The sequence below is a fragment of the Sphaerodactylus townsendi genome, linkage group LG14 (assembly GCF_021028975.2).
Source record: "Sphaerodactylus townsendi isolate TG3544 linkage group LG14, MPM_Stown_v2.3, whole genome shotgun sequence".
Classification (NCBI taxonomy): Eukaryota; Metazoa; Chordata; class Lepidosauria; order Squamata; family Sphaerodactylidae; genus Sphaerodactylus; species Sphaerodactylus townsendi.
In genome coordinates, this window is record NC_059438.1 from 12,673,480 (window position 1) to 12,743,996 (window position 70,517).

The 70,517-nt window shown below is 46.6% G+C and overlaps 2 protein-coding genes across 8 annotated transcripts; one reads left to right on the forward strand and one right to left on the reverse strand.

The window, feature by feature from the left end:
* Window positions 1-26,073: 26,073 nt before the first annotated feature.
* IRX5 (iroquois homeobox 5) lies at window positions 26,074-30,558 on the reverse strand. The gene is made up of 3 exons (XM_048516223.1): window positions 30,102-30,558; window positions 27,955-28,360; window positions 26,074-27,447 (listed from the first exon to the last, which is right to left on the reverse strand). Exons 1-3 carry the CDS (start codon window positions 30,348-30,350, stop codon window positions 26,693-26,695), a joined length of 1,410 nt encoding a protein of 469 aa, XP_048372180.1. The 5' UTR covers window positions 30,351-30,558; the 3' UTR covers window positions 26,074-26,692.
* A 2,287-nt stretch (window positions 30,559-32,845) lies between these two features.
* On the forward strand, window positions 32,846-49,262 carry LOC125443827. 7 transcript variants are annotated; one of them, XR_007246179.1, is made up of 5 exons: window positions 32,846-32,855; window positions 39,992-40,000; window positions 41,254-42,392; window positions 45,755-45,966; window positions 48,864-49,262. XR_007246179.1 is itself a non-coding variant. In XM_048516174.1 (5 exons), exons 1-5 carry the CDS (start codon window positions 35,700-35,702, stop codon window positions 49,042-49,044), a joined length of 558 nt encoding a protein of 185 aa, XP_048372131.1. In that variant the 5' UTR covers window positions 35,436-35,699; the 3' UTR covers window positions 49,045-49,262. The 7 variants fall into 7 exon arrangements, 2 of the variants coding, with proteins under 2 accessions (XP_048372131.1, XP_048372132.1); XM_048516174.1 differs by lacking the exons at window positions 32,846-32,855; window positions 39,992-40,000; window positions 45,755-45,966 and adding exons at window positions 35,436-35,781; window positions 36,112-36,154; window positions 45,576-45,694 and having other exon boundaries at window positions 42,260-42,392; XM_048516175.1 differs by lacking the exons at window positions 32,846-32,855; window positions 39,992-40,000; window positions 45,755-45,966 and adding exons at window positions 40,061-40,256; window positions 40,550-40,664; window positions 45,576-45,694 and having other exon boundaries at window positions 42,260-42,392.
* Window positions 49,263-70,517: the final 21,255 nt, after the last annotated feature.

Sequence of the window (70,517 nt, forward strand, 5' to 3'; positions counted from 1 at the left end):
TAAAAGCCGCAGAAGGCCATTGCTCTCACATCCTGCATGTGAGCTCCCAAAGGCACCTGGTGGGCCACTGCGAGTAGCAGAGAGCTGGACTAGATGGACTCTGGTCTGATCCAGCTGGCTTGTTCTTATGTGCTTAAGAATCAAAACTTTTGAAAGCTAACAAAGAAAAGGAATAGGAGTTGGTTTTTATACCTTGTTTTTCCTCTACCTTTGAGGAGACTCGAAGCAGCTGACAATTGCCTTCCATCCACCTCCCCACAACAGACGATCTGTGAGGTAGGTGGGGCTGAGAGAGTTCAGAGAGAACAGTCACTGTCCCAAGATCCCCCAGCAGGCTTCATGTGTGGGAGAGGGGAAACAAATCCAGTTTGCCCTACGAGAGCCTGCCACACATGGAAGAGTGGGGAATCGGACCCAATTCTCCAGATCAGAGTCCGTTGCTCCGAACCATGCTAGCATTGACTCTCAAATACTCATACCCTGAAGATCTTGTCTCTTATGTAATAATGGACTTGACTCTGGCTGTACTTCCGCAGGCCGACATGGGTACGCTCGGAAAATGTCTTCATGGAAGAATGAGAATTCATATTTGTGTTGCCTTTTATGATTGGCTCTTACACATTACGTGCAAAAGTGCAAATCTGGGTTGGACCGTGTTGATTAGGCTTCCTGCAGTCTCCACAGAAGACAGCACCAGGGGCAGAAGTAGGATTTATCCAAGAACTGGGGGGGCGGGAGTGAACTTGTGCCACCTTTTTGTGTTTCTCTCCCCCTCTCCACACTCTAGCAGCACTGCAAAGAGGAAAGAGGTTGGGAGGAATGCTCAAATACCTGACCATTGAGCTCATGTTCTGTTTGCCAGGTGTGGACAGTGTCGTGATTTTTCAGTGATTGTTTTGATCATTCGGCAATCTGTTCAGGGGTGTTCCTCAGGTTGTTTCATTGTATGCCTTAGCATGCAGTACAGCTCAATTGGTTTTTATGCAAGCATATCTGCAGTTGAGTCTGCCCCCCCCCCCCCGCCCGCCTGCCTGCCTCACAATTCTTGCTGCATAGCTGCTTTGCTCAGGAGGAAAAAATGTAAACGGTCACTTGCAATCAGAAGAAGAAAAGTTTGGATTTATATCCCACCTTTCTCTCTTGTAAGGAGACTCAGAGGTGCCTGCAAACTCCTTCCCTTCCTCTCCTCACAACTGGCACCTTATGAGGTAGGTGGGGCTGAGAGAGTTCTGAGAGAACTGTGACTGGCCCAAGGTCACCCAGCAGGCTTCATATGGAGGAGTGGGGAATCAAACCTGGTTCTCCAGATTAGAGTCCACCACTCTTAACCACTGCGCTACATCCATCATCAGTAAATGCTGTTTCAATGAAACCATACCCGTTGCTACTTGCCGAGGTGGGATCCAGCCGGTTTTCACAGGTTCCCGAGAGTAGGTTACTAATTATTTGTGTGTGCTGAGAGGGGGTTACTAATTGGTGATTTTGCCACATGATTTTTGCCTTAGTTACACCCCTCCTCTCAGCAGTAGCGGGCAGAACTTGAAGCAGTCTAGCAGGAGGTGCACCAGTGTGCGTGGCAGTCTGTGCCTGCGTGCATTTGTTTCCCGCCCAAGGACTGGCACAGCGGCTGCGTCCCTGCCACAGCCCCGCCCAGAAATGCCCCGCCCCTGGAACGCCCGGCCACGCCCCCGTCATGCCCCGCCCAGCCCCATTGGCGCTACGCCACAGTTTGAATCCCACCACCATGGGAACCTGTTACTAAAATTTTTGGATCCCACCACTGGCTACTTGTCTGAGTTGCAAATCCCTGACCCATTGCCCGTAGATTCTGTGGCACCTTCTGGCATTTTTCCTGACCCCCAAACTGTTTTTAGAAAGTGGGTGGAGCCAGGTGGGGCTCTTGCCCAATAGGACTTCTGATTGGTCACCAAACAGCTGATTGGCGGTGCTCATTAAAATAACATTTCTTTCGCATATGTTTTTTCCAGTGCTGCTTTTATTCTCTCTCCCTCCCCTTTCCTAGTGTATTTTTAATTACCTTTCTCCTCCCCCGCATTTAGGCTTCCTCCATTTGCACGGCTCCAGGCCGCCATTTTGTAATTGTCCCCACCATCATCTGTGAAAACGCCAAAGATGCCCACTGGCTCAAAGAGGTCGCAGACCTGTGGTCTAAGTAGCCCTTGGTGACTGCAAATGGTCATCAATCAGTTTAAATCAACAGCATCCTTGCACCTGTGGTTAAACCAGTGCTAACCAAATGACATTCTTAGCTGCTTGGCCCAAAGTGATTGGCTCATATCTGATTGCTACTTCTGACTATGTAACCCCCATGCTCAGAATGGGTTGACCCAGTAAGGGGTGGAGACTCAAAGCAGCAAGAGGCTGCAGAGCTCATGTAGTTTGGAGGAGACAAGGCTACCAGACTTGGACCTTGATTGGTATAAGCCCTTAACACCTTGTTAAGGTAACTGCAATGTTGTTGGGAACTACTGGGAAGGTAGTTGTTTATTTTTGCTATGTTGAAAATGTTGGAGCTTATTGTTTCAGGGTTTTTGTGGTGGTAATGGGTGAGAGTTCTCCTGGAAACCTTCATCATGTTGAATCCTGTTCATCAAGCCCTTGGAGTCTTCAGGAGCCAACCCACTTGCAAAGAAGAAATGGACTTGGCATTACAAGACTGTAACTAGAAGGACTTGAACTGCAACCTGAACAGGACCTTGAAGTGTGATGTTAAATGTTGATGTTTGATGTTATATGTTAAGAAAGTAAACCATTTTGTTTTTTTAAAAAATTTTGTTGCAAACTCATTCCAAGTTCTGCCCCACAGAACCCACAGACAGAGGTTACAACTACAGGAAGTTATACAATTGAAATCTGCCTTGAACCACGAAGAAAGGCCAGATACACATGTTCTAATAAAGGGCTAAATACCTGAATATGTCAACCCGCCTTCAACAAATGTGTTCATGGCAAAATTCTCAGGATCCCTACGAGGTTTCTTCACAGCCTTCATTTCTTTGTCAAGTAAGCCAGGTGGTATCGGGCTCAGAGTGTTGGATTGGGATCCGGAAGGCTCAGGTTCAAATTCTCAGAGTCACCAAAACTCACTGGGTGACTTCTCACACCCCCAGTTTAACCATGTTCTTGTGGGACAACATGTCAAAAGAGAGACTCCCATATTCTTCTATGAACTCCTTGGAAGGAGAATAGGATGAAGACGAAGGACTGACTGTCATTCTTAATTGTGTTTGGTTGTTTCTTTTGAGAAGCTTATTATATGATTCATACTTTCCGCCACCCACCCACCCACCCACCCACCCCCGGCACAAATAGTGGTCAAGAAGAAAGGTGTAGTTGCTCTAAATAAGTAAATAAACAAGCAGTAAAGCGGAGTCAAGATGTACTTTCAAATCATTTAATTCAACATGAAGAACAGAAAAGAGCATCCAGTGCAAATTTGCTGCAGCCAGGTTCAGATTCTAAACAAATTGTTTCAGTCTGCATGGGTAAAGCCGATGAGTTGGGGGAACGTAATAATGCAGAGGTCTACTTACAGGCCAAAGGCAAAAAGAAAGAAAGAAAGTTTCTTCTCCTCTCGTTTCCTCTTCTCCCCCACCACCCAAGATCTGTCCACCATTACCCCTCACCTCTGAACTGAAAAAAAGAGAAAGACTTTACGTAGTATCATAATTTAGCAAATTACTTCCTCAGAGGAAGGTCAAACATTTTACCATTCGATCAATAGGAAGCGACTTACAAATCATGTGTATTGATCATCGTAATCATTCATAGGAATGTAGGGCAGACACTAAAAACGCGAGCACTTAGTCTTAATTGCCCACATTAAAGCAATTATGCCCCAAAACTGTCATTGGGTAATGCTAAGCACACTGCACACTTTAACACATCTTGGAAACTTTTAGCAACACCGATGGAAGCGTACGTCGGCTCACTGGGTTGCAGTGCCGAACGTCTAAAATACGGCTGGAATTATGCGAACAGGGCCTCGGCTTCGTTCAACACCAGAAGTGATAGCATCAAGAGTGTAGTTATGAGAGAGAAAGGATGAATGGACCGGTGGATACATATCCTCACACGCCTTGTTCAGAGCAGGTAAACAAAGAAAGTTCTGAATAGTTCCACCATCTTTAATGTATTGGGTCATAGCATGGAATACAGACGTTCCCAGCTTCAGTCCATAGCGTTCCCAGTTAAAGGATATCAGGTAGCAGGTAGGGAAGGCAGCTTTCTCTGTCCAAGATCCTGGGGTCAGACCAAGGTAGCTTGATGGACCAGTGGTGTGACATGGTGTTAAGTTATCTTTGCATGTTCAGCTGAAAGTTCAGAGCCAAGCCACGCCACCACTTTCAAGGAAAGAGCCATTGCTCACAGGCAGAGCACATGTATTGCGTGTGAGTTGTCTCCCCCACCCCCCATGAAAGTGTCTCACAGAACAACTGCTGGGAAAGAGCTTTCTTTGTCTGAGTGCCACTGCCAGTCAGAGTAGACAATGCTGAGCCAGATGAACCAATAAGGTGACTTGATATTAGGCAATGTCCAGTGTATGGAGGGGCTGTGGATCAATGGTAGGACATTTGCTTTATCTGCAAGAGGTCCCTCACCCAGCCCCTAGAACAGGGGTCTTCAAACTATGGCCCTCCAGATGTTCATGGACTACAATTCCCATCAGCCCCTGCCAGCATGGCCAAGTGGTACGGCTCATAGGAATTGTAGTCTATGAACATCTGAAGGGCCATAGTTTGAAGACCCCTGCCCTAGAATCTCTAGTTAAAAGATCTTCGAGGAGAGACTGCCCTACGAGGAGAGACTGAGGGAGCTGGGTATGTTTCGTTTGGTGAAGAGAAGGTTGAGGGGTGACGTGATAGCCATGTTTAGATATTTGAAGGCACGTCATGTTGGTGAGGGAGCAAGCTTGTTTTCTGCTGCTCCAGTGACTAGGACCAGGAGTAATGGATTCAAGGTGAAGGAAAAGAGATTCCACCTAAACATCAGGAAAAACTTCCTGACAGTAAGGGCTGTTCATCAGTGGAATGCACTACCTCGAAAACATAGAGAACTACTACGTCAGGATAAGCGCTGTACTTGAACTCTCTTCCTTAATGTGGTAATTTTCTACGAGGAGGATTTTCTTTAATCTGCATTCAGTCCCAGCACATTCAGAAGTGGGTACATCCTATGTCATCCAATTCTGCAAGAGTTAAGTCACTGCTTCAGAATGTACTCATTCTGTACTCACTGCTTCAGAATGTACTCAAGGCCTTTCCATTGAACAGGGGCTAAACAGACAGTGTTTGTTAACTCTTCCTGTGAATATGTCTGTAAACAATATGTTCTTGTAATTGTCTTAATCAGTAGCGTAAGCAGAGGTGGGATCCAGCAGGTTCTCACAGGTTCCCAAGAGTAGGCTACTAATTATTTGTGGGTGCCGAGAGAGGGTTACTAATTGGTGATTTTGCCATGTGATTTTTGCCTTAGTTACGCCCCTCCTCTCAGCAGTAGCGCACAGAACTTGAAGCAGTCTAGCAGGAGGTGCACCGGCGTTCGTGGCAGCCTGTGCCTGTGTGCATTCGTTTCCCGCCCAAGGACCGGTGCAGCGGCTGCATCCTTGCCACAGCCCCGCCCAGGAATGCTCCGCCCCCGGAATGCCCAGCCATGCCCCCATCATGCCCCGCCCAGCCCCATTGGCGCTACGCCACAGTTTGAATCCCACCACCATGGGAACCTGTTACTAAAATGTTTGGATCCCACCACTGAGCGTAAGTACTTATTTAGCACTACCTCGTCTATATTTCACCATACCCCTCATTTTGTGACTTTAATGTAATATCAAAACACTGAAAAATGCTCAACAAACCAAAGCATTTTTTTTTACTGTTTTCGCTCATTTCTCAGGGTGGTACTTTTCTACCATCAGTAAACATACCCGAGTTCTCTATACTCGCTTGCATTCATCACTGATGTTTTTTTCTGTAAAAAAAAAACAAAACTGAAGGCAACCAGTCGTCATGTGTTTCAGTATGTGTTTTCTTCCCCTTTTGACATCAAGTGTGTGTTCAAGCCAACAAAGTATATTCTTATCGGAAAAGGCAAATGGGTTTGCTTGTGGCCAATATTACCTCATCTCTTTCTCTCTCAAGAGCATTTCTCTATCTCTCTTTCGAAATAAAGTCCATGGGAGCAAATGCACCATCTTCATGTTGAGCTGATCTTCCATGTCTTGAAGACCAGGATACAAATACTTACCACTGCAGTATGCGTCAGTTCTTCCTTTCTGGGGGTCACCCTTTCAGTTTGAAGAGAGGGGTGAGTCCTCCCAAAGTTGGTCACAGAAGAAGTTCAGATTGTCCTTCTGTGCTCAATGCCTCCGGAAGCTGGAAACCCACCTAGAAAAGGGCATTCTTTGACAACTGTAGTTAAAGCAAGATTGATTCCTAAAGATAACCAAAGGCCACTCCTGGATAAGTTCCTCTGGATAACTAAAATGGTCCCCAGTGTTATCGGAACGATTAATTCCCAATGGTTGCACTCAGCTTTTTTAGACCCTTTCCCCATCTGGTAACCATTTAAACGCCTCCATTTTCACCTTCAAGTTCTCCCCATGGTTGAGGTGGCATCTAAAAAGCTTCACCCTAAGGAGATAACAGAAAGGGGCAACAGGCCTCTCACGTGAATGGTAGCATGGACCTCTTCTTCTCCCAGAGTTTTCCAACGGAATGCTGCTCTTGAACTTGAGAGCAAATAGACGGTTTTGTTTAGCTCAGTGTGGGTGAAGGGGAACAAGGAGTCACTTGGATAACCCATCAAAAGCATAACCTCGGAGTGGTCTACGTGTTCAGGAAAAAGAATGATATGGCCTTCCAAAGATTGAACCACTTCAGGATTCCTGGGGTGTCCTATATTTAACAGTTCCCCCATGCCCCTCATTTATTTACTATTCGTTTATTCATTATTGTCAGTACTTGGATAGGAGGCTACCAAGGAAGTCAGGGTTGGTACATAGAGGTAGGCAATGGCAAACCACCTCTGAATATCTCTTGCCTTAAAAATCCTATGAGGCCACCATAAGTCAGCTATGACTTGATGGCGTACACTTATTACACCCTGACTTGGATGGCCCAAGCTGGCCCAGTCTTGTCTCATCTCAGAAGCTAAGCAAGCCCTGGTTAGAACTTGAATAGGAGACCACCAAGGAAGTCCAGGATTGCTATGCCGAAGCAAGCAATGGCAAACCACCTCTATTCGTCCCTTGGTGTGGTGGTTAAAAGTCAGTGGACTCTAATCTGGAGAACCAGGTTTGATTGCCTGCTCCTCCACATGCAGCCTGCTGGGTGGCCTTGGGCTCGTCACAGTTCTCTCAGGAATCTCTCAGCCCCACCTACCTCACCAGGAGTCTGTTGTGAGGAGAGGAAGGGAAGGAGTTTGTAAGCTGCTCTGAGACTCCTTACAGTATAAACCCAAATTCCTCTTCTTCTCCTTGCCTTGAAAACCTTACGGGGTTGCTTGAAGTCAGCCACAAGTTGACAGCACTTTCCACCACCTACCACTGTGATCACAAACTGGCTCTTCCTAGATGGGCCGTCTCTCACCCGCTTCTCCCTCTCTGAACTGTCACTGGAAAAACAGGTCATCTGTTGCCTGCTCTCGTGTTGTCCAGGCAGGGTAGAAAGTTGACAACTGAGCAGCAGCTACCTCTGTCCACTGCAGCCAAGCAAGGAGAAAAACCAGAGGGAGGCGGCACTGATCCATGCCAGCGGGAAGCATCGAGAGGGAGGGCACCGCGCCAGGGCCTTGTCCGTGGGCGCCTCACCGTCTAGAGCTTGACCCTCCTCACCCCCATGTTTGGGGCAGAGGTGGATGGGATTTCGTGCCAGCTAAGAAGTCTGCTTTGTGAGAACGGGGACAGTGCCAAAGAATGCCATTTGTCCTGTGTCTTCTTTCATTTGAGCAACAATCAGGTTGCTCGGCCGGCTCCTTTATGAAAGTTTCAAATTGGTTTGTCATCTTTCCTCTCCTGACTCCCCCCCCCCTCCCCGCCGCCCTTTCCACTTCTCACACCTTATCTGGTTTCTGCATTCTTCCCTCTTCAGTAGTCAAAGTGATTGAAAACTGAGCGGAGGATCTTCGTGTTTCTCATTTACCTCCTCCTCAAATGGGCCCTTTGTCTCTGCCTGCCCCTTGATATTGCCTCCGCTACATGCGAGATATTCTCCAGGTCGGGTGGGCCGAATGGGGAGGGGAGATGCCAGGGAAAGAGAGCATCTTGGCCTCCATCTAGAAGGCCTCTTCCCCACTGGATCTGTCACCCAATAGAGGAAAGATATACAACTCCTATTTGATGAGCAACGGGCCAATAAATTCATTAATCATCATTTTATGCCTCATCAAACACTTCCCAAGTTCCTCCATGGGAGTTATACAAATTAGCCCGTGAAAAGGCCGTAATTTTAGTTTCACTACGTAAGTGCTTTCTGATTGCCTTCTTCAACAATGCTTCCCTTGACAAGCTAATAAATCAGGCCTTTCGGAATCGGGAGCGTGGCTGGTGCGCACAATGATTCCACACAGTCCGGCCGCCGATTGGAGCTGGAGAGCGCCAAAGCAGATGATCTGAAGATCAGGACCAGGGACTTTATAGCCGGGCAAAAGCTTTCTTTTGAAGAAAGGGGTGGGGGGAAAGGCTAAACTTGGGGAGGGTGAGGAAAAAGAATGGGAGGATTATTGGGGGGGGGGGTTGGAGGGTGTTTGTATTTGGTTACTAAGCATACCCAACGGGGAGAGATTTTATCTCGGTGGCAAACAAGAAGAAGAAGAAGAGTTTGGATTTGTATCCCACCTTTCTTTCCTGCAAGGAGACTCAAGGTGGCTTACAAGCTCCTTTCCCTTCCTCTCCCCACAACAGATGCCGTGTGAAGTAGGCGGGGCTGAGAGGGGTCAGAGAGAACTGTGGCTAGCCCAAGGTCACCCAGCAGGAAACACATCTGGTTCACTAGATAAGCCTCTGCCACTCAGGTGGAGGAGTGGGGAATCAAACCCAGTTCTCCAGATTGGAATCCACCTGCTCTTAACCATGACACCAAGAGTGAATGAGAGTACCCCTTTGTACACCCCTTACAGGAGAGAAAGGGGGGATATAAATCCAAACTCTTCTTCTACAGGGTGGCTTTATGGTCTTTGACCACCCAAGACAATAGCCCCACTTCAGGGTTACTCTGGCCATATATATCCACCTTTCTCCTTTCTGTCTCTTCATTTGCCATCTCTCTTCCAACAAACCAGTTCAATGGTCAGGACTATCCACAGCAGTCCATTTCCAAAAGCACAAATGTTACGGGGCACAGAGCAATCGACCCCACCCCTACCCCTGAAGAACCGTTTGAAAGCTTCAAGCTGTGAACTCTCTAATCAAGTACAAAAGCTGTCAAGATGAGGGACTTTGAAGGACAAAAGGACCTTGATAGGAGGGAGACAATGACCCAAGTGTAGGGTTGGGAGTGTATGGAAATGAAGGCTGATTTCAGAATCTCTGGTACCACCTGAACTGGGCTGTAGAGGTCCCTGGTTTTGGTTGCGGGACCATCCTATCTAGGGAAGCAAGTTAACGACTGTTCAGAAGTGTAACATTTCAATCCTGCACTGCCTTCTAGACAGAGAACCCCATGAAAGCAAGGTGGACTTCCAAATAAATGCATCTACTAGGTAAAGGTGCAAACACCAGGTCATTACTGACCCATGGAGTGACATCACATCACAACATTTACCAGGCAGACTTAATTTATGGGGTTGTTTGCCACTGTCTTCCCCAGTTGTCTACACCTAACCCCCAGAAAGCCTGGTACTCATTTTACCAACCTCAGCAGGATGGAAGGCTGAGTCAACCTTGAGCCGGCGACTTGAAACTGACTTCCTGCGGGATCGAACTCAGATCATGAGCAGAGCTTTGACTGCAGTACTGCGGCTTATCAGTCTGCCCCGAAGGGCTCTACTACCAAGCTGTTCATGTCTTCAAGTGAGTGAGAGTTTACTCTGCTAGAGGAAAGGGTTAGGAACTCCCTCTTGAGGGAAGTGGTCAAGAGCCTTCTGGTTTTCACCGGTCAGCAAGCCACAGTCAGAGTTGTAATCGGAGGGGGTAAAGAAAGGATATGAGTGAATGAAAGTGAGTGTCCAGTCAACTGTTGATCTTGTAATCTTATGTCCTTTAGTGCTGTGTACCAGAGGTCATTCACAGCTCAGAAGTGTGACCAGTTCTGTGACCTACTGACAAAGCATCTAGTCTGAAACTCTAACCATTACACCACACTAGCTCTCCATAATTATCAAGTCAGTGATGGGACTTGTTATAAAGCAGCTTTGTACTGAAGACTGATAATGGCAGCTGTGTAATTCTCCAGGAAGAAAGATAAATCTTGCACCCTCATTGATGGCATTGCTTCAAGCTAGCCCTGTTGTTGATAAACATGGGAAACTGACTAAAAACCCTCTTGCCTGTATTTGGGGGACCATCAAAATGTGGTCTTCTAACACCAAACCTTTTGGCAACTGCAGAGGAATTTAGGTACCCTCAAGAACAAGTAGCAATCTTGAGGGTGGGAAATGGGATGTTGTTATGGACAATGCTAAAAATTGCTTTTGAAAAAGAGAATGAGAGTGGTAACCTTAACATGAAATCGGGGGCTTAATTGGTTTCAGCAGGCTGTCATTCCCAGAACTATTCTCACTGTACAACCCCAGAGCATATATAGTAAGACAAAAAAAATGGCTCTCTGTTATGAGGCCTCTGGTTTTCACAAACCACAGTCACCCTTCACAGACATCAGAGGTTAAGGAAAAAACATTCATACTAATGGGGCAAAAATCCAGCAGAGATTCCTGGTGATATTCATGCTCTTTAGACATTTTTTTTAAATGGTGATTTACACAGATGTTTATGATCATGGTAAATGATTTGCAGCAGGGGTCTCCAACCTATGGCCCTCTAGATGTTAACGGACTACAATTCCCATCAGCCTCTGCCAGCATGGCCAATGGGCAGATCTGATGGGAATTGTAGTCCATGAACAGCAGGATGACCATAGATTGGAGACCCCTGATTTACAATGGTTTTTTAATTCATTTTTTGTTGTGCAATACTTGCACGGAGAGATGTCAAATGAAACTGATTGAGAGCCAGTTCGAGACAGGTAAAACTCCGGATTCTTTCCAGGATATGCTTAAATTCTCTAGGTCTCCACCACAAAATTTGGCATTGACCAATTAGATGGCTTCTGAAAAAGGTTATTACGCGAAACACACAGAAGACAGATCTAATCTGTCAATGGATGCTGCCCATAACAGCCAAACAGAGCTTCCATATACAGGGGCAGTATTTCCCCATTACCCTACACTGGAAATGACTCTTACTACAGTCCGTCTCAGAAAAAGATGTTAGTAGGATTGTATCTTTCTCTGCCAGAGAACTCAATATGCCGGAACTTCTTGGATGCAGAATGCTCTGCCTGGATCATAGAGCCTACCTAGCCCTGCCCCACCCCCATCTATTTGAAAGTTTGAAAGTTTTTTAAAAAGGACTATACATTCACTTGTATCAAAGTACCATGTTCAATCATGCACAAAATGCTGGTTTTGACAAAGACAGTGTTTAAAAATGAATGATAATTCTCATATTTGTTTCTATATTCTAATGCGGAAGCACGCAAGTTTCTCAACCACTGCACCTCAACCGACCAAACTATCATCTTTTTCTGAGTCAGAGTATACTGCATTATTTCTTGCTAACTTTCCAGAAGCCCCTATGGAGACGGGACTCTGATTAGATGTGATGCCATAATCGTCTCCAAGGAATGTAATGTCATATTTGGGGGGAGGGAAAGAAGCAAAGTAATGCCATTTAAGGAATCGTGGCATGGCAAAGTTCAAAGACCTCCTGGTGTCATTGGATTCAGTTGCAAGATAGTGCTTGTAACTCATAATTGTCAGTAATATCAGTGTGGTTTGAGGAATGGCACAGCGTGCACTGAGAATAGGAGTGGCTGGTAAGTACCCCGTTGAAGAAGAAGAAGAAGAAGAAGAAGAAGAAGAAGAAGAAGAAGAAGAAGAAGAAGAAGAAGAAGAAGAAGAAGAAGAAGAAGAAGAAGAAGAAGAAGAAGAAGAAGAAAAAAAAAAGAAGAAGAAGAAGAAGAAGAAGAAGAAGAAGAAGAAGAAGAAAAGAAGAAGAAGAAGAAGAAGAAGAAGAAGAAGAAGAAGAAGAAGAAGAAGAAGAAGAAGAAGAAAAGAAGAAGAAGAAGAAGAAGAAGAAGAAGAAGAAGAAGAAGAAGAAGAAGAAGAAGAAGAAGAAGAAGAAGAAGAAGAAGAAGAAGAAGAAGAAGAAGAAGAAGAAGAAGAAGAAGAAGAAGAAGAAGAAGAAGAGGAGGAGGAGGAGGAGTTTGGATTTATATCCCCCCATTTCTTTCCTGTAAGGAGACTTACAATCTCCTTTCCCTCCCCTCTCCCAACAAACACCCTGTGAGGTGGGTGGGGCTGAGAGAGCTCTGAAGAACTGTGACTAGCCCAAGGTCACCCAGCTGGCATTTGTTGGAGTGCACAAACTAATCTAGTTCACCAGATAAGCCTCCACAGAGCTCAAGTGGCAGAGTGGAGAATCAAACCCAGTTCTCCAGCTTAAAGTGCACCTGCTCTTAATCACTACACCACATGGGCTCTCTTAGGAAACAGCCACTTAGCCAGTGTGCCAAGTGGTTAGAAGGGGGGGGGTTGGGGGAGGTTTGTCCCAAGCAGGTTTGAGAGAAATGCTCTTAGCACCTGGCTAGCCAGAAAAGGAACTCTAAACACTGCGGCACACGGACTCCAACTTTTTGGCACCTTGGGCTCTCCAGCCGTGTAAATCCCCCTGAAATCGCTGGAAATTACTCATCAGTAACAAGCCCTTGAATTGCATTCCTTCTTATTTCTCCAGCTGGGCTGCAGAGGGAGGGAGGGGAGGCCAATACTACCAATCTCTCCCTCGTTGGAGTGCTTTGAAATATACCCGCTGTTAGCCATGCGGACAGGTGAGGGGTGCTTACATAAATCTAGAGGCTGCGATTGTCAGAAGTAACAGATTACCCGGGAAAGTCATAATAGAGACTGTATTTAATCTGCAACCAATTGATTGCTCCAGTGTTTCAGGTATTTGTACTGTAGGTTTAGATTTGTTGAGTGGTTTTACAGAAGGCCCCCGGGGTATGCTGTCTTATCTCCCCCCCCCTCCCCAAATTGCTGCCTTTGACAGTATCAGTCCTTTCTTCTTGTGGGGGGGAGAGGGGGGAGAAACTTGGCCGTAAATCATGGTACTAATCAGCTGTCACCAGCCAACAAGCATACATTGGCATTCAGCCGGCAAAATTTGTTTTGGAGAGGCCTTTAGCAACAGAAACCGTGTTTGTATCAATAACCATCTGCTAGCTTTGCCTGCATAAGTATGTACAGCGCTGGGGAGGAACTAGGCAAAAGACAGAAAGCCGGGAAAGGTGGGGGGGGTGCTATTAATTGCCTGTTTAAGGAGGGGGAGTCTTTTGAAAAAGGTAGAAGGGCCTAGAGCCAAATTTCCTTACAAAATAAGGCTGCTGTGTAAACAGGACTGGTCGAGATTCAAAGGAGGTTTTGGAGAGCTAAGGCCCTTTCTGCACATGCTAATTTTTCCATGGACAGTCTCTAGAGGGAGGAGTGTCTCTCTGCATGAGTCCCTGTTTGCAACTCCTTTTCTTTCAGGGGAAAAACTCAGGCAGAGACAGGGTGAAGGCAGCCTGCAGGTGGCTAATTTTTCCTGAACAGAGCCTCTTGAGGGAGGAGTGTGTCTCTGCATGAGTCCCTGCTCAAAACTGCTCTTCTTTCAGGAGGGAAACTCAGGCAGAGACAGGGTGAAGGCAGCCTGCAGGCGGCTAATTTTTCTTTTTAGACTAAGTCCTATGAGGATGCCTTTCCAGCCTTAAGAGTGTTGGGGGAGAGGGGTAGCTGGCAGGTCTCTGCATTTCGTGTTGGGCCATGGCAGGACTTATTAATAGTCTGCATCTCGATGGAGGTGAAGATTTTGTTACCACCATCACCCCACCCAAACCAACAGCTGCAAAACTCATATGCTGACTCTGCCCAGGAGTTGTGGGGGGGAGGTTTGAGGTGGAGATTTGTTTGTTTGTTTTAAAGCTTAGCTACTGTTATTTATGGAAGGGCACCATTTTACTCCCGGTTCACCATCTGTAGGGCTGTCAAGACACTGTGGGGGGGGGGAGCAGGGGAGAAGCCTTGATCCCTGTGTGCCCCTGAAACCAGCCAACCAACTTTCCAGCCCCTGATTTCGCCTTGCCCACAGATACCTTGACTGTTGCAGGAACATGCTAGACTTTATTTTGTAAAATTCACTTTCAGAATTGTTTACAAGTGGACTTTGCTAATCCGCGCAGTAAAATCCAGCTGCAAAGTGCATTGAAAGTGGATTGAAAGTGCCTTATATTCTGCACATGCGGAAGGGGTCTAAGGCAGAGATGCAGCGCAAGCAATATAACAGACTAAAGAGGAAGATTCACGATTACCAGTTTTCCTATTGAGAGAGAGAGAGAGAGAGAGAGAGAGAGAGAGAGAGAGAGTGGCAGAAATGTCTTATGGCCTGATTCCCCCCCCCCCCATTATTCTTAGAGTGCATCTTGGCTTTATTAACAATAGAATATGGCTGTATAACCATTCTGGGGGGAGGTTGAGGAGAGAGTTAAGTGGGAAAGGGGGGGAAGTGGGCACCTTTCCAAAATTACTGGTGTTGGACAACAGAACGGGGGGGGGGTGTTGCAGATTTTTCTTTACAACTTAATTCGAGTCATCCACCCCCAGCCCCACCCCCCACCCCACCCCTGTGTGAATTAATTTCTTCTCCAGGGGTTATTCGAAAACTCAAAACCTGGAGTTGCGAATGACCTTAAATTAAAACGTCTTAAAGATCTGTCATCTGTACGAAATGAGCATTCCCTGAGATTTCAGCTGTTTCTATTCCACCACTACCCAGCAAGTAGGGTGGGGGGGGGCACCTTCTGAAGAAATCCTATCCTGCTGTCCCGAGATAACTGTCCCCCAGGGCAAAACTTCGCATCTGCCACTGCTGAGTTTCTTGCAGGACTATAAAGTTACTCCCTTCAACCCACCTGATCCATTCAAGTCCAAAGAGGTTCCATCCTGAGATCTTGACTTGCAAGTGTAAATGGGATGGGTATTCTCTGAAAGCAACCCCCACCCGCCTCTTCCGCACATGCAGAAGATTGCACTTTCAATCCACTTTCACAATTGTTTGCAAGTGGATTTTGCTGATTCGCACAGTAAAATCCAGCTGCAAAGTGCAATGAAAGTGGATTGAAAGTGCATTATTCTGCATGTGCGGAAGAGGCCTTGGAGTACTTTTATTCACCTGAACTGGTCCAAAATGGGCTGGATGGGGTTGTTCAAATACACTGTGGGGAGTTCAAGGGGGTTTCAAGGCTAGATTTTCACACACAGGAAGACATAAACACACCAAGGCAGTTCCCAGCCCACCTAGCTTCACCACGGAATGAGGGGTTCTGAGCAAGAAGAGAGCATTTTTCCTGAGAAGGAAAGAAACATGGTAAACAGGGAAGAATCCTACACAACTTGATAGCAGGGATCTTACAAAAAGAGGTAGCTGAGTTTGAGTAATCCCTGGATGTGAAAATGAACTGAAATCCTTCCAACATCCTTTCAAAATCAGATAGATCCAGATCTTAGGGGTTGCTTCAGTGCATGGCCCCAACTCCCCTGTGCATCCCATTTGCACTGGAGGAGACCCATAAACTGCCATGTGACCTGGATTAACTTTTTGTGGATTCAGCCGCCTTCTCAAACTTCAGCTCATTAATTCTGAATGATGACTATCTGTCATTTATATATTTGTCTGTCATCTCTTTCTGTCTCTGTGATTTATCTGTTTATCTATCTATTACTTATCTATTTCTTTATCTCTTATTTATCTATTTGTCTGTCATTTATCTCTTTGTCCGTCTGTCTGTCTATCTGTCACTCTGTCAATTTGTCTGTCTGTCCGTCCGTCTGTCTATCATCATCATCCACCCATCCATTCTTCAGGATCCAGGTGGGAAACAACTGCATTTACAGGTGCACCCTGGGCAATTTTAACTGAGGCTGTCTTTGGATTTCTTCAACTGTGAGGCGCTTCCCAACACACCTGTGAAAACCTCTTCCACAGTGCTTCAAGATCAAAGTGGTTCGTGTCTGCCTTCTTGCCAAGGCAAATCGGTTGGAGCCCAGATCCTTGGGTTTAGCCGGCGCTTTCCCACTCACTGAGTAATGTGCTTTTCCAGTTAACTTTCGAGGCACGGTTGTTTGCGAGTGGATTTTACTATTTCACACAGGAAAAACCAGTTGCAAAAGTGGATTGAAAGTGCATGATGTCAAGGTGTGCGAAAGCATGAGTTGTGATGGTTTGGACTCACATGCGTCGGCTTGAGCAATCCTAACTGGGCCGAAGCATTCAGACTTCAACCGAATTCCGATTGTAGGGTATCAATCGTGTTCTGCTGTGGAGCTGAGCAGAGGCAGCCTAGAAAACTGATCCCCAGTGCAGACTGGGCACATGGTTTGGAAACGGTCTGAACCCAAGTCCTGGAGCACGGAGTGAGGTTTGGGTGAGGGACAAAAATGCTCATACATGGCTTCAATTCTGGCACTAATAAGACAGGGCGTGTAGGAAACAAATTTGAAATCTAACCTCTAAACCTGGGAAATAAATATTTGTGGCTGGGTTCTCAAATAAAGCGCCCCGAAAGCCTTATTAGGAACTGGTTGAAATCCGGCTCTTTTGAGTCAGGGAAGGTTAAGTGGGGCACACAGATTTATAGCAAGAAAACAATGTGTGTGTGGGTATGCGGTGGGTTACAGCATTTCTGTAGGGACTTTTAAAACAGCTTATTTAAAGGTTTGGAAGTGTGGTCAATATTTGTGGTTGGATTCTCAATAAGGAGCTAGAAAGGGCTTATTAAAGATTGGGGGGGGGGAGTTTGGTCTTGTCTGCTTATGCCTATTGCTTAAAAGTGACTTTCAAAGCTTTCAGTACAACTTGTACCCATGAACATTCCTGTCTAATGCATTCTCCATAAAAGCCATGTAGTTTTGGTTTTTACTGGTGTTTTCAGAGGGTTTCTAGTCCTCAAGAGTGCGAAAGACCCACTTCTGTGCACCTGTGCACCTGAATGACGCTTCAGACGATGGGAGATAAGCAGCCCTGTATTCATCATATAGTCCGACATGCCCTAATATCCTTATATTGCAAACATAGTGTACTGAATGTATTACACAGAGACTTATTTACAGCACACACAGTAGTCTCCACTGCAACAAAAAGTTGTGCAATTTTTTTATTGTGCGTGTCCTCACAACCTCCCTGTGAGGGGAAAATGTGTCATTTTAGCTGGGATAGACCCAAGGCCAGGTCACCAGTCAGTGGCAGAGGCCAGGGTTCTTGCTCACCACTAAATTCCCAGAGGACCTCTCTGGGGTTTGTTGGCATGATCGGAGATACTAAGGTCCCTTCTGCACATGCAGAATAATGCACTTTCAATCCACTTTCAAGCTGGATTTTACCTGGCAGAATAGCAAGATCCACTTTCAAACAATTGTGACAGGAGTGAAATACTGCTTTTCCAAGCATGTTTGGCCTGATCCAAAATGTCCACAGGGGCAAGGGAGGAGATAATTGATATTTCTTTTGTCCTGGGAAAAAGACAGAACTTTAATCTGAGAATCCCTGTTGTTTTCTCTCTTGCCTTTCTCCCACATTGCTGTTTTGGTGCGATAGCCTCTATCCCCTGAAACAAGGGTGGTTTCCTGAGGGACAAACAGAGTTCCAAGAGACACGGACCAAACTATTGAAGACCCCTACCCTTGCCGGGTCAACTCAGGAGTTGACTTTCAGATTATTTACACTCCAGACTACATCTTTACACGGACTGAGTTTTCAACATTTAAGGGTTTGGGACAATTCTCTGATTTTCCCCTCCCCTCCCCTCCCTTTGGAGGAAATAAATTTTGCTGAAATTGTGCTTATTTTTCTGCTCAGTAATTTACTAAACTGAGGATCTGAAGAAAATAAAAGCTTTCTGCCACTCTTTGCTGCATTTACAAATCAAAACAACCAAAAAGACAGGTACTTAACACAGCAGGGTCCAATTCCCAACGTGCAGAGGGATTCACTTTAAGAGGATCTCTTTTTTTGGGAGGGGGGAGTAGCAAACTCGGTCTTCCGGCCCACAATCCACTAAAAACTGATTTCCCAATCCCCCTCTCCATTTGAACCATTTCCTCTCTCATTACCCGCTCTGAGTTCTATATTCAGGCAGAAGGTGTTTGTATTTATACCCCACCACCATTCCCTCCTGTAAGGAGACTCAAGGTGGCTTATAAACTCCTTTCCCTTCTTCTCCCTGCAAGAGACACCTTAAGAAGTAGGTGGGGCTGAGAGAGTTCTGAGAGAACTGTGACTAGTTCAAGGTCACCCAACATTATCGCATTCTTAAGGAGGAGGAGGAGGAGGAGGAGGAGGAGAAGAAGAAGAAGAAGAAGAAGAAGAAGAAGAAGAAGAAGAAGAAGAAGAAGAAGAAGAAGAAGAAGAAGAAGAAGAAGAAGAAGAAGAAGAAGAAGAAGAAGAAGAAGCAGCAGCAGCAGCAGCAGCAGCAGCAGCAGCAGCAGCAGCAGCAGCAGCAGCAGTTATATTTGTACTCCCCCTTCCTTTTCTGTAGGAATCTCAAGGCGGTTTACAAACTCCTTTCTCTTCCTCTCCCCACAGGACTTGGATCTTAGAGGGAATTGAGACTTGGGGTGATTTACATAGGATAGTTTTGAGTGTATTTAATTATTCTTGCATTTTCGTCACTCATTTAGTCAGACTGTTTCTAATCCAGAGAAAAAAAACTGAATTTGGAGTGAATCTGATTGAAAGAACTTTCCTGCCATCCTCCAAGAATCTAATCCGAAGTACCATCCGCTTGTCTGTTTTCAGAGTGTTTGTTCCACAGTTTTAACTATACAATCCTCATCTCTGTGCAAGCATTCTGAGGAACACACACCCTTTCATTTTTTAAAGCTGACTTCCAAGTAAATATGCAAAGGTTCCTGCGGTTTCACTACAGATTAGCCAACAGCACAAACATTTCTGGAAATCTCTTTAGAAAACAGGCCTTGCTTGGAACTACTACTGTGTTTAGGATTGGCTTGTGGATCTGTCTTGGGAGACATGAAAAAAGCAAAATGCTCCTGAACATGTGCAGAGGGCGTTTTGGAATGGAAGGGGACAGGAGAGAGAGATCTGTCCAGTTGGAAAGAGCAGGAGCGGTTTAGAAAGTTCCTGTCCCTTCTGCACATGTCAAAAGATGCACTTTCAATCCACTTTCAGTGCACTTTGAAGCTGGATTTAACTGTGCGGAACAGCTGATCTTTTACTCTGAAATAAAATTCCAGTTGAGTTCAGAGGGCAAACTTTAAAACAATGCAGAAATCTGCATCAAGAAAAAAATTCTGTTGGCTACAGGAAAAAAATAATAACACCAAGTCTGCAATGTAGGTAGGTTTCCGACAAGTGTGTTTCCGAATTCAAGCGAAAAGGATTCCCCACCCCTATAATGTAAAACTGGGCCCCTAGAATGTGCAGATCAGATTCGAATTAATTTGCGTTTGAAACTTGAAAGAGCGAACCATTTGGTTTCCCCCACCACGGGGTTTGCAGAAGCCTTTGCTGTGTATCTGAACTGCCTCCTTTTCTTTTATGACCAATATTATTATTATCATTGTAGATTTCACAGCTGCTAGATCTTTAGCTGGTTGTTGGCCTTCATTACAACTCAAGCCTCACCCAGAAGCCTAGGAAGTTGTAATGTATCGGCATATTATTATTATTATTATTATTATTATTATTATTATTATTATTATTATTATTATTATTATTATTATTATTATTATTACCCTCCAGCCTCAACCTAACCATTTTCACAGGACTTTTGCGTCTTCTTCCTTTCCCTAGATACGCAAGATAAAAAGTCCGGGTGGAAAAATCTGGATTGCACACGGGGCAAGCGTTTAGAGACTGAAGCAGGCGCTGCATAAAAATAACTTTTTCTTTTTTAAAAAAAAATCATATCAAAGAAGCGGCTTTTTTTCCGACCAGACCATTCTGGGCCTTGAACTTGCAAAGGCTTTTTATAAAGCGATTTATCTTTCTCTTCCCCCCCCCCTCCCCCTTCCCCTTCTTGGGTCAAGTCTCTGCACTTCTGATTTGCACATTTTAGATTCGGATTGCCTTTCACAGATTTGCATGTCTCGGGAGCCTAACCCCACCCCTTGCCACCCAATATCTTAAATTACAAACACTCTACTCCCCCCACCCCTGTCTATAGACGGATCCACGAGCCACTTAAGCCGCAAGACTTATCGCCATAAAGGGGCTGAGATTCTCGGGTGTGAAAGTGATCCTTGCACTGCGATCGGCTTGTGCAGACTGGTCAGAAACGGGTTTTACTTGCGGCCAGATCCCTTTGGAACGCAAGCCTAGGATCGAGGCCTTCCAAGCTTCGAATCCGCTTTCTCGAAAGGAAGCCGGACAGCCTGGAGCCTCTTCCAATCTATTCCTGAGCTATGGGAGATTTCTACCCAGTCCCCTGCTCCTTTTTGCCATTCCTCAGAAACAAGTCTGTTAAATTCAACGCTCCTTTAATTCCCCCGACCTCTTTTCAAGTCGGCCGACGCCGCCACCGGCTCCTGGCTCTTAATTCGGATTCTCGCCCCAAACGCGGTGTTGAGATTAGCCCTATCAAACGGCCAGGATCGGTCCAACAGTCCCGCCCAACTTTCTCTCCAAAACCCAGACCCAACGACGAAGCCTGTTCTCGGAGCTCCCTGTTGCACGCTTCGAATTAACTCGTTTAGACGGAAGAGCCCTGCTCCCGTTTGGTCTACAGCCCGGGTGATTTTCAGATCCACCTGCGTGACTTCTGGCTACAGCATCCCTCCCTTGTGGGATTGCGGACTGGTTTTGAAAGGATGGGAGGGGGAAAGAAAGGAGGGAGAGGAGGGAGCCATCTGCCCCCAAGAAAATCCAGAGGACTCCCCCAACGCCCTAGAGGACGTTTAATTAGTCCATATAACACGCCTCATATATACAGTTTACGACCTGTTTGCTTCAAAAGGGAACAGTTCTCAACGCCCTCCACAAAGGGAAAAAAACAGGTGAAATTGACAACTCCCCCAAACCCTTCGCTTCGGAAATTGACCAAACTGCCCCACCGCCTCAATATTATAACTGCTCATCACTCAGCTCGGAGCTCAGGGAATCCTTGAGATCTGTTTAGGATGCTCTTTAATAGATTTTTTTTTAAAGGGGGAGATCCAAACCGGTTTAAACCCAGCTCTCACTTATTAAGTTGGCTGTTCATTTAAACAAAAAAAACCACAATTAATTTATTTGGCTAAGGAGGCATTAAAGGCCATGATTGCGTTGAAGCCGAGGGATTATTTCGAAGGTTTGGACCATGCGGAATAAAACTGTGCCGTCGTGCTTTCCCCCAAGTGACTTAAAACCCCTGCGGTTCTCTTGTCCTCACCACAACCTTGTGAGGTAGGCGAGAATGAAAGAGACTTAGGCCCTTTCTACACGTGCAGAATAATGCACTTTCAATCCACTTTCAACGCACTTGGCAGCTGGGTTTTACTGTGCGGAATAGCAAAATCCACTTGCAAACAGCTGTGGAAATGGACTGAATGCGCATTATTCTGCCTGTGCGGAAGGGGCTTCCCTTAAACCAGAACACTCATTCCCTTTCTGCACCCCGACCTCCTTCCACTCGCAGCTTGACGGATTTTGAAGTGAGATATATATATATTTAAAAACCCTCTTATCACTCAAGAAGCATTCGGACAGATTCCTTCTGAACATTTTCGCACTTCTTTAGGACGCTGGACAGCGAAAAATTCGATTTAAAGCAGGCTGATCCGCACTGCCCCTTCTATAGTCCGCCTTTCTTGCGGAGACCTTCCTTTCAACAAGAGAGCTGGCTACAAAAATTTTTAAAAATACCCGCTAGATCCTTTTTCATTTTCGATCAGAGCGTCATATATTTGAGGGAGCGCCTGTGAGTGCACACCCAGAGAGAGATTTCTCATTTTTTGTTAGGGAGGGAAGAGGGCAGATATCTGTTTGCGTGTATTCAATTAATTCCCCGACGCCTTCCTGGGGAAAAGGAGTCTAGCGAACCGCGCTGAATAGCCGCAATGACTAAATTCCCTCCGGAATTCGTTGTTCAAACGGAAACCCTATAGGGAAAAGGGCTGATGGATTTATTTAATATAAACCTTATTATGGAGGCTGTCGACCTCCTTATTTTCGAGTGACTGTTGAGCCCGGGTTTTTTTAAAAAAAACACTTATTTCAGAGTTCTGGAGTGAGAGGTAGCTTTTTTTTTGTTTATTTGTTTCGTTGTTTACTTTGTTTTTCTTTAAAAGGGGGGCGCAGAGTTTTCATGAAAGATAGGTTAGTGTTGCAAAGACCCGTAATTGAATGGAAGCGCTGTCTCTCCTTTGGGACGTTGGAAGTTCTGTTTGGAGCTGACCCAGAGGTCTGTCCGGATGGGGAAAAAAATTGTATAGACATATTTTTTTCAACAGGCCGATAGATTTCCTTGAAGCTAACTGGGGGTGAACTCGTCCTTCTCTAGAATTCATCCAACTTTCTCTTCCTTTAACTTATTCGATCCCCCCCCCCCCATCCGCGCTGTGCGGACAAATAATTCGATTAGGTGTATAACTGCAATTTCCTTAGGAACTTTTTTTTTTTAACTTTTTGGGGAAGAAAAAAAAATCATTTTCTGCATTGGGACGGGATTCTTGAATTATTTCCGCTTCCAGCAACCTTCGACTTGTTGTCTCTTGCACAAACGCCCCTGAGTATAATAGGCCGAGCTTTTGGGCAAATCGCATCTCCCCCGCTGTGGGCAAAGGGGCCGTAAAATGCGAGCAGGCGTGGGAAAATTAATTAACAGTTAATTATAAGTCAGAATCGGGAAGCGATTGCAAAAGATCTCACTAACTGGCTCATCGAAACGCGAGGACCCGGGGAAGACTTTTGGAAGATGCTTGGAGCCGATCTCCGGGCGCGTTTCGGAATGAAACGAATGTAATTGACACGTGGATTGAAGTGGACGTCCGAACAGCACTAGTGTAAACGGCGGGTGGGTTGGTCCAATTGCTCCGGCGTGGAATGGGAACGGGTTTTTACGGGTCTGGGAACCGGCGGTTGCAATGAAACGCTATTGGGAATGGGCAGAGATGCGGTCCTGTTCTTCACAATGGGCTTACTCCCGAGTAAATTGGTTTAGCCCCCATTGCCTTCGAAGCCCGCTGTCTTAAACAGGCTTTCTTGTGGAAGCCAAGTTAACCTCCCAAGAATAAAATGTACGGGCGGACAATTTTTAATTTTCCAATTAAAAAAGGGAGGGGACAGAGAAATGTTATTTATTTTGGGGTGACTTTTCAAGACAAAACGCTTTTAATGTCCCATGTTGCCTTTTTACCCGATTGGATTTTTTAAAAAAACCCACCTTATTTCCGGGGGGGGGGGGGGAGAGACGAAAAAGCCAAGCTCTAGTCCCAGAAAGAGTCCCTCCGGTGAGAACCTAACAGGTTAAATTCCCTCGGCTTCCAATGATTCCGCTAATCGGAAATCCATCTTTCTTTGTCTGGGCCTTTTTCTTTCCAGCCCAGCCAGTCGATTCGAAAAGGGGCTTTATTGGACTTTCTTTTTCACTTCTCTTTCCCTCAAAAAGAAAGAAAGAAAGAAAGAAAGAAAGAAAGAAAGAAAGAAAGAAAGAAAGAAAGAAAGAAAATCCGCACAACTTCTAAAGGAGGGGGAGAAAGCGCTACTTTTGAAATTCGGTACAAGCCTGACATCTACCTGTGAATTTGGGAACATTCCAAGAGCCACCCTCCGCCTCCCGTTTGGACGTGCCAGACACCCCCCCCCCCCCCCAATTGAATCTGCAGCAAAGAACCGCCTTTAGGAGCAGGCAGTTTAATCACACGAAAACTGGAGTTCTCAGTGTTGGAAGAAAGCTATCACGTTTCCAAAATGGGGTGGCATTTTTTTTTTTAAAAAAATACATATATACTTTTCAGTGTGTATACACACACATATCTCAGCCTTGTGTATCAATCTATCTCTATATACACACATTTATATACATATGCATCATACACACACATCTCAGCATACACACTCCTCACCTTGCATCTATATTGTTTGTGTATACACACACACCTAAGTGTGTATATCTATCTACCTATATATGCATATACACACATTTATATACATATACTGCATACACACGCAGCATACACACACACAAATCTCAGCATATACACACACCTCAGCATGTAACTATATCTATCATCTTTCTATATATACACACATATCTATATATCTTACATACACACATGTGTATATTATATATATAACACTTGTGTGTATGAGTGTGTATATATACTGTATATGTATACTGATGTGTATCTATATACATATACAGCATACATACACACACATAATCTCTCTTTTATACAGTCACATCTATATATATACAGCATATATACAAACACACATATGTATACGTATACTGATGTATATTGATATTGTACATGTATATTGATGTGTATCTATATACACATACAGCATATATATACACAGCCTACACACTCACATAATCTCTCTCTTATACACATACATCTATATACATATACAGCATATAGATGTATATATCCACACACACTATATAAAACGAATTATATGTATATCAGCAAGGAATATCTAATTCTTGACTGGTCCCGGCCATTCTATCAATATGCATCTTCCTCCATCCCTTCTACAGAATAGCTCTGCAATCGTCTGCGCCCGTAATAAGAGAGAAATCTGGCATAAAATCGAACTCATTAGGAAAGTTCACCAGCCGCCTCATTTGCATAAACCCCGGCACTGATTGGAAGTAATTAAGTTAGGGGACGGGGCTGGCTGGCCATCCGGCACCTTTTGGAGCCTGGTCCCCCTCCTACCCCTACCCCTATCTGGTCCGCCTGCCTTCCTCTCCGTTCTGGAGTTGCCAGCTCAACCCAAGGACGTGGCTGCATCTAGTGCCCCCCCCCCAAAAAAAGCGGGGTCTTCTTTCTTTCGGGACGCTGCCCGCTGCTGAACCAAGCCCGGGTTCTCCAAGTGCGACTGCAACTTCCCAAAGTTTCCACAGAAGGTCTTTGCAAGGATCGCCCCCCTCCCCTTTAAAAGAAAAAAACAATAAGATAGAGATGCGATTGAACCTTAAGACCCCCGGCGCCTAAACGGAGCGGGGACCCAGGCCCGCCTTGTCCTCGGTTAGAAACAATTTGCCCACCGATTTTGCTTTCAAGAAATGCACCGGGGGTGGGTTTGCGGGGGGGGGGGGGGTTGGTTGTCTCAGGCGCGTTGGCCCCACCGGTCCCTTTGGAAGTCAACCTTTGGCTGGTTTCTCCTCCCAACTCCCCCGCGCGCGTCCAGTTTCTCACCAAACCCTTAGCAAGAACATCTGCAATATATATATATAGAGAGAGAGAGTCTGGCTTTATATATATATATATATATGACTCTCCCCGCCCCATTCGCAGGTTTTTCGAACAAGTGTCTCCAATCTGGTTTCCCTCCTCTTGAAAGAGGAAAAGGAAAAAGGGGGTGCGTTGAAATATATCGCTGTCACGTGGATCCCGCGTAGACCAAAGTATTGATATATGTGTATTTTAAAGTATATATCTGCCTTGATCAATATTGATCGTTGATCGGTTGCCCGCTCTCCCCGCCCCAGCCCATCCGGAAATCCTTCACCTAGGAATAACACCGCCGATCATAGTTCAATAGGCATAAAAATTTAATTTAAACTTGTATATATATATTTATATATATAGATATTTATATATTTATATATTTATATTTTTTTAAAAACTATGAAACAATTTTTGAGGGGGAGGGGGGGGGCGAAAAGACACAGAAATGTATATATTTAAACAACCCAACATGAATGGCTGTACAGGCGGTTGGATTTCATAATTTACTCCAAAGATATTGCGTGGTTGCCGATTTAAATACAAAAAAAAAGCTACATTAAATATACAAGAGAAGGGTGTTGTTGTTTTTCATACAAATCGCTTCCTCCTTTATCTTTCTTTTTTTTTAAAGAAAAAAATTTGTCTTTCCTCTTTTCTCCCCTCCCGAACACTGCAGTTTAGTTGGAGACTCTCTCCCCCCCCCCCCACCCAACCCCTTTCCTAAGAGGCGTGTCGACTCTCCAATGAAATGAATTACAGGCGCGGCCCGATGCGGAGCCGCTCCGGATTAAACCCGCGGCAGGGGGAGCAGGAACGCACGGACCGCACCTCCAGATCAGAAGTCGCGTGGCTTTCTTGCTCTCTTGGAGGGAAAAAAATATCAATAACAGCCGTCCAAAAAAAAATGTCAAGGGCGCACCGGCCTGGAAATAAATTTTTGAAAAACCAGAATAGGGGGTGGGGGGTGGGGGAGGGGAAGCCAAAAAAAGACCCCCCAAAAAGACACCGTTCAAGTTCCGTCGCGGAGTTAAATATGGGACGTACCTTTCTTCAGCTCGTAAGGCGCCTCTTTGCCCAGTTCGAGGTGCGCCTGACTCCGCAGCGCCTTCGTCTCCTTGGCCAAAACCTCCGCCCGGTTCAAAAGAGTCTGGCTTAATCCGTTAAAAGGCGAGCTCCCGTTGCCCGTCGAGCCGGCGCCGTGGAGGGGTCCGAAAGAGCCGTAGTTCGTGTAACCCGCGTAAAAAGGGCTGGCGTAGTAGAGCGGCCGGGAGAGGACCGCGGCGCCGTTGGGGAAGGGGCACTGCGCGGCCGACGGCGACCTCGACGGCGGGGGCTGGGCCGAGCCGGTGGGCCCTCCCAAGCCCGGCGGAGCCTGCAGGGCCGCCTCGCCGCCGGCCCCCTCTTTGCCTTTGTCCGCCGACGTGGCGATCTCCGCCAGGGACCACAGTTTGGGCTTGGAGAGCGCCTGGGCAGGGGGCTGGGGCCCGTGGATGACCGACGTGACGTTGTTGGAGGGCAGCCCCGGGTGCAGCTCCGTGGAAGGGGGTCTGTAGTGGAGGGTCAGCGGGTGGGCCGCCGGGGGGTCCTCTCCCCCTCCGCCCGCCGTCAAGGGCGGCTGGTGCGCCTGGAGCAGCAGCCGGGCCGGGCCGCAGTGCGCCAAAGGCGGGGAGCACCCGGGGGCGCCCTTCGACGGAGCCTCTTCCGCGGCTTCTTTGCAATCCGAGTCGCTCAGGGCGCCGTCGGGGTCTTTGCCCGGCGCCGATGCCTTCTGCTCCAGGCCTCCTGGGAGGGGGGGGGGGAAGCCAGAGGAGGGGCGTCAGGCCTGTCTCTAGTCGTCCTTCATCCTCTCACACACACCCCACCCCCCCAAGCCTTTCGCTTTCTCAGCGGTGCCACAGATTCCCCATTGCTATTCTAAGAGTCCCCTCTTTCTGCCCCAAAGCAGAAGCGGCCCACTCCACCAAGAACCTCAAGGGCCCCCCCCCACCCCCTTCACCCCGTTCCCTTCGCTTGTCCCGACCCCCCCATGTCTCTGCTAAGTCCCTTCTTTCTCTCCAAAGCAGCGACTCCGTCAAGGAACCCAAGGACCACCCCTTTCGCCCCATTCCTTTGGCCTCCTCAACTGCGCCCACCGAGCCTCTATTCCTCTGCAAAGGAATCCCCTCTACCGTTCCCAAACCGACCCCCACGTCCCTATAGGGGCAGGTGAAAGGCCCCCCTGGGGCACAAACGAGGCCCCGCGCATCCTAGAAGCCACCACCACCCCCTGCCTGCTGCGGCCCCCTTTACCTGTCTCCGGGGCCTCGGGGTCGCCCTTCTCCTCCAGCTTCTGGCCTTCCTCCTCGTCGTTCTTCTCCAAGTCGATGTTCTCCTCCTCCTCCTCGTCCTCGCTCCGGTTCCGGGGCGTCCAGGTCATCTTGTTCTCCTTCTTGAGCCTCCGGCGGGCGTTGGCGAACCAGGTGGAGACCTGGGTGAGGGTCATCTTGGTGATGATGGCCAGCATGATCTTCTCGCCTTTGGTGGGGTAGGGGTTCTTGCGGTGCTCGTTCAGCCAGGCCTTGAGGGTGGCCGTGGCGTCGCGGGTCGCGTTCTTGCGGTAGGCCGGGTCCCCGTAGGGGTAGGACCCCAAGGGGGCCGCGTAAGGGTGGTAGCCCAAGGAGCCCGCCATGCCGGGCGTGTGCTCGTAGGGGGAGCCCTGCAGGGAACGCGGAGAAGCCAAGTAGGCCAAGGTGAGAAAGGTCTGCCCCGGAGCATTCCGGGAACTGCCCAAAAGCCCCCCCCCCCACCACACACACACACCCCGATTCCTAAACAGTTGTCCAGTATATTTTCCTTTCTCCTGCCAGGCTGGGCCTAGCGACTTCCGAACCTGAAGGGGCATCCCGTGAAAACTTAAACGTCTGGATGCGACCAGAAGGTGGCCCCCTGTTTTGTCCACCTGGCACGCCCCCCCCCCTCGTATTTTCGCCCTCCTAGCCTGCGACCCTTTCCCCCCTCTGCCACGTGAACCAGTAAACACTAACAAATCACACACACACACTTGAATACGACCTCTAATTGAATGCGACCTTTCAGACGAACGCTTTCACGCGTACAGACAGGACTTTCTGGGCGCTGAGAAGCCATAGCACAAAGCCGGCAATAACACCCCCACCCACATATACTCATATACAAGCTAATGCCCACCCCTACGCCCAAAAAACCCCTAGCCCAAAGTCCAGAAGAGGAGTTATTAAGGTCCAAACTGATTTCCGCTCTACAACCGGCTCCTGCATAGGCCTAAATCCGCCTCTGAACGCCGCCTTAATTCCCTTCCAAACGCCACTAGATTGTCCGGGACAAATCACACTGGGGTTTTTTGTTTGTTTTTTTTTGGGGGGGGGGGGAGGAACCGGATCAGAGCGCTTCCCCGCTTCGATCCGAAGGGGACCGACCCGTTTCTCCGAGCAAAGTTCTGGAGAGAGCCGTTTCCCGGGGCCTCCCCGGGGGGGTGAAATAGTTTTATTTTTAAAAAAAGATAAAGACAAATATTGTGAGAAGCCGACTCAATCGCCTCTCTGCTGCCGTGCCTTGGGAAAGCCCGGCTCGCTGCTTGTTTTTTTTTTGGGGGGGCGGGGGGGGAATAGTTCGCAATATTGCGGGTGGCTAATTAAAGGAGCGTTAAAACGGGAATCCGGTCCCTTTCTCCGTCGTAGTCAAATTGATGGAGATCTAAACGACTTGAGTTTAAACAAGGGGGGGGCGACGGCATTTTTTTAAAAAATTACTGCAACCTGAAGAGGCTGTTGTCCCGACGAAAGGGCACGCAAACTCTTCCGGGGGAAGGTCTCATTCATTAGGGAAAAAAAAGAATTACGATAAAATAAGATCTAGAGACCTTACAGTTTAGAGGGTTGGGGGACTTCTATTTTCCCCTACACTGGAAATCTTATAGAACTCGGCGACTTCCAAATTACTCTGGGTTCTGAAGGATTGCAGAGCTGCCCCGGGGACTGGGAAGGCCTTACTTTCGAGTAGACCTGGGGGGGTACGGCCCGGCTGTCCTCTTGTTCACCCTTACCCCGGGAGTCAGTCCCAATCCGGCCGTCCTTTCCCTTTCGAAACCAACCCAGCGCGCTGTGGCTTGTTAGCATCGAAGGACTACGCCGGAACCGATTCGGGTCGCAGCACCGGGAGGGTGGGGGTGTAAACTGCCGGTCCTCCGCTCTCCCGGACCGCCGTTCCTGTCCTGTCCCCGTCCCTGCCCGCTTCTCCTCTGCGCCTCTCCAACCCCTTAAGCGGTTCGTATTTGGGGACTTCCTTTCCCCCTCTCCAGCCGCCTCCCGGGTCAGCCTCGGATAAGTTATTTTGCGCCCGTCCAGATCCATCCCCCCCAACCCCCTTCCACTAATTTAGGGGTGGGGGCGCGACCCCCCCTTCCCAAAAGCCCGTCTTACCACGTAAGAGGAGAAAGCCGCCGCCGCCGCCGCCGCTGGATCCGTGCTGTACTGGAGATGGGAGTTGTAGCCGGGCGAGTGGGCGCTGAAGGCGGTCGAGCCGGCGTAAGGGGAGAAAGCCGAGCCGGACGACGAGCGGCCCAACTCATCCGTCCGGGGCCCCGAGATGACGCTGGTGCTGTAAGCCGGGCACGAGTAGAGAGCCAGAGACGCCGACGGCTGGTACAAATAGCTTTGAGGATACGACATGGCCGAGCGCAGGCATAGACCCGCCAGCCAGCCAGCCAGCCACCCGATCCGGCGCCCGGGGGGGCTTCTCGAACCCAGGACCCTGTTGCAAGGGGTCGCCCGCCCGCCCGCCACGGAGCCCCTCCGCTGGACTCGCGCCCCTCTTCGCCGCCTCCCCGGCGCAGCCGATCTAGCCGGGCGCCGCGGCCAGCCGTGCCTTTTCCCCCCTCCCTCCTCCTCCTCCTCCTCCTCTGTCCCCCCCCCGCTCCCCTCCTCTCCTCTCCCCTCCTCTCCCTCCCTCCCCCTCTCTCTCTCCCTCTCTCTCTCTCTTGGCCGGGCCGGCTGGCTTGCGCTCTCTCTCTCTCTGCTTCTTTCGCCCCTTCGAGGCTCTCCAAAGGTCCGGCCAAGATGCGAAGTTGCAAATTGTGGTTTCCCGACGCCGGAGCCGCGGCGCGGGCGAAGCTCCACCTTCCGCGGGTGTTGGCGGAGGCAGGCGGCGAAGGGGGGTGGGGGTGGCTGGGAGAGGGGTGGGGAGAAAAGGAGAGAGAGAGAGAGAGAGAGAGAGAGAGAGAGGAGGCTGGCTCGTCCCTGCCGGGTTTGCCTCCGCTGAGCAGCCAGCAATGCGCTCTCTCTCTCTCTCTCTCTCTCTCTCTCTCTCGCTCCCCCCCCCCCCTTTCTGGCTCGCTTGCAGACTCAACTGCGCCGGCTTCTGGTTGGCAATCGACAGGCGAACCTCTTTAGCGGAGATCACCTCCAACTTTCTTCATTTGCTAAAGACACCATCAGCGCAATTTCCCTTTTGATTTATGGCCAGGCGCCGGCTCGGTCGCTCGCTCCCCGGCTGGCTGCGCGCGCTGGAAGGCCCCGGCGGCGCGCTCTGGCTGGCTGCGCGCGCGGTCCATAACAAGATTGACTGGCCGTTTAGAAAGGAAAAGGAGAGAGAGAGAGAGAGAGAGAGAGAGAGAGAGAGAGAGAGAGAGAGAGAGAGAGAGGAAAGAAGGGACAAAGGAATCGGAGTAAACAATTAGGCTTATGGCAATTAAAGACAACAAGTTCTCATTCTAGCGTTCACTGCCTTTGCGATCCACACGTCGGCCGTGCAAACACCGGGTCTCCTTCGAGGCCAGCCCCACAAGGCTGGCGTTCAGTTTCTCAACAGCAACCAACTTGCCTTTTGGGTCACTCGGTTGGATTCTGTGGGACCCCCCCCCCCCCCCGCGAAGCGCTTAAAGGGACTGCTATTCGCAATTCGCTTAAGCCGGCGCTTTTTGCCCTCCTCCCCTCGCCCTTCTTCCCCAAATCGAGCGGGTGGGAAATGGCTCAAAAGGGATGTGCGGATCCGTTCACTCCGGATCAACCTCTACCCTCCCGGTCCGATGAACTGCAAGGTCTGCGAGCGCGACTCAAGAGGGTTTCCCTGTCGCTTTCGGCGACCGGAGTGGCGTGCGGGGCGAAAGCGCCGTGTACGGTCTTTGGCGTGGGAAAGTCGGATTGGATTCTCGGTGCCCTTTAGAAGTTTTTGCTCTTGGGGAAACCTCTCCTCCTTAGCCTACCTCACCGGGTTGTTAATGTAGAGGTAAGGTGAAATCCCACATACCCTTTTCTGAACTGGAGATCTATCCATCTATCCATCTATCCATCTATCCATCTATCCATCCATCCACCATCCATCCTTGCTTCCTGGCACAAACTCACATCATCAATCATTTCTCTAGAACCAACACCGTAAACGGATACATGAAGCCCCATTGCAGGCAATGGTACTACTCGGACCTCTCGTGGATCGTGGCCCAAACTCTTGCGCCTGCAGACGCCTTTCCTAGTTGGTTATTTCGGGAGCTTTACCAGCCCAACTGGTACACTGTTTTCTTGTCTCGCCGTAGGGCCACGGGGAGCAGCGGTCCCTCTCTGGTCCCCCCCCCCCCAACCTGTTGCTGCCTCTGCAAGAAGACACACCACGTGTCTAACCCCCTCTCTCCCAAGACCCTAAGCAAGATGGGTGGGTTTCTATCAAGTGTCATCCTCAAGAAAGTTACTCCATTCTACGTCCATTCATTTCAATGGAGTGACTCTGCCTCGCTTGCAGTGAATATCTTCGTTTTAAAGAAAGGATTCCTTTTGTGAACTGGTTGGAGGATGAGCTGTGTGTGACCCCTGGAGGATCTCTTTTCCCTCCCTGCTTTTTTTTGAGAGCAAGGGAAGGGGGGGGGGGTAAAAGGGGAGGGAGGCGGGCGGGGGGGGGGGAGGAAGGGGGCTCGAAGAATGGACTGGCCAGCGCCTTCCCTCGCCCCCTTCAGCGCACCCCCTCCAAACCTCATCCGAGGCTTAGGAGAGAAAGTCGATTGCAACCCGGCGGACCCCGAGAAATCCCCGCCGATGGGACAATGCGATCCCCTTGAGTTCTAGCAGATCCATTTCCCAGCAGGAAGGCAGGGGAGGGGATTCCTCTCCCCCCTCCAGCCCCCAGCTCCTTTCGGAGTAAAATGCCACTAGATCTCTTTTCTCTCTCTCTCTCTGTGTGTGTGTGTGGGGGGGAGGGGGGGTTTCAGTCCCCGGCACTTTCGAATCTGAACTCCCGCGCAAGCAGCAATAACCGCCCCCCCCCCCCACACACATTTTTTGTAGACTTCCTTTAGGGATGCTCCGGTGACAGTTGTAGGTCCCCCCCCCAATGCCATCTAAAAGGCCCTGACTGTTCGCGCGGGGGGGGGGGGGGTGAGATCTTGTGTGTCTATCTATCCAATGCAGAGCTGAGACTCCTACACCCCCACCCCCCCACCCCCCGTGTTGTATATTGCAACTCTCGCTTTTTTGGCTACTTGCTGTATTACACTTGCAAAACAGCGTGTTGAAAAGTACAGTGGAATGGAATGGTTTTGCACAGGCACTACTGGGAAAGGACTGGTTTCAAAAGAAAAGATCCAGGCAAAAGTTTCTCCAGCCTCTCCCTCCCTCCCTCCCTCCCTCCCTCCCTCCCTCCTTTCTTTCTTTCTTTCTTTCTTTCTTTCTTTCTTTCTTTCTTTCTTTCTTTCTTTCTTTCTTTCTTTCTTTCTTTTCTTTCTTTCTTTCTTTCTTTCTTTCTTTCTTTCTTTTCTTTCTTTCTTTCTTTCTTTCTTTCTTTCCTTTCTTCTTTCTTTCATTCTTTCCTTTCTTTCTTTCTTTTTTTCTTTCTTTTCTTTTTTTTTTTCTTCTTTTTTTTTTCTTTCTTTCTTTCTTTCTTTCCTTTCTTCTTTCTTTCTTTCTCTCTTTCTTTCTTCCTTCTTTCCTTCATTCTTTTTTTTTTTCTTTCTTTCTTTCTCTTTCTTTCTTTCTTCTTTCTTTCTTTTTTTCTTTCTTTTTTTCTTTCTTTCTTTCTTTTTCTTTCTTTCTTTCTTTCTTTCTTTCTTTCTTTTCTTTCTGTTCTTTCTTTCTTTTCTTTCTGTTCTTTCTTTCTTTTCTTTCTTTTCTTTCTTTCTTTTCTTTCTTTCTTTCTTTCTTTCTTTCTTTCTTTCTTTCTTTCTTTCTTTCTTTCTTTCTTTCTTTTCTTTCTTTCTTTCTTTCTTTTCTTTCTTTCTTTCTTTCTTTTTTTTTTTTTTTTCTTTCTTTCTTTCTTTCTTTCTTTCTTTCTTTCTTTCTTTCTTTCTTTCTTTCTTTCTTTTCTTTCTTTCTTTCTTTCTTTTCTTTCTTTTCTTTCTTTCTTTCTTTCTTTCTTTCTTTCTTTCTTTCTTTCTTTCTTTCTTTTCTTTCTTTCTTTCTTTCTTTTCTTTCTTTCTTTCTTTCTTTCTTTTCTTTCTTTCTTTCTTTCTTTCTTTCTTTCTTTCTTTCTCCGGATTGATACCCAAATCCTGAACCCACGACCCTATGCAAACATGGGCATTGAAAGCAACACTGTCCTCCTTTAAACACGGCTGATTTATTCAGCAGCTCAGCTAGGCTTACACAGGGGTAAGCTTTCCAAAACCTTATGAGGCTTTTCCAAGCGTCCTTTCCTAGTCAGATTGGCTCGTAAATAATCTTCACGGTGGGGCGGGGGACTCGGGGGCAGTTAATGCCCCAGACTTCAGTTATCCGGACAGACAGTTGAGTTGGGGTCTTCAAACCACACACGTCTGGATTTTTTTTTTTTTTTTTTGCAGACTGGCAGTCCGTCCTGAGATTTTATGGCTGCATGAAGGATGCACGTCGGTGGGATTTACTCCCCAGTAAATACGTCCTTGTCCTCTGTTCTGGGACGCCATTCCTTCCACCGCTCGCGCCGGCGGTCTTCACAACCCATTCACTTCAATGGCATCAGCTTCGACCCCCAACGTGTCGGCTTAACTGCGCTACAGAGCGAGCGGTTCGGCCCATTCAACTGAACTGCGCCCCAAACACGCAGACACTTCGGATCAGACTGCGAATGAAGTCTCTCGGGGGCGGGGTTGGCACTCTTCCAGACTGGGGGGGTAGAAGGGGGTGTCGAGAGGAGCTGAAAGACTGTCCCGGTCATCCGGGCCCCTCTGGAGAATTCCCGGCCTGCCCTTCCTGCTTAGAAGGGAAAGAGAGATAGGAGCTGGGAATCCCTTTGATAAATTCCTTTGATACTCTCGATTGCGGAAGGCAGAATGCTGTATTGTATGAAAGACGTTAGGCCCCTTCCACACAGGCAGAATAATGCACTTTCAATCCACTTTCAATGCACTTTGAAGGTGGATTTTACTGGACGGAATAGCGAAATCCACTTTCAAACAGTTGAGAATACTAAAAGAAAGAATGGTCAATCAATCGTATTACTGCTACTACACATGGCAAGAACACTCCAGCAGACTGAATAGCAACTCTCAGAAACTGAACACTCCTAGTGAAAGTTGTTGGTTTGTTTATTGTTTTTGCAGAAGAGTTTGGATTTATTGCTTTTCTCACTTTTAGCTCAATTTCTCCCTCTTGGGATATCAAAGAATATATGATGAAGATTCAGAAGACAACTGTGGAAGCATTCTGCACATGGAAGGTTTTTCTTCTGTTGACTGCCCTTTAGAAGGGACCCAGAGCTTCACGGCACTTCAGAGTACCATATAACAACACCCCTGTAAGATGGGCAAGAGTGGCGAAATATAAACTCCCGGAATTTCCCCCAATGCAGTTGGCAACGGCAGGGATGGGTCCCAGAGTCGTCATTTTCCTGCAGCCAATTGAATCGGTTGAGAAGGAGTACATTTCCCTTTTAAGTAGAGTTTTAAGCTCCGGGACTACAATTCCCGAGCGCCTCTCTGTCCTTAGGCCCCGCCTTTCTGACTCTCCAGGTGCTGATTGGTGAGTTGCTCCCAGACGCTCCCTCATGGTCAACCGCGATTGGTCCTTGCCAGCTGCCACTCTGGGTTGCCAACAGAGCCACTGTGCAGCGGAGGCGCTATGGGGCCGGTGGAGACGCGCGGGCTTCTTAGCATGGCAGATCCCGGCTCTCTTTGCAAGGGAGGAATCCGGATTCGGACAGGTGAGCGGGGGCTGGGCAGCCTCTAGGGGGAGGAGAGGAGCCGCGGCCTCAGCCTTGCCCAGGATCGAACCCCGTCTGGAGATTCGGAGCCCGTCCCGTTGCTTGCTAACGCATTTGCATCTGCATTTGCGTTGCAAAGTGGGATTAGCTGCCTTTGCATCTGGGGATGGCAAGTGGAGCAGGAATGCCAGACATTCACCCGGAGGCTATTAAGCCGTTGCTAATGATTGACTAGAGTCTTGTAGAGAGGCGGGATCCAAACGTTTAAAAAAGACAATAAAAGAACTCAAATCAGTGTTCTTTATTTGCTCTGTCCGTGGCTCTAAACAGGGTCAGAAGTCAGCTCTGCTGTGCTTTGTGGGGTTTCGCCCAGGTAAGTGCAGTGCCCATAGTAGAGTCGCTCATGGGGGTCTGTGCGCGCGCGCGTGTGAACGGTGCTTTTGGCATATCTGGGGGCGGGGGACAGTGTGAAGGGCAGTTACCTCCGAAGACGCTTGATCACATGCAAATCCGGCGCAAAGGTACGCCGGTCTAAACCCCTTCACTTTTGCAACGGGAGTCAGATCGCTTTCTGCTCTGTTTCATACAGGCGCGGGCGCCTAGTTGTGAATTTCTGGTGGCTTAGTGGTTGTGTGCTTCTTAGGGCTAGTTAAATAGAGATATTGGTGGCCGGTGTTTTGGAATGCAAGAGGGCTTTGTGCGTATGTGTGCAAACACGCACATAAACAACAGAGGGCTATTTGAAAACTGATGAGAAGAAGGTTTGATTTACTTGGCTGGAGATGTAATGTGTGTGTTTAAAGTGCTTATTCTATCTGAACTAATTCTATATATGTATATGTGTGTGTATACATACATACATATATATATATGTATACATATGCATATATATATATATATACATATATAAAATATTAGATCTAGATAAATTGATATAGATCTAGATCTATAGATATGCATTTATGTATGTATAATTTTATTCTAGCAATTGGGAATGAGGGTGTTGCTCCAGTTTCATAGCAGAAACCACCTCACTTATATATAAGCTAATTTAAATATAATGTTAAACACAGTGCATTGCAAAACAATTCTACAATGGAGTGTTGTGTGAGTTTTCCGGGCTGTATGGCCGTGTTCCAGTAGCATTTTCTCCTGACGTTTTACCTGCATCTGCGGCTGGCATCTTCAGAGCATCTGATGGTAGTAAAGCAAGTGGAGTATATACACCTGAATATATTGCTTTACTATCATCAGATGCTCTGAAGATGCCAGCCACAGGTGAAGGCAAAATGTCAGGAGAAAATGCTACTGGAGCACGGCCATACAGCCCGGAAAACTCACACAACACTCCAGTGATTCCGGCCGTGAAAACCTTTGACAATTCTAAAATGAGTCAGCAGACATTTAAAATACTCTGCAGGCTGCTGAGTTTTCTTACTTCTAAAAATGACTACATTCCCTTTTTCTCAGTGGCAACTCTTCCCTATTGGTTTTACGGTGTGTGTTTTCCACGGAAGACCCCCCCCCCCCCCCCCGGCCCTTGACCCACAATGTTCAGTTGGACAATTCCCAAATATAAGATCACAGTTTTACAGTGCACTTTTCGAGGGAGTATGGTCCACTGAATACAATGGGACTTATTTCTAAGTAGCTCTTTTAAAGATTGCTTCCTCTTCATTTGTAATATGTGGCCCAAAGGAGCTCAGCCGTCCACTGAAGTGTCCCCTTGGTAATTTTTGATAACTCTGTTTTCCTATTAAGCTAGGTGTGGATTGCACAGCTGTGATTGTTATTGCTGGGTGTGTTGCAAGTGGTGTGGATTCAGTTTGCCCATTAATACGTGTTTGTCCAACACACACAGACAATACTAATGTAATATCACAGTACCCCTTAGTAATGCATTTTATATTGCTGATCTTCTAATATAAATCCTTAGTGAGGTCGTCACGAGCCCTGTGTGAAATCCAGTTCCACAATACGAATTCTGTTTGTTTTCAAGTGGCTAAAATGTACAGGCTCGTAAATTACTGATGTGTGCCTTCTCCCTTCATTCTGCACTACAAATCAAAGAATCCAGCCCTTTTTGGACATCCTGGTAAGCTGGAATCTCCCGGGCACCCTTTCTGAGCGGCCTGGCAATAATTATTATTTTGTGTGTGCGCGTGTGCTTATTAAACAGATGTCCCAAATGGGTTCTGTTAGTTTAAAGCAGCAGAGAATTAAATTTGGTGTTCTTAAAAAAAAAAAAGATGACACAGGCTTGTTGCCTTTGGTAAATAGACCGATTTCCCACTAGCCAGGTTCCTGTGTATTTTTACATTCTCAATCCACACAGGTGTGCACTTTCATCAGTTTTCAGTTCTTCTCTGGCGAGGGTATTTTGTCACCAGGTTAATTTTTATGCCTTCAAAGCTCTCTCCCTCTCCCCACCTCCCCCCCCCCCTTCAAAGAGCCTCCGTCATAAGCCTCCAACAATACTCCGTCTTCAGCAAGTTGAAGAGCTTTTAATGCGTTTAACGCTAAGTGTGTGTGCATGCCAAATGAGAAGCAATTTGCATCCAGCTCTCTGCTGTCTTGCATCCATAAGCTGTTTCAGCTACCCTCTGGGACTCGGAGAGCAATAAGGTAGGATGATTGCTGTATTAGCAGCCCCTTCTCAATTGCTGTCATTCTTTTCTTTTCTTTTTTTAAAAACAAAAAAATACTTTCTCACATTTGCAAGTTTGATTCTAGGTTTTGTTATCACAAGGCGGCCTGGGCTGTTACGAATTGTGCTGCCTGTCACTGCGGCAGGTCGCCCTCACCGTGGCATTCCTGTTGTCTTGGCACTGCAGTTTTTCAAGAGCACTGTAGATAATTTTGGGAGGTATTGAAATATTTAGCGGAGGCTTCCTTTGCTATGCCTGTCGCCTTGGCTTTGTGTCAAATTGGGGATTAATTTCCTCAGGATGTCTCTATTTGCCGCTTTTGTCTGCACTATGGTAGATCTTGCATGGCCAGGTGAAGAGACTCTCCTTAGAGAGGTTTTAAAAAAAGAAGAATGTAAAAGAGCATTGAAAAAACTATTAAGAGAATATCAATCTAATCTCCTTTGATGGGGCCTCTCTGACACCTTCTGATTGAAGGGAAATGCGAACTTGACGTCCTCTTGCGTTCTGCTTTGTGTTGCTCGAATGGAAAACTTTGCCAGCGTTGGAGGAACCATAGCACTTCCGCTTCAGCAAATAGTAATTAAGGCTTCACCAACCTTTATGGATTGGGGTGGAAATTGCACCGGTTTTGAGTTGCGTCACGTGCCAACCCAGTTAATGTCTGTGGTTGTTAGCAAGCTAGTTCAGAAAAAACCACTGAAGCTAAGGTCAAATAGATGCCTGCACAAAATGCACCGCAGTACCCTTGTGGGGAAAAGAGCAGTCCTACGGCCAGTAGAATTTATCTGCTGCATATATAGACTCTTATAGGATTCATCAGGGTATTCCCACCCCCTTGCTATTAATAATGGGGTTTTCTTAAAGTTTTAAATTAGTGTGCAAGAACTGGGCATTGACCTGGGTAGTCTGATCAGATCAGATCTCAGTTGCTAAGCTAAGTTAGTATTTGGATGGGCAATCTCCAAGGGACACCAGAGTCACGAGGTGGAGGCAGGAAATGGCAAATGGCTTCCAAACATCCCTTCCCTTGAAAATCCTACAGGGCTACCCTACGTCAGCTATGACGTGACGACGCAAAAACAGCTTAAGCAGTGACTGGGTCATTCCCTAAGAATGGGATTCCTTAAGAATGTGAAACCCCCGGCCTAACCAGTGCGGTAGTGGTTAAGAGCAGGTGGATTCTAAAAAAAACACTCCTTTTTATTGTTGTATGTTGTTTTCCAGAGCCAAACAAGCAAGATACAGAGGACAAAGCCTTCCAGTGTTGTTTACTCCTAGTGATCGTGTTGAGAACTAAATCACAAATCTGGAAGCCCTCCACAGTTGCCAAGGGACATGCTTCCCTCCCCACTGAAGCATCAGAGAGTCAGCGTGGTGTAGTGGTTAAGAGCAAGTGGATTCTAATCTGGAGAACCAGGTTTGATCCCCCACTCCTCCACCTGAGTGGCGGAGGCTTATCTGGTGAACCAGATGTGTTTCCGCACTCCTACATTCCTGATGGGTGACCTTGGGCTAGTCACAGTTCTTCGGAACTCTCTCAGCCCCACCTGCCTCGCAAGGTGTGTATGGTGGGGAAAGGAAGGGAAAGGAGCTTGTAAGCCACATTGAGTCTCCTTACAGGAGTGAAAGGTAGGGTATAAATCTAAACTCCTCCTCCTTCTCTTCTTCTTCCTCTTCCTCTTCTTCCTCTTCCTTCTCCTCCTTTTCACTCATAGATGGGCTAGGATTTTGTTTTGGAATTTGGACTCTTGACAATTTACGGTTCTACAAGCGTTGATCTTTGTTCAGCGTTAATATCTCGACACTCCTTTTTGATTGTTGTATGTAGGTTTATATTGTAATTCTCTAATTACCAGAGATTAATATTTCTTCTTTACCCGTGGGGGAAAACTGAGGCTGGGCTGTCCAAGGCCACCCAGAGAGTTGATGGTTGTCAATAATTAGACTCCATGCTTTTTAGATCAGGCCCAACCCTCTGGCATTCATGTTACATTCGGTTCTCTTTGCCAGTCATTTGGGTGTGCTGTATTTTAATTTTACCGATGTGATTAACAGGTGTGTAGGGTTGGTTTTTTTGGACGACTCTTTTTCTCTCTCTTTTTTTCAACTTTTACTAGGAGGCTACGTGTGAGAACAAAGATCTCCAAAAGCTGACTCACCGTTCTGAGCTGTGATGGGCCCGGTTTTCCCCGAGGGAACCCTGTGGGTGGGCCATGACACTTCACACTGCAGGTTGAGGCTCACATGATGGAGATTTTGAGTACCAAAAAAAAATTGAACCAAATCCCTGCATTTGGAAAGCTAGCATTCCAGGGAGAATGCTAGGTTTAGAACTGATAACCTCCAGGTGGGAGCCCAGAGAGCTGAAACTACATCTCCAGCTGACAGAGATCAGATCCACTAGAGAAAAAGGCTGCTTTGGAGGGTGGGCTCCACTCAAGGGCGTACTGCCCAGGGTTACATAGGGGGCCAAATGTCCCCGGGCTGTGGCCATTTAATCACGTGGGGGATAGAAAATCACTCCCACACCCTTTCTCTTCCCCCCCCAGTCCTTACACTGACTTTAACACCTGGTGCAAAAAAAGTTGTTTGGTTGTGGTGGGGGGAGGGCGGCCACCCACACGGAGGCCGGAAAACTCAGATTTTGCACCAGGCTACATTTTCCCTAGATACGCCTCTGGCTCTATGGCATTGTTCCCTGCTAAGGTCCTCCCCCCCCCCCCCAAGACTGCCCTCCCAAAAGCTTCACCCTGAAATCTCCATAAATTTTGCAATCCAGAGCTGTTTGGCTCTGCAAGTTCCTCCTCTGTACAGGTAGAAGTGTGTGTGTGTGTGTGTGTGTGTGTGTGTGTGTGTGTGTGTGTGTGTGGAGTATGGAGTATGGAGTATGGAGTATGGAGTATGGAGTATGGAGTATGGAGTGGCATTCTATCCTTGAGCCCTTACAGGGAGAACTCAGGTTTAAGTTGACCCACACAGTGTGGTATGTCTTCCTTTTTATTGATTTATCACCCTCAGTTCTAGTCCTGCCTTTCTCATTGAGACTTCAGGCGGGTTGAACAGCGCAAGAGACTTCATAGCACCAGGAACGGGCTACCCGGTAAACTAAACCAGAGGGTTCAGATGGCAGAAATCTTTGAACCAGCAAAATCTGAAACCAAGTTGTCACCAAGTGTGAGCATTAGCACTACATGTCGAATTATGCGGGTGTGATGCGAAATACCTCCACTGGAGACACTGGAGAGAGGCTGCCAGTCTGAGTAGGAAATATTACTGAGCGTGTGTGTGTGTGTGTGTGTCAAAGTTCCAGTTCATTATAAGGCCAGGTGTTCATGTGCATTCCATCAACCTTTCATTATAGGTTTCAACTAGAAAAAATGTAGACATTTTGTATTCCACAGTGTGGAGTAGGGTTGCAAGCTAAGAAATTCCTGCAAGGGTGAGTTTTGGGAAGAGAGGGACCCCGGCCATAGAGTCTACAATGCCATAGAGTCCACCCACCCAAAAAAGTCACTTCCTCCTCCAGGGGAGTTGATCACCATAACCCGGAGATCAGTGGTAACTCCAGGGGACCTCAGTCACCATCTCTAGGTTGGCAGACCCCTTCCACACATTTATTTATTTATTTTATTTATTTTATTTATTTTATTTTACATGCAGAATAAAGCACTTTCAATCCACGTTCACAATTGTTTGCAAGTGGACTTTGCTATTCTGCACAGTAAAATCCAGCTGCAAAGTGGATTGAAAGTGCATTATTCTGCCTGTGTGGAAGGGGCCATAGTGTAGAGAATAAATAGATCTCCCTCTTTTTTACACTCTTACAGGAGTCGAACGCAAAGAACTGGATTCAGACGATGGTCTATTTTACGAAAGTGCTACCCCACTCGTGGAAAGAGTAATTCCATGAACGCACAGAGGACCTTTGATTTCAACCCACACTCCTTTCAGGTGTGGAAGGTAAGAGAAGGAAGAGTTCCTTTCGTGCTTTCTCCTTTGAAATAAAACCATGTTCTAAAGTGTTTACTTAAAAACAGGTTGGACCGAAGACAAGAACTCTTCTCTCTTCCTAAGGAGCACAGGAGGAAGGCTGGGCTACTGATGAAAAACAAGACATGGGTATTTGACCTTTTATTCAATCAGCATTTCAGCTGTTGAGAATGAATCAGACATGTCGTCTTGCAAAGCAGGTGGAACGTGGCAATCCCTTACTCATGAGTAGCTACTAATTCTCTTGGGAACCGTTTTGCCCCTTTAAGAACTTCTTAGTGGAAAACTGTACACAACTGCCCTGAGGGATCCAGCCCTTCCTATTTCCTTAAGCAGCATTACTTTATATCCTTGTTAGTTGCCTCTTGGTAGTGCGTGGAACAAAGTTTAAATCGAAAGACAAACAGTTTCTGGTGACAATTTATTCTTGCAGTTACAGCCTCAGCCAGCGTGATGTAGGGGAGGGAACTTGGGTGAGTGAAAGAGTTAAAGTACTGCAAATAGTAAAATACAGAATGGTCAACTAGTCACATTACTAGAACCAAAGAATCATAGAGTTGGGAGAGATCCCAAGGGCCATCAAGTCCAACCCTCTGCCGTGCAGGAACACACAAAACACTCCCCACATATGTTCATCTGCCTCTGTTTAAAAAACCTCCAAAGAAGGAGACTCCACCACTCTCCGAGGCAGTGAATTTCACTGTCGAACAGCCCTGACAGTCAGAAAGTGCTTCCTAACGTTTAGGTGGAATCTCTTTTCCTGCACCTTGAATCCATTACTCCGTGTCCTAGTCTCTGAGGCAGCAGAAAACAAGCTTGCTCCCTCTTCTTCTTCTACTACTACACATGGCAAGAGCACTCAGGCAGTCTAAATAGTCATGCAGGGAACTGAACATTCAATTTTGGGCTTGCTTAATAAAAGGAAACATTTCTTACGCAATGCGTGATTCGTGTTTGGAATATGCTGCCGCAGGGGGTGGTGATGGCCACTAACTTGGATAGCTTTAAAAGGGGCTTGGACAGATTTATGGATCTGTGGCTCCCAATCTTGATCCTCCTTGATCTGAGATTGTGGCTCCCAATCTTGATCCTCCTTGATCTGAGATTGCAAATGCCTTAACAGACCAGGTGCTCGGGAGCAGCAGCAGCAGAAGGCCATTGCTTTCACATCCTGCATGTGAGCTCCCAAAGGCACCTGGTGGGCCACTGTGAGTATCAGAGTGCTGGAATAGGTGGATTCTGGTCTGATCCAGCTGGCTCTTTCTTATGTTCTTATGAATCTTCTCCAGATTCTGCCCCAAATTTCCAAGAATTTCCAGTCCAGAGTTGGCAACAGGATTTATAGCACTGATATTCCGGTAGGTTCATCGCCTTTCAGCGGGCTGTTTTGTGAGGGAGCACATAAATGTTTTTCATTATGATTTTAGTACTTTATAGACCCATAAACATACAATGAATGAACTCATTTTGCACTTAGCTGACATGTTTATAATGCTATATTCCATAACAATATTTCTTTGCTTCTGGAAGAATGTATTTTCCCTCTAATAATTGGAGACACACTTTATTCATACACCCCAACTGGACAGGACATGGCGTTGTAGTTAAGAGCGGTGGACTCTAACCTGGAGAATCAGTTTTGATTCCCCACTCTTCTACATGAGTGGCGAACTGTTGTCTGGAGAACTGGGTTTGATTCCCGGCTTCTCCACATGAAGACTGCTGGGTGACCTTGGCCTAGCCACCGTTTTTTCAGAACTCTCTCAGCCCCACCTACCCCACAAGGTGAACGTTGTGGGTAGAGGATCGACTTAGTGGATCGACTTAGTGGCATTATACGCCAATGCAAACCCTCTCTTCCCAAAACCCTGATCTCCCTAGCCTTTACCCTCAAATCTTTAGGAATTTTCTTTTTTTTAAAATAAAGTTTATTAAGATTTCTAATTACAGTTGTTTAAAACAAGAAAACGAACTTAGATAGAATTCGATAATCAATACATAACACATTTCAGTTAATAATTAAGTAATTATACATATCACATCCCGTCTTTCTATTGATTATCTTCATTACAATTTAGATACAAATACTAACCGTAACTTTATCTCCACGTCTATATAGTTCTGACCATCAAAGCAAAATGACATGTTCGAATATAAAAAAAGAACCTCAACAACTTTTATTCTTTTTTACTAATTGCTTTGTTTCTAAAGAAAAACTAAATGTGGTATGGCATTAGCGAAATAAAACCTTTTACAGAAGTTCTCACTCCTTTCCCTATAGCTGTCTATATAATATATCATTTTATATTTTAAACAAAATTTACAGTTTATAAAATTGTATAAATGGTTTCCATATTTCTTCAAATCTTTCAGAATTGTCTTTCAGCCTCCAGGTTAACTGATTGAGATTCATTATTTCCTGCAGTTTATCTTCCCAATTTCTCACTGTTGGCACCTCTTTCTTTTAAATCTTTAGGAATTTTCTAACCCGCAGTTGGCAATTCTAGTCCTTAACTATGCCCTTTAATTGAACTAGTCTAGAACATTTTTTGTATTGCTTTGGAAACTTTTTGAGTTACATTATGAGAAGACAAGTCATTGGATAAGACAATAACGCCAGGAAAAATGGAAGGCAGTTGGAAAAGAGGGAGACCCAAGATGAAATCGATTGATTCTATAAAGGAAGCCACGGTCCTCAGTTTGCAAAATGTGAGCAAGGCTATTAACGATAGGATGGTTTGAAGGATTTTGCACCAGGCTAGATTTTCCTTAGATACTTTTAGAAATTGGGCAAGCTAGATAAAGTTGGCAGCTGCCACCATGGCCCAAGGGCCTTCACTGTATGACTTCACTATAGGCTCACCCTAGCAGCCATTCTTTAATGCTTTGGTGCTGTTTTCATGCTTTGGATGCGTTGCTTTGTTTGTTTGGGAATTGGGAAATTCACCCTGAAACAGGTAAGGATAGAAGGGTGAATTTATGCGCAGTGGGACTGGCTAGCAACGCCATCCTGAGGTGAGTTGCTCCAATTTAAGCTCATTCATTTCAATGGGCCCAGACTGGCATAACTCTGCATAGGATTGCTGTAAATCTGATCGCCGGACCCTTTGCGTGTGTATCTGTATCTAAACGGCAGGCCTGATTACACTTTAGAACATAATCCATCTTCGGAGGCGGATTTATAGAGAATCTTTACCGGCAAGAACGGCATCGATTGGTTCGGGATGCAGCCGAGAGCCGCCGTTTCGATTGGCCGCAATTTGCTTAACGGGGTGAGCATTTTTAAAGAGGAGGTTTGTTTACCTAGCCGCGATTGTCTTCTTCCCTCCCAGCCTTCTCTCTTCCCTTGAACGTCTTGGCCAGCGCGGGATGGCCGCAGCAATGGCAGCCGCTCCTGCTAAGCGTTTAAATGATGGCACCATTACGTGAAGCGGTTTGGCAACGAAGGGACTCCAGCCAAGAATTACACCTGCTCTCTCCTCTCCTTCAAATCCCGACTTTGCCTGGCTTCTGCAGACGATGATTGATTTGTTTGTGACAGATGGTAGGAAACAGCCATTGATTTTTCAATATTTTTACCTTAAAATTATTTACAATTGTAACCATGGGGACGTATTTCCATGGGCTGTCGGCTTCTGAAAGACTGGGGATAATATTTTCTGGTCCCTGACAAGACAAATTATCTATAATGAGCACAGTAGCTGAAGGGTATACTTTTATTTTAAAATATGTCAATAACTTCAGTGACTAAACGAATATTGATTCAGCATAATGAAGGCTGAGTAACGTGAAAATGAGCTCTTCGAGAGGAAGCCTTCCTTTCTTCCCCCTTTCCCTCTGTCCTAGCTCGTAGCAAACATGGCTGCTATTCTTCATGGCTGTCTGTCAAAAACATGCCACGTTAGAGACAAGTCACAGTGAAACAACAGAGGGCACAGGACTCTTTGGGAATGACAGCCACATTGTGCGGAGTGTTTCTACAACTGGAGAGGGTTTCTTCAATGTCAGTCCTGTGTCTTGGGCCCCTTCCTCACATGCAAAATACTTCACTTTCAATCCACTTTCACAACTGTTAGAAAGTGGATTTTGCTATTCCACACAGTGAAATCCAGCTGCAAAGTGGATTGAAAGTGCATTATTCTACATGTTCAGAAGGGGCCTTGGAAACATCACATAGGACAGTGGTGGCGAACCTATGACACGGGTGCCAGAGGTGGCACTCAGAGCCCTCTCTGTGGGCACAACCTGGGCCGCTGGGCATGACATGTAGGTAACCCTGTTAAGTGCTGTTAAACCCCACTGATTTTCATGGGAAGAACTAAAGCACAATCCTTTACCTGGGAGTGAGCTCGGTTGCTGGCAGTGGGGCTTGCTTCTAAACCCTCCCAGGGTCGTGATTCACCCGTTAGAAGAGTTGCACGGTTGCTTCAAAGCAAAGCCACTGACTACCACCAAGCTTACTCCCAAGTAATGCGCGCCTTGGAGCCAACCGTTTTTTCTAAACTAAAACCTCAGTATTCAGGTTAAATTGCCATGTTAGCACTTTGCAATAAATAAGTGGGTTTTGGGTTGCAGTTTGGGCACTCGGTCTCGAAAAGGTTCGCCATCACTGACATAGGAAGACTTGAAGGAAAAGTATAAGATAGATTGCGTCCTCAGTCGAGGAAGGCCTTGTTCTCTGGTGTTCCAGAGATTAGGACCAGGAGCAGGGGTTTTCAAACTATGGCCCTCCAGATGTTCATGGACTACAATTCCCATCAGCCCCTGCCAGCACGGCCAAGTGGTAGGGCTCATGGGAATTGTAGTCTATGAACATCTGGAGGGCCACAGTTTGAAGACCCCTGACCAGGAGTAATGGGTTCAAGGTGCAGGAAAGAGATTCCACCTAAACATCAGGAAATACTTCCTGACAGTAAGGGCTGTTTGACAGTGGAATGCACTACCTCGGAGTGTGGTGGAGTCTCCTTTTTTGGAGGTTTTTAAAGAGAGGCTGGATGGCCATCTGTCAGGAGTGCTTTGATTGTGTGTTCCTGCATGGCAGGGGGTTGGGCTTGATGGCCCTTGGGGTCTCTTCCAACTCTAGGATTCCAAAGGAAGGGCTGTGGCTCAATGGTGGAACATCTGCTTTGTGGGGAGAAGGTCTCCAGTTCAATCCACAGTTGAATGTATCAGGTTGGAGGTGATATGAAAGATCTTCACCTGGGACTCTAGAGACTGGCCTGGATGGAAAAGTGTGGAGAAGTGGTTAAGAGCGGTGGACTACAATCTGGAGAACCAGATTTGATTCCCCACTCCTCCCCAGGGGCGGAAGAATCTTATCTGGTGAACCGGATTTGTTTCCTTGCCTATATAGACTTTCCTTGAAGTCTATAAAATTATGCATGGGGTAGAAAATGTTGACAGAGAGAAGTTTTTCTCTCTTTCTCACAATACTAGAACCAGGGGGCATTCATTGAAAATGCTGGGGGGGAGAATTAGGACTAATAAAAGGAAACACTTCTTCACGCAACGTGTGATTGGTGTTTGGAATATGCTGCCACAGGAGGTGGTGATGGCCACTAACCTGGATAGCTTTAAAAGGGACTTGGACAGATTTATGGAGGAGAAGTCGATCTCTGGCTACCAATCTTGATCCTCCTTGATCTCAGATTGCAAATGCCTTAACAGACCAGGTGCTCGGGAGCAACAGCCGCAGAAGGCCCTTGCTTTCACCTCCTGCATGTGAGCTCCCAAAGGCACCTGGTGGGCCACTGCGAGTAGCAGAGAGCTGGACTAGATGGACTCTGGTCTGATCCAGCTGGCTTGTTCTTATGTTCTTATGTTCTTATATATACACGAAGCCTGATGGATAATCTTGGGCTCGCCACAGTTCTCTTCGAACTCTCTCAGCCCCACCTGCTTCACAAGGTGTCTGTTGTGGGGACAGGAAGGGAAAGGAGTTTGTAAGCCACCTTGAGTCCTCTTGCAGGAGAGAAAGGTGGGGTATAAATCCAAACTCTTCCTCCTCCTCCTCCTCCTCCTCCTCCTCCTCCTCCTCCTCCTCCTCCTCCTCTCCTGTCTCAGGACCTAGTCTTCCATGGGAGGACATACTCATAATTTATCACAAGGCTGTCAGCTTTCAGAAACAAATTTTTCTAAGAAATGGTTGGTTTCTGAGCTGTGTTTCTGGGTGCTTATGAAAAACAGCACCCACCTGATTTATATCTCTCTCTACGAAATCTGTTCTCCACTAAATACTTTTGTTTGTTGCTTTTCATTACATCTGCCTTAATTGATTTTATGGTCAAGGCCTTTGGCATTTTTTTTTAAATGGTGAGGTATAATACTCCCCCATTGCTCTTCAGTGCACGGAAGACAACAAGGGTAGTTTTGTCCCTTTGAGATAGGATGTCTGTGTTCTCTCCACTCTCACAACAAATTCTTTTCCTTTCTTCCATACAGGGATGGTTTCATTTCCAGCAACGCCGGCATCCTTGGGCTGCTGGCAACAGCTGGAGTGACAGGATTCCTACATAATTCAAAACCAGTGGAAGCATTTCTCCCCTTTCTGTTTACCGTGCGCGCACATTTCATTTCCAGGGTGATTCAGTTTGCCTTCATGGGATCTGATCTGCTGCTTTGACCTGTCATATTTTATCTCGGTGTCGTTTCGAAGGTCCATACGCCACTTCCCTTTGCTACCTTGCTTGTGGGGAAACAGAAAGTAAATTGTTCCTGAGAAGAAGGCATGGGTAAAAAAATTTCACAATACTAGAACCAGGGGGCATTCATTGAAAATGCTGGGGGGAAGAATTAGGACTACTAAAAGGAAACACTTCTTCACGCAACATGTGATTGGTGCTTGGACAGATTTATGGAGGAGAAGTCAATCTATGGCTACCAATCTTGATCCTCCTTGATCTGAGATTGCAAATGCAATCCAAATTAGAGTGCACCTGCTCTTCCCCACTACACCACGCTGGCCTCCCGGCTTTGGTGATCCTATCCCTGAACGGTGCTTTGCCTAAATGCAAACCTGGACCCTGAGTCTAGCAGAATTCACAGAGAAATTTCATGAAGAAACTGCGTGGATTTGTTAGAAATTTCTGGAGATTTGGGAGTGGAGGCTGGGAAGAGCAGAATTTGGAGAGTGGTGATATCTCTGTGGGTTATAATACTGTAGAGTCTACATTCCAAATCTTGTCAGTTTCTCCACATTGGGGGGTGAGGCTGATCTCTGTGGTTGGAAGGTAAGTTGAATTGTGAGTGATTTCCAGGTCCAACCTGGAGGTATATCCACTAGAAAGGGGATGTGCGATTGAAGTTACCAAGCAAGCAATTGTTTGCACACAATCAGGCTAGAAGCCACAGACTGTATAATGTATGAGTTTACGAAGTCTACAGTATCTATGCTTATGGGGCTGTATCTCTGGAATGCCCCAGTACATGTTCGAGTATTTCTCTCACACAGAAATAAGCACATTCATAAGTACTAGTCAACAGTTCTACAATTGCTTCCATAATCTCCACAGGGATAGCTATTAACTTAACACTGAACACCCAACACGAGCTACCAGCTTCCGGATATGTTCTGGCTTCGACAAATCTTCAGAGGAACGTGAGTGTGTGGTATTTTCAATGTTGGTCAATAGGTCACATATAAGATTGTTCTTACAAACATCAAGTTGGACTTCATTTGTCTCTGCAAAGCTCTCTCTTGCTGTGAAAATGTCCAGATATCCAACACTGAAAATACCACGCACTCACCAGCCACTGACGTTCCTCCGCATTTTGCCTCCTGTGTTTGGTACTTGCTGACTCAGTTGTTATATCTTGGTTGGTCTCAATAAAAGGTCTTGAGCTACTGTTCGTCTTGGAAATAATTTGTGCATGTGCTGGGGTACGTAAGGCTCCGGCAAGTGCTGGATCTGTTTGTGTGACCCAGGTTCAAAACAGTTTGCTTGAGCATTACGATGATAAATCTTGAGCAAGTTGATTGGATCATTAGGATGACCAGATATTTGTTTGTTATCCCCAATCAAAAAACCAGTTCCTGGAGCAGCTAACAATGTAATTAAAAACAACTGAAATCACAATACTAGGAGGAAAAAAATAGGCACGTCCAATTAAAACATACGCTTCACAGACGAGAATAAAATGCAAATAGTGTGACAGGCCAGAAGCCCAGCAAGTAACGTCAACGGACTAAGGTCTATAATATAATACTGAGGGGATGAAAAAAAAACACAGTTCATTCAAAATCTGGAATGGCAAATTAGTTTTTAACCTGGTACTGGAAGGACAACAAACCGGGCAGTAGGTGAACAGCCACGGAAGCAGCATTCCAAAGCCAAGGTGCTACATCCGAAAAGGCCCTGCTTCTACCTATCACTCGTCTTTTCTATGAAAAAGGAGAGAAATAGATACAATGATCTAAGAGGACAGGCTTTTAGTTATTTTGAACACAGGCAAGTTCACTTTGAACTGGGTCCAGAAAAGATTGGTGTGTGTGTGTGTGTGATCCAGTGAATTTGTCGTAACACTGGTGATAAAACAATCTCTGTGTGGAAGCAGCCTTATTTATTTATTTATTCATTCATTCATTCATTCATTCATTCATTCATTCATTCATTCATTCATTCATTCATTCATTCATTCATTCATTCATTCCACTTATATACCGTCCTCCCCCGAGGGGCTCAGGGCGGTTTACAACATGAATACGAACAAGTGGATAAACAAAATACAATACTAAATGTTGGTAATCAAGTTAAAATGCAGCGCTCAAGTTTCTTAACCATTCAAAATGCAGATGACGTTTGACCATTAAAACTCCTCTAAAATTCCTCTAAGAGAGGAACAGCGGGTCTTAGCTGTTAACGGGCACGCATATCAGCAGCCAGTCTCCCCAAACAAATTTGCTTAAAAAAAAAAAAAAGCATGATCATCTAGGAACAATTCTCATTTTCCTTCAGTCAGGAGTTTCTCTGTAATTTGCAGCCTTGTGCGGGGTGAACGTAGCAGTTCCTCCGTTTCAGCACACTACATACATGCACAAATGCTGAGTCAGCTGTAGCCTGTTTTCTCACTCTGTCTCGCTCAAAATTTCTCTCCTTCCGACAACTCTGGTCTGATACCACAGGGGCGTCCTGCTCAGGGGAACATATGGAGTCAAATGTCCCTGGGCTGCAGCCATTTAGTCCCGTTGGGGGGAGGAAAATCACCCCCACACCCTCCTCCATTCAATGGTGGGATCCAAAAATTTTAGTAACAGGTTCCCATGGTGGTGGGATTCAAACTGTGGTGTAGCACCAATGGAGCTGGGCGGGGCACAACGGGGGCGTGGGCGGGCATTCCGGGGGCAGGGCTGTGGCAAGGACACAGCCGCTGCGCCGGTCCTTGGGTGGGAAACGAATGCACGCAGACACAGTCTGCCACGCATGCCGGTGCACCTCCTGCTAGACTGCTTCAAGTTTTGCGTGCTACTGCTGAGAGGAGGGGCGTAACTAAGGCAAAAATCACGTGGCAAAATCACCAATTAGTAACCCCCTCTCGGCACACACAAATAATTAGTAACCTACTCTCGGGAACCTGTGAGAACCTGCTGGATCCCACCTCTGCCTCCACCCCCCTGGGTCTATACACTGACTAAGTCCTGGTGTGAAAAAAGTTGTTTGGTCGTGGTGGGGGAGGGCGGCCATCCATACGGGGCAGGACACACACACACACACACTCAGATTTAGCACCAGGCTACATTTTCCCTAGACACACTTCTTCTGATACGCCTTCTGTCCATGCAGGCCCCATGAACCACAGCATAGTCTTTTTGGATGGTGAGAAGTGACCCCTCCTTCCTTTTTCACCAGCAGATCCAACCTGCTGTCTCTTGGTGGCAAAAACAAGGTTAACGATTGGGGTGCTGTGTGGTTTCCGGGCTGTATGGCCGTGTTCTAGCCGGAAACCACACAGCACCCCAGTGATTCTGGCCGTGAAAGCCTTCAACAATACAAGGTTAACGATTCATACCTGGTTGTCTTTTTCCATCAGCATAAACCCTGAAGATTGCTGATGTCCAAGCTGTGAATGCTTTTATTTTTGGTCTAGATCCATTCACAAAATAACTTTTGTAACAGCAATGCTCTTAATCTCCTCTGCGCCGTTCAGTGGCAATGCTGCATAGCTGTCCCTAACTAAACCAACACAATTTAGTAGTTGTGGTTTCATACATAGCCTAGGAAAGGGCTGCTTTAAGCCCCTGCCTCAACTCGTACCTCCAAAAGCACATAATGACCAGACATTAGAGCTAGTATTGCTTCACTGTTTATTTAACACTCAAGATAGAAAACAAAATGTAATCTTGGAGCAGCCAGAATTTAGAAAAAAAAAGCTATAAATACTCCAAATAATAGGTTGGTTTCAAGTAGACTTCCTGACTCTACAATGATTGCTGTCGTCTGTGTGAATATTTCTAGCTTTCAAACATTTTGTCATGGGTGGTTTGCCCGAGTGTCTATTTTTGCCACAAAAATATGTTTGGACAGAACCCACAATTTACCTTTGCATGCAGGACCATAAATTTCGTTTCAGGTCTGTTCTAAATCAGACCCGGGATGAACAACTGTAAGGGCCTCCAGGAAGAAGCCGGTTCTAAGTTGTGGGGATCTTTGGATCTTGTTGGATCGTAAGAACTGTTTGGCTGGCACATCTTAGCAAGTTACCTCTGGCTCAGGGAAGTAGCTATATGGCTTACCAGGCTGAGGCTTCGGGGCCCTGCAGGGACTAGGGGCCCATCAATTCTTTTCCTTTGCTGGGGCACTGTTACCACCTCCCTAGAACTCCAATGGTTCAAGGCACTTTGCACTCAACTGGTATGCCACCAGCTGCAAATGTAGTTGGTCTCTAAGCTGCTACTAGACTCACATTCTGCTTAGGGCGATGCTCCAAGAGAGGATGGGGGGAGGAGGAGAAGGAAAAGGAGAAGAAGGTGAAGTCGTCACGGGCGACGCAATGAAGAGACGAGACGCAGCGATATCATCCGGTGGAGAGAAGCCAGTGGCAGCGTGATCCATGGATCTGGCTACTCTGCCAAACTGGTGTCCCTGGACACCTTTTATTAGGGTTTTGGGGAAGGCGGGAGAGCGGGGGGAATATTGCTCAATACATGAATCATAGGGGCTCCGTACGTGCGGGAGGAAACACTCCTGTCTGGGCCTAATCCATACCTGGGGGCATGCACCTTTTGTCCCTTTGTCCGGGACACCTGGTGACCCGTTAGTCTTGTGACCGGGGGTCTTGTGACTGGTGAGTCTGCTTGCCTAGATGTCGCAGGCATTCCCGTGCTCTGTCTGAAGCCCAGCTAGGTTCGCTGACTCACCCCAACAGAAGGAGAAGGAGAAGTAGTAGTAGTAGTAGTAGTAGTAGTAGTAGTAGTAGTAGTTTGGATTTATATCCCCCTTTCTCTCCTGTAGGAGACTCAAAGGGGCTTACAATCTTCTTGCCCTTCCCCACTCACAACAAACACCCTGTGAGGTAGGTGGGGCTGAGAGAGCTCCGAAGAACTGTGACTAGCCCAAGGTAACCCAGCTGGGGTGTGTGGGAGTGCCCAGGCTAATCTGAATTCCCCAAATAAGCCTCCACAGTTCAAGCAGCAGAGCGGGGAATCAAACCCGGTTCCTCCAGATTAGAATGCACCTGCTCTTAACCACTACGCCACTGCTGATCCGCTACTGGACAATGCACACAGTCGTGGACTAGGGGGCCCAATGGAATGATATAAAACAGTTCCTCATGTTCACGAGGCATTAATTAATTTTATTGTATTTACCAGAGCAAGGTCTTGGTTTAAAGGGGGCTCCTCGGTGCTTGATGATTTTGATTGAGTGCATTTTAGCATTTCACTGGAAAGCGATGCTCGCTTGGGGAACCCTTTCCTCCGTCTCTCTTTTCTTTGCTAATTAGGCTCTTGTAAACATTTGCGGGCGTCCGGCGTTTTTGTTTGTCACCCCTCTCCACTTTCCCGGATAGAGGCGAGCGCGCTGCGCCTGTAACTATTAGATTATCGCGTCAATTGGACAAGCCCCCCTTTTTTTTCAATTTAATAGAATAACAGGGTGCAGACTAGCATATCTGTTAATTTTTCAAAACATTTTTATTCCGCACAAATTAGCGCAAGTCCTGGAGGGCAAAATGACAAGAGGTTACTGGTAGACTATGTATTTAATTAATTGAAAAAAAAAAGAGAGGCTCAAATTGCTTTTACAGTTGTTATTAAAAAGTAGAATCAGTGTTGCCGCTGCATGACCATAATTAGTACCCGGGGGAATTAAATATTTAGCATTAGTAATGTAACAGCACTATGGACACAAATTTCTATTTTTGTAATGAAAGCAACACAGTGTTAGTGCAAATGGTTGAAACGACAGCTGTGACAAGGGAAACGGCCTGGGATATTTCAATAAGACACCTCATTGGACAGCTAGTCTTGCCGCATTATTGTCGGTAAAGGATCCGCCAGTCGAAATCCCAATAGAAGCCCATTACCCCAAGTATTTAGGCTTCTAATTGCACGCTGTGAAAACATTCAGGCAAATGTTGTATCGTGAGTGCTTGAAATGAAGAGAGGGATTTTTTCTCTCTCTCTCTCTCTCTCCCAAACGAACTCTTGGAAGGAAAGAAGAGAGGAGTTCAGGCCTTTTATATTTTGTTGTCAGTTTTCGAGAGGGCGTGCGCCGAAGGAGAAGGGCACGGCAGAGAGGTCTTGCTTCTTTTAAGTTTAATTACATTTTAAGCATACGAGCTTTCAGCGGAACAACATGAAAAGTGGGATATGGGGGCCGTAATGAGCTGTAGTGGGTAGATGGTTAGAGGACCCCGAGGGATTCATTCATTAAATTGACGGGATAAAAAGACTGGGTTTGGGCACTGTGTGTTGACTGAGCCAGGGCTAAACCCCAGATAAAGTGCTGTGCCTTCTTATAGATTTCATTCTATTTAAAAAAGTCACATCAAGGTTTGAAACAGCAGCCTGTTATGACTGTTCAACCTGTCAAAAGGTGTTGTGTTACTATCTAATAAGGAATACAGCACATTCAACCGTGTGTCTCTTTTTGGGGGTAGAGGAAGAAGAGGAAGCAGGCCCTCTTTTCTTAAAATCTTGCATTGCAACTTGAACCAGGCAATCCCAAACAGCATTGTACTCTTCGACAAGGAGCAGCAGTGGCGTAGGAGGTTAAGAGCTCGTGTATCTAATCTGGAGGAACCGGATTTGATTCCCAGCTCTGCCGCCTGAGCTGTGGAGGCTTATCTGGGGAATTCAGATTAGCCTGAGCACTCCCACACATGCCAGCTGGGTGACCTTGGGCTAGTCACAGCTTCTCGGAGCTCTCTCAGCCCCACCTACCTGACAGGGTGTTTGTTGTGAGTAGGGAAGGGCAAGGAGATTGTGAGTCCCTTTGAGTCTCCTACAGGAGAGGAAAGGGGGATATAAATCCAAATTCTTCTTCTTCTTCTTCTTCTTCTTCTTCAAGTCAACGGGCTTCGAAATATGTCATTCTGCTTAGAACAGGCCCATTAGATTTGGAATGTCTCAGACATTTCCAACATGGAAGAAGAAGAAGAAGAAGAAGAAGAAGAAGAAGAAGAAGAAGAAGAAGAAGAAGGAGGAGGAGGAGGAGGAGGAGGAGGGGTAAGGAGGAGGAGAAGGAGGAGTTGTAGTTTGCATTTATATCCCACCTTTCTTTCCTGAAGGAGGCAAGCTCCTTTCCCTTCCTCTCCCCACAACAGACACTTTGTGGGGTAGGTGGGGCTGAGAGAGTTCTGAAGAACTGTGACTAGCCCAAGGTCACTCAGCAGGAATGTAGGAGTGCGGCAACACATATGGTTCACCAGATAAGCCTCTGCCACTCAGGTGGAGGAGTAGGGAATCTAACAACCCTATCTAACAACCCTATGCTTCCAGCCCTGGCCAGTGGCTTGGAGGGCAGGTAAAGGGCCTGACAACCCTTTATCCTAATGAAAAGGAAAGTTGCTGAAAAACATTGCAAGCAACGTGGAGGAGAATCACCATCTAGCTCTGTGAAGTTATGATTTGTAAATATTAGCAGAACAAGTATATACATGTATATATAATGGCTTATTCCTCTCTGTGTGTTTATGTGTCAGATCTTCACCAACCTGACACTTGGTCTTGGAAAGCAATTTGTAACCCATTGTGTTGAATGTAGCCTGCTAGCCATGCATGGTGACTCATGAGGACCTGAGAACTCACCTACTTTAGCTGTGGGTCTAGGGCTTTACAATGGTCCCTTCCGCACACACAAAATAATGCATTTTCAAACCACTTTCACAACTGTTTGCAAGTGGATTTTGCTATTCCGCACAGCTTCAAAGAGAACTGAAAGCAGTTTGAAAGTGCATTATTCTGCATGTGCGGAATGAGCCAATGTTTCCAGGATGATAGTAAAAAGCTTCCTCTATGAACTTCCACACATTCTCTCCTGCCTGTCACCATTTTGTTCCAGAAATAATTCCAGGCAATTTTTTCTCTGTTGTTTCTGAAAATGCTTTTACAGCGTGTCTCCCCCACCCACTGAAACATTTCTGAGCTGGCTTCCCTCACAGTGTGATCATACTTAAAACAAATTTTTCCTTCCTGCCAAAATGGCAGACTGTTTTCCATGCCTCCCGTGTGGTCACCAAACCTCCCCCTCCGTGCCTGTGCTGCCATTTTTTTTCCATCTTTCACTTCGACATTTGCCCCCTTTCCTCTTAAATTTTAAGTCCTTCTTCCTCCCCATCTCCCGTTTTGAGGATCAACAAATCAGCAATGTTAGGAATCATCACTGTAGAGCATGCATGGGGAAAAAAAGCTAACAAAAGCTAATGGTGGCCAGGAAGCAATGTTTGGAGGAGGGAAGCGTGGACAAACTTAGTGGTACATTATGGGATTGAAAATGCTCTCCAAAGAGGTTAAGGGCAGTGTGCAGAAAAGGCCTTGGACACCAGGCCTCATCATCTCATGTAAGGCTGGCTGGTGTTTTTTTATAGGCCTGGATTGTTGTTTTCTTACTCATGGGGTCTCTTAAGCCAACTAAGCCCATGTTGAATGTAGCCTGCTAGCCATGAATGGTGACTCATGAGGACTTTAGAGCCCACCAGTCAGTACTGTAGTTGTAGGTGGGAAAGACCTGATGACCTTTGAGCCTACCAGTCATGAGGACCTGAGAACCCACCAGTCAGTATTGTAGTTGTAGGTGGGAAAGATTTAACCCAGACGCCCTAGAGCAGTGTTTCCCAACCTTCTCGAGGTCAGTGTACCCTTGACCTCACTCTTCATATCTCATGGTACCCCTGCCGCCACCCTCCACCATCCCCTCCCATTGCCCCGGCTTGCCACACACCCCACCTTCCCATCCCAGGGTGAAGGGAAGCACTGGGGGGGGGGTGGCTGCTGACCTTGTGGCAGGCCCTGCCCCATGGGCCAGCTCCATGTCCTTGCTGGCGCCGGTGGGAGACACCACAAAAATGAGGGGGCGGGGCGGTAGTGTTGCCACGGTACCCCTGGGACATGCTCATGGCACCCCAGGGTACCACGGAACCCTGGTTGAGAATGGCTGCCCTAGAGAGCACTGCCAGCCCAAGTAGACAATACAGTACAGTTCAATATATGAAAACTTCATGCATGTGATCTAACCCTTTCTTGGCTCTTTCCTAAGTATCATATTTCCCGACAGCTTTAACCTTTGGCATCTGACCTCTTTCACATTCTCCAAACTGTTTGGGCTGGATAATCCTGCTGCCTTTGAAATCTTTCTGTTTGTGCCTCTAAGAAAAGGCACAGGTTTCTTGGCCTTACTGGCCATAGATGTCCAGGCCTGATACAGGAGCTGCTGGAGTCTATGCTGTTGATAACTGTCAACCGAAGAAGCCTTTCTAGTCTGGGCTGGGATAGTTTATTTAGACTGGGGTCCATGTCTGCGAAACAGCAAGGTGGTTGACGCTTGCTCCTTGTCACTCACTGACCGGATTAATTCTTTTAAGCCGTGTACCAATCTCTCTCTCCTTTTATGGATGTCAGGGCTACAGTGGAGTTAAGGGGAAATCAGCTTGCTTGGAACGGTCATGCCCTAAGAAAATCTCGCCATTTTATTGCTGCCCTTTATTATTTTATTTTAAGAACACAGGAAGAATTCTGCCTGGTCAGAACAGAAGCCCATCTAGTTTAGCACAATGCCTCCCAAGAAGATGTCTCAGAAGACCCGTAAGCAGAGACACTGAGGCCAAAGTGTTCCTCACTTTCCTCTAGCACAGTGATGGCGAACCTATGGCACGGGTGCCAGAGGTGGCACTCAGAGCCCTCTCTGTGGGCACGTGCAAACAGAGTTCGTCATATGGGGGGGATCGCCCCCCCCCCCACATCTAGGCTGGCCTGGGCCGCTGGGCTCGAATATTAGCATTAAACCTAAGACCTAATTTTGGGGAAGCAGTGTAGATAATCCTGTAAATCGCTATTAAAGCCCACTGATTTTCATGCAAAGAACTAAAGTGCAATCCTTTACCTGGGAGTAAGCTCGGTTGGTGGCAATGGGGCTTGCTTCTGAGCAAACCCTCCTAGGGTCGTGTTTCACCTGTTAGAAGAGCTGCACGGTTGCTTCAAAGCAAAGCCAACAACAACCACCAAGCTCCTAACCAACCATTTTTTCTAAACTAAAACCTCAGTATTCGAGTTAAATTGCCGTGTTTTTTACGATAAATACCGATAAATACCGGTAAGTGGGTTTTGGGTTGCAACTTTGCGATAAATACCGGTAAGTGGGTTTTGGGTTGCAATTTGGGCACTCGGTCTCGAAAAGGTTCGCCATCACTGCTCTAGCAGCTATACCCTGTCTCAGCAAAAGATATTAGCATGGTCAGTTAAAGTGCAGGGTCTAGAAAATTATATGCTTCCGCATTAGAATATAGTCCCAAACGTACATGAAAATTATCATTCATTTTGACATGTTGCTTTTGTCGGAACCATTATTTTGTGCGTTACTGAAAATGGTATTTTGATACAAGGGAATTTATAGTTAATTGGTTATCACTTTCAAACGGATGAGGGAAGTATGGCTAGGTAGGCACTAGGACCCAGGCAGAGCATTCTAAAACAAAGAAGGTTCAGCATTTTGAGTTCTGTGGTAGAGAAATATACAACCCTACAATCTTTTTTTCTGTGTCAGAGGCTTAATGCTTCTGAACATGGAGATTGGATCCAGCAATTTATAGACAGACCTTTCCTCCATAACTGTAGTTTAATCCCCTGGTAAAACTGTCCGATTTAGTGGCCATCACTACCACCTGCAGTGGTGAGGTTCACAAGTTAGTTGCATGTAGCAAGATGTGTTCTGCTGTTGCGCCAAAGAAGACAAAATTATCCATTTTGTTACCTCACTTGGGGATTAAATGTTGAAATGAAATGAAAAGCAGTGGATAACTAAGTAGACTCCGAGAAAATGTTCCTTGATCAGGGCTTAACTTACACTTTTTGTTGTTATACTATATATTTCCATGGCGATAAAGAATAATAGAATCATAGAGTTGGAAGAGACCCCAAGGGCCATCAAGTCCAAACCCCTGCCATGCAGGAACACACAATCAACGCACTCCTGACAGATGGCCATCCAGCCTCTCCTTAAGAACCTCCAAAGAAGGAGACTCTACCACCCTCCGAGGTAGTGCATTCCACTGTCAAACAGCCCTGACTGTCAGGAAGTTTTTCCTGATGTTTAGGTGGAATCTCTTTTCCTGCACCTTGAACCCATGACTCCTGGTCCTAGTCTCTGAAGCAGCAGAAAATAAGCCTGCTCCCTCACCAACATGACATCCCTTCAAATATCTAAACATGGCTATCATGTCACCTCTTAACCTTTTCCTCACCAAACTAACCATACCCAGCTCCCTAAGTTTCTCCTCGTAGGGCATGGATTCCAGACCTTTTACCATTTTGGTTGCCCTCCTCTGGATCCATTCCAGCTTGTCAATATCTTTCTTGAATTGTGGTGCCCAGAACTGTACACAATATTCCAGGTGAATTCTAACCAATGCAGAATAGAGTAGTAGTAGTAGTAGTTTGGATTTATATCCCCCTTTCTCTCCTGTAGGAGACTCAAAGGGGCTTACAATCTCCTTGCCCTTCCCCCCTCACAACAAACACCCTGTGAGGTAGGTGGGGCTGAGAGAACTCCCAGAAGCTGTGACTAGCCCAAGGTCACCCAGCTGGCGTGTGTGGGAGTGCACAGGCTAATCTGAATTCCCCAGATAAGCCTCCACAGCTCAGGCGGCAGAGCTGGGAATCAAACCCGGTTCCTCCAGATTAGATACACGAGCTCTTAACCTCCTACGCCACTGTGTTCATTTCAGGCCAATCTGTTGTGTTCTTTTCAGGTCAATCTGCCAGCATATGGCCTATTCTATGGGATTATACTGGCAAGGCAATTCAATGTATGAGGAAGAAATGAAAGTATTTTTCACATTTTCCATGTTTTGATATTTATCCACTTTTGGTATGCTAAGAGTGTCAGATTCTAACTTGAAGAACCAGGTTTGATTCCCCACTCCTCCACATAAAGCCTGCAAGGTAACCTTGGGCTAGTCACAGTATTCCATCTTTGATAGAGAAAAAAAAACCCCAGTCTTCAAAAATGCTAAGCCTGGGGAACATAATCAGTGGTCTTTCTGATGGAAGTCAATGTAAAAAACTGTAGATAATTGTTGATAGTTTGTAGGAGTTCCCAAAGAGTTGAGAAATGTCAATACACTTTACAGCGTTAACTACAAAAGGTTGAAAGCGAAGCTGAAATGCCACTCATAATCTTCTGAATGTTAGGGTTGCTAGGCTGTTACAGATCCTCAGGCATATTTGTTTTACACCACGAAATGTACTAGTTAATGAGTTCTTGAACATCTGTCCAAATCCTGTTGGATACTTTGCCAGGGTTAACATTCCAAATGTAGGATTAGCCACCTGGTGTAGCTTTTGCAACAAGTTCCCAGAGGGACCTTCACCTTCATCAGCAAAGATGGAACAAGGTTTGGTTTGGCAGTGGCGAAAGAGTTATGCCAAAAGCCAGGCTAGAGATTTGAAAAGAACATTCTCCGTTTTTTTTTACTGATGACTTTGTAAATATGAACATTTCTATGACAGGGCAAATTGTCATTAAATCACACTTTGACGGAATGATTCTGCGAAGAAGACGAAGAGTAGTAGTAGTAGTAGTAGTAGTAGTAGTAGTAGTAGTAGTAGTAGTAGTAGTAGTAGTAGTAGTAGTAGTTTGGATTTATACCCCTCCTTTCTCTCCTGTAAGGAGACTCAAGCTGGCTTACAAATCTCATCTGGGGCCACTACCCACTTACCTCACTAAACTGCAACGCCGCTGCGACCCCGCAATGAAAAGCCTCCGTGGCTTCTGACCACGGAGACATTTGTTCCCCACACGTTTGCAATTCTTGGAAATAGCAGCGGGCAGCAAAGAAGCGGGAGTTCCGTTGCAATAGGGGAATGGAGCGCTCCGATTAGGCCGTCGAGCGATGTCGCGTCATGGAGATTCTGGCGAGAAAGTGGCGACCAGCGCTTGAGGGTGGGTCCTCCAGTAACGTGATTGGCTGGGAAGAACGGTTGTTTATGATAGGTTCGCCCAGGCGTGAAGTCGCGAACGTCATCAAAGAGGCGCTAACAGCCCTCTATTAAGAGCGTCGGCACATGCTGGCGTCCAGCCAATAAATCGTTATTGCTCTCGTTTTCTGTGGAGATACGTCATCAGCGAGTGTTTGGAACAGGTGAAAGCAGAAGCCAGCTTCGCTTGCACGCTACTGCCTCTTGTACTTCCTCTCATTCGCTTTCGAGCGCCCGAAGCATTTTTCCATTTGCACCGGCCACGGGCTTTGAACAAAGATTGAGACATGAAAGGCGTGACTTGACTGGATGGTCGACCCGATGTCTACGATCATCACTTCAGCAGCACTTTTAGGCGGGGACACTGCCACTTAACGGGTAAAGAGATGGCGTTCCCTGATTGGCTGTGAGCTTCGCATCACAGGCGAATCAGCCAGCAGCATAAACAGCCGAGAGTTCCCCACAACCCCGCGGCACCAGCGGGGTTTTCTAAAGTTGCACTCTTTTTTAGCCGGAGCTAATTTGCCCAGCGCCAGCCAGGAGGCGGGAGAGAGGTAAATCCCTGGCAGCCGCGCAGTGAGCGCCGGAGATGTGGGGAGCGTCCAGGACCCCCGTGGCTTTTAAAGAGGTGACCCCGCGGCTTATGGTGAGTGGATAGTGACCCCTGGTGAACTTGATTTGTTTCCCTGCTCCTCCACATGAAGCCTGAAGGCTAGTCACAGTTCTCTCTTAACTCTCTCAGCTCCACCTACCTTGCAAAGTTGTGAGGAGAGGAAGAAGAAGAAGAAGAGTTTGGATTTATATCCCCCCTTTCTCTCCTGTAGGAGACTCAAAGGGGCTTACAATCTCCTTGCCCTTCCCCCCTCACAACAAACACCCTGTGAGGCAGGTGGGGCTGAGAGAGCTCAGAGAAGCTATTACTCGCCCAAGGTCAGCCAGCTGGCGTGTGTGGGAGTGTACAGGCTAATCTGAATTCCCCAGATAAGCCTCCACAGCTCAGGCGGCAGAGCTGGGACTCAAACCCGGTTCCCCCAGATTAGATACACGAGCTCTTAACCTCCTACGCCACTGCTGCCTTGAGGCTCCTTATAAGAGAGAAAGGTGGGATATAAATCCAAACTCTTCTTCTCCTTGTTTCGTTGACCAACCTGTGAATCAGTGGACTCAATGGACTACCAGTCTGATCCAACAAGACTGTTCCTATGATCAAGATCCAGGCCAGATCCACTATAGTGCCAGATGTCTTGGCCATGAGCTGCTCGTTTGCCATCTTCAAAGGTGAGGAAACTGTGGGAGGATTTCAGTGTCACGAGTGTGATCCACTTCCAGATATTTCTCAACTGCTTAAGCAATTTTAGCTAGTCTCTTCTGTAGCTTTTATGTGATATCACAGCCGTCGCATTGAGACATGTCTTTTCTCATTGGCATTATGTAGTAGGCCGGTGTAATATGTCAAAAGCGTTCTTTCGCAATGAGTGTATCACAGAAATGAGACATGACAGCTTGCAAATCAAATACACTAGATCTGCTTTTTAAAAATATAGTAAAGGCACCAAGAGGAATCAGTTGGCCGCAAGAGGTCACGGCAGTTGCCGAAGATTCGGCGACGAGTTGCGTATGAAAGTGAATTGTCTGTACATTTGTGCTGAGGAAGAAAAGAAGAGGTTTAAGTTTGGCACTCGCAGTGACACATTCCTACAAGCAAAGTCACCAAATTGTTTTGGAACAAGTGTCAGTTCAGGTTCAAGGATGGCTGAGATCGTTTGACGCTCCGCTTGCAGGTTTGAACACGGCCCAGCGGGGTTGGCCAAACAAGCAAGCCTGTCTAGCCTCGTCTCGTGACTCTGCGAGTAATTTTTCATTTTCAGGAGCACCAAGGAAACAACAGAGCAACAATGTCACCTTAATCCTAGCTATCATCTCCGAACAAAGCCACCCTCCAGTCAACCATCCTTGAAAAGTCATACCAAAGCCTTAAACCTCCTGAATCAAAGTCAGAAACAAGAGGGTGAAAAGAAACCCACAGACCTTGAAGCTACATTGTGTGCTCAGGTTGCCCAGAATTCTGCACTCTCGATATGCCTCCAGCATAGAAGAAGAAGAGTTTTATTTATACCTCCCCTTTCTCTCCTGTAGGAGACTCAAAGGGGCTTACAAACTCCTTTCCCTTTCCTGGCCATCCCCCCGAAACAAACACCCTGTGAGGTAGGTGGGGCTGAGAGAGCTCCGAAGAACTGTGACTAGCCCAATGTCACCCAGCTGGCATGCGTTGGAGTGCACAAGCTAATCTAGTTCACCAGATAAGCTTCCACAGCTCAAGTGGCAGAGCGGGGATTTGAACTCGGTTCTCCAGATTAGGGAGCACCTGCTCTTAACCACCACACCACTATAGGAACACTATAGGAACTTTGAAAACTGCCAGTCATAAAGTTCTTTTTTATTCTTGGAATCCTCTGAAGATGCCAGCCACAGATGCAGGCGAAATGTCAAGAGAGAATGCTGCTAGAACCCGGCCATACAGCCCGGAAACCACACAGCACCCAAGTGATTCCGGCCGTGAAAGCCTTCGACAATACATTGAACATCTCATGATCCTCTGAAGATGCCAGCCACAGATGCAGGCGAAATGTCAGGAGAGAATGCTGCTAGAACACGGCCATACAGCCCGGAAACCACACAGCACCCAAGTGATTCCGGCCGTGAAAGCCTTCGACAATACAATCTTGTAACTCTTGGTAAGTTCTCCAAGGTCTCAGTTCTGTGAGATGTTCTACCTCCTTTGGACCTGCAAAAGCCAATTAGGAAATGGAGTTACAAATATTTGTATGGTGCTACTGATAATAACTGAACTCAGGATTCCTGTGCTGGAAAGACCAGGTGTGTATCTAGCGAAAACAGCACCTAAGTCAAGCACTGAAAACCCCTCTCACTCCCTCCCCTACAGACTGGCCTGGTCCAATGTTAAACTGTATGCATTGCCTTCAAAGTCCATGAAGCCAACATTTTAAAGCTGAGCAGACCCCAGGGTCGAACTGTGGGCTCGGCCTAGCCAGGTCAAGCTTTATACTACAGGCTTTGCCTCCAAAGTCCATCTGACTTCAGAGGTGGAGCTCTGGGGGCAGAGCCCACAGTATAAAGGTAGATCTGGCCAGGCTGGGCCTAGAGTTGAATTGTGGCCAGATCCACCATAATGCTCCCTCTAATTACATATGGACTTCAGAGGCAAAGTTTGCCATTTAAAGCTACAGCCATCCAGGACGGAGGGGAATTCTTGGTGGGGAGAGGGCTGAGCAGCCAAGGGACAAAATAGACCAACTGAGACTGAAGTAATAATCTAAACAAACATACACATCTCGGGATCTGAGCGCAGGTGGCTATTTTCTCACTCAAGTTAGCTCTGAGTTAGAAGTCCGATGATGGTCCAGGAAGGGTTGCAAATTGGAGTGAGGGCAAATGAGGGAGTTTACTCTTTGACCTCTTGCTTTCCAAGATTTTGGATTTCTCTTTTTTGCCTACCGAGCAATTTTTGAAACCCCAATGGAGCCCCTCCCCCAATTGGCAAGTGATAGAGTCTGGCGTGCAGGACTTTAAGTAGAATCCCCTATTCCCTGTAAACTATAACTTTAAAGGCAGTGTTATTCTGTGAACTTAGGCAGATCATGACAAGGAGGGTAGGAAAGGATGGATCAGTGCCCGGCTCTTGTGGCCCTTGTTTATATGCCCAAAGTAATGCCGATAATTGCTCCTTTGGGGTTGGGAGGAATTTTCCTCCAGGTCAGAATGGCTCAGATATTCTAGAGCTGTGGTGGCGAACCTGTCTAGAGGTTTTTAAGCATTCCTGGGCACACAGCAGGGGTCAACGGCGGACTGAGAGGGGGAAGGTAGTTGTGAGTTTCCTGCATTGTTCAGGGGTTAGACTAGATGACCCTTGAGATCCCTTCCAGGTCTCTGTTTCCACATTTATTTGCTTCCCTGTCCGTTAACTATCCCAGTTATTCACCTTGGAGTTTCTCCCGGGTTTTCATTCCCTTTTCCTTTCTGAAATCCTTTATTTTAGACCTGGACTTGAACAGTTCTTGCCTGTTCCTGATCCTGGGAGTAATTTGAGCCTCCTCCTCCTGTGAATTCCTGTAAGTCTGGAAGTTTACGTTGACTCCCATCTCTAAATATTTGAGACTGGGGAGTCCTTAAGCTGCGGACATTGTTCTTTAGCATTCAGAAGGGTAATATTCCAATGAAGCATACAGCGCCGTTGTATTCGGCTGAAAACCTGACCACGCTTGCTGTTTTACGAAAACATTCTCCTCCGTCTCTTAAAAATGAAGTCACTCCAGCAGTTTAAACGAAAGTAGCAATTTCGTTAATGAAAGACTCCGGAGCACAGCAGAGCTTGAAAGTGCATTTATCAAAGGCCTTCTGCAACGTTTCCATGTCTGCAATTACTTAAAGTAATAGCATTGGCTGTAAATGACTAATTTTTACAAGTATCCCTTTGACTTTTTGGTATTTCACTAGGTATTTCAAAGTTCTAAAAAGTTCTTAGGCATTCTCAGAGCCAGAATTCCCTTCCCTGCTGTCTCCTAGCAACTACCCTGTCCTCTAATTCTCACCTTAGTGGGGGAATTCTCAACAGTTGAGGGAGAGGCTCAGTGGTAGAACATCTGCTTAGCTCGCTGGAAGTCCCACGTTCAATTCTGGCATCTCCAATTAAAAATACCAGGTAGGAGAGATGAAGTGAAAGACTTCGACCTGAAACCCTGAAGAAGAGTTTGGTTTTTTTACTCCATTTTTCTCAACTGTAAAGAGACTCAAAGGGATTTACAAACTCCTTCCCTTCCTCTCCACACAACAGACAGCTTGTGAGGTAGGTGGGGCTCAGAGAATTCTCAGAGAAGTGTGACTAGCCCAAGGTCGCCCAGCCGGCTTACATGGAGGAGTGAGAAATCAAACCCGGTTCTCCAGATTAAAGCCCACCTTAACTGCTACACCACTCTGGCTCTAAGTAAACAATAGTGTCCTTGATGAATCAGGCTCCTCCTCCTCCTCCTCCTCCTCCTCCTCCTCCTCCTCCTCCTCCTTCTTCTTCTTCTTCTTCTTCTTCTTCTTCTTCTTCTTCTTCTTCTTCTTCTTCTTCTTCTTCTTCTTCTTCTTCTTCTTCTTCTTCTTCTTCTTCTTCTTCTTCTTCTTCATGTATGTATTGCCAAAGGCTTTCGCAGCCAGAATCTGTGGATCCTCCGAAGATGTCAGTCACAGATGCAGGCAAAACGTCAGGAGAAAATGCTACTGGAACACGGCCCTACAACCCGGAAAACACGCAACACACTACTTTCATGTATGTCTCAACCAGGTCTTTGGCAATGACTTCTTGGGCCTTTCACTCCAGCTCAGAGCTTCTGAACTGTTGGTCTCTAGCCCCTGTGGTCCAGCACCTCTTTCACCTCGTCGTGCCGGAACTGTTTGTCGACCTGCGTTCTCCTGAGCAAATATGATTAGCCGCATATCTGAAAGCTCCCCATCCCCAAGCTAAACAGCGGAGTCTCCTAGAGAGCGAAGATGGGCTGTGTGTGTTGATGGATCATTTGCCAGCCTTTCGCCTTTCAGCTGCTTGGCTAAATAACATGTAAGACATTCGCCGCTCCTCCCTCTCTCTCCCTCTCCCCCTTGTGTTGAAGCCTTGTATATGATAGTTAATTAGACAACATTTAATTTGGCTTAACATTTTTGTGTCAGTTTTGTGAAAGGGAGACTCTATAATTAGGGAATACAGATCAGGTTTCTGTCAGACTTATAACCTCTCACTCTAATTTAATGCTCACTTCTGCCGCGCAATGTCACTTGCCCAGCGCCGAATCCCCCTCCCTCCCTGCTCTGTCTTTTACGCATGGCTAGTAACAAAGTTGCCCGTATTGCACGCGACTGACAGCAAAACGGGATCACTCTCAAGATGCTTTGCCAGTATTTAACAAGTTCCCTCATTGAGCCAATGTACCTGAAGATGTACCTCCAAACTAAACATACCCAGTTTGATTCCCCACTCCTCCACCTGAGTGGCAGAGGCTTATTAGGTGAACCAGATGTGTTTCCGCACTCCTACATTCCTGCTGGGTGACCTTGGGCTAGTCACAGTTCTCTCAGAACTCTCTCAGTCCCACCTACCTCACAGGGTGTCTGTTGTGGGGAGAGGAAGGGAAAGGAGCCTGTAAGCCACCTTGAGTCTCCTTACAGAAGAGAAAGGTGGGGTATAAATCCACACTTTTCCTCCTCCTTGTCGTCATCGTCGTCGTCGTCGTCGTCTTCTTCTTCTTCTTCTTCTTCTTCTTCTTCTTCTTCTTCTTCTTCTTCTTCTTCTTCTTCTTCTTCTTCTTCTTCTTCTTCTTCTTCTTCAAATTTTTGCTTTTTTCAATTTATGGGTTTTTTTTAGTGTTGGAGCAGTCTATCTTTGACTGAGTGTGTGCCAACTGGACTGTCTTTAAAGTGTGTTTGTGTGTGTGTGAAGTGGCACCAAGTTGCTTCCGACTCATGGCAATCCTATGAATCAGTGTCCTCCAAAACATCTTCTTGTTAATAGCCTTACTCAGGTCTTTCAAAGAGAGGACCAGGACTTCCTTTGGAGCCTGCCTCTGGACTTCCTTGGTAGTCTTCACCGACCCCTATAACCATGGAAGGGAACTGTGTGGAAGTTCCCTGCTTCTGCCCGAAAGTGAGTCGCCTGCAGGAGCTCCCTCTGCTGGTGACTGCCTGAGTGGTGCAGCACCAATCCGCACGGCCACACAGTTTACAGGGAAAGTTGCTGGTGTCCCATCCCAGTAAAAACCAGGGCTTACCCCAGAGGTGGGATCCAGCAGGTTCTCACAGGTTCCCGAGAGTAGGTTACTAATTATTTGTGTGTGCTGAGAGGGGGTTACTAATTGGTGATTTTGTCACGTGATTTTTGCCTTAGTTATGCCCCTCCTCTCAGCAGTAGCGTGCAGAACTTGAAGCAGTCTAGCAGGAGGTGCACCGGCGTGCGTGGCAGCCTGCCCCTGCGTGCATTTGTTTCCCGCTCAAGGACCGGTGCAGCAGCTGAGTCCTTGCCACAGTCCCACCCAGGAATGCCCCGCCACCGGAATGCCCAGCCATGCCCCCGTTGTGCCCCACTCAGCCCCATTGGCGCTACGCCACAGTTTGAATCCCACCACCATGGGAACCTGTTACTAAAATTTTTGGATCCCACCACTGGCTTACCCTATGTAGCCGCTAAAATCTGTCAAGTGGGGCGAGCTTGAGTCTTGTACACAACCTTGAAATCCTGGGAGGAGGGGTAAAAATATGATAGAATGAAAGGTAGTATATTAATATGTCAAGAAAAAAAATCACGATGAAAAAAGGGCGTTGAGTGTGTGTTTCTCCTCCACCATGAAAAACCACAATCATGTATTTTCATCAGAAATTGAAGAGGAAAGTCTAAGGTCAAAGGATGAAACTTCTAGGAAGACGTTGAAAGTCACGTGGCTCTCTGGGAACCATACCCTTGATGTATAATGTATATACATATAGCTCTCATGTACGACAGAGTCCGTGTAGCTGAGCAAGTTTGCACCCTCTCAAAAAGGACCTTTTATATCTGGTCCTGTTCTTTGTTCATCAGGGAACAAAGTTTGTCATCCGGAAGCCCTGGGCCTTTGATGAGGTTCAAGCGCTCTCTGAAAAAGAGGATCTATGGAGCAAACAAAAGAAATCCTGTCAGCTTTAGTTGAAAACTTTGAGTCATGTTGTCAGACCAGGTGTTCTGGAAGATGTGGAGGGCATCGGCAAATGTGCTGGAACGGAGTTCCACCATTCGATCAGCTTGCGGAAGCGCAGATGAAGTTTGGCACGTAGATGAAACGGCAGATGAAACGGGAACGGTGACCGTAGCGCAGTTTTGATAACAGAACCAACGGAGGTGACAGTCCCTGACAGAAAATTCTTTTTGATCTTAGCTGATTTGATAACTGATTAGATCCTGACACACTCAGCTTATACAGACCAAGCTGTTAATTTCTTTTTGTTTAGTTCTGGATTTGTAAAAAAACCCCGCATACTTTATTTTATGTTTCGTCTAACAAAACACTTGGGAAATTCATTCAAGTGGGCTTTCTTTAATCCACACCATTCTTATTTTTTTTTCTTTTTTTTCCAGAAAAAAAAATCTTATTATATGGTTTTTCTGAAACAAATTTTACTTCTTTGTATGGCGGGAGCTGAAATTTGCATAAATTAGCATTAGCTGTGGTTATTTTGCCAGCCTCAATTTATGTGCCTGAAGCCCTATTGCAAAATATAGGTTTGGGTTTCATTTTTCTAAAGAAATATTTTGGGGAGGGGTAGTGGATCTTGAAAGGAATTGCTTCTATAGTTAGATGCAGTAAAATAGGTCACATTTTCAAAATTATGTGATCTGGGAAGCTAAAGCAGGCTCAGAAGAGCAGTGATACCCCCAAAGCAAT

Coding starts and splice junctions, on each gene's coding strand:
- IRX5 (XM_048516223.1), bottom strand. CDS start 30,350: ATGTCGTATCCTCAAAGCTATTTGTACCAGCCGTCGGCGTCTCTGGCT. Junction 28,361..30,101: donor CGGCTTTCTCCTCTTACGTG/GTAAGACGGGCT, acceptor CGTTCCCTGCAG/GGCTCCCCCTACGAGCACAC. Junction 27,448..27,954: donor CCCCGAGGCCCCGGAGACAG/GTAAAGGGGGCC, acceptor CCCCCCTCCCAG/GAGGCCTGGAGCAGAAGGCA.
- LOC125443827 (XM_048516174.1), top strand. CDS start 35,700: ATGGGGCCGGTGGAGACGCGCGGGCTTCTTAGCATGGCAGATCCCGGC. Junction 42,393..45,575: donor ACTCCTTTCAGGTGTGGAAG/GTAAGAGAAGGA, acceptor ATTACACTTTAG/AACATAATCCATCTTCGGAG. Junction 45,695..48,863: donor GCCGCAATTTGCTTAACGGG/GTGAGCATTTTT, acceptor TCTTCCATACAG/GGATGGTTTCATTTCCAGCA.